Source organism: Eucyclogobius newberryi, unplaced genomic scaffold (assembly GCF_026437365.1).
Source record: "Eucyclogobius newberryi isolate DKJ021-1_F unplaced genomic scaffold, fEucNew1.0.hap1 SCAF_11, whole genome shotgun sequence".
Classification (NCBI taxonomy): Eukaryota; Metazoa; Chordata; class Actinopteri; order Gobiiformes; family Gobiidae; genus Eucyclogobius; species Eucyclogobius newberryi.
Genome location: NW_027315735.1, coordinates 23903629 through 23964576, shown reverse-complemented (window position 1 = coordinate 23964576; position 60948 = coordinate 23903629). Strand labels below are relative to the sequence as shown.

The window sequence follows — 60948 nt, the reverse complement described above, 5'->3', positions numbered from 1 at the left end:
AATAGGAACAATTTTTAGATCTGCAATATCCCAAAATAAGTTGTCCAACTTTGCGGCTGCGCCGCACACAGACCGTAAAAGGTATCTAAAGAATTGAATAACTTTAGATGCCCCACTTGTCCAGAGGACGTCAGCCGATTTTGAAGTCGGTGGGCAAAACGCCCTAGGAGGAGTTCGTCAAAGTTTGACGTGAACAAAATGGCTAACACAGCGTGTTTTCATTTTCAAAGGAAGATGGCGGGCATAGGGTAATTCTGGGGGCGTGGCCACAATAATATTTGTTTTTTGTCCTCACAAGAGGAATGCGTGTTCCGAATTTCGTAGCTCTACGACAAAGTTGACCTCCGGGCGTCTCCCATAGGCGCAATGTATTTTGACTTTTGTCGGTGGCGCTGTCGCGCCATTTTTTAACGAAAAAAAAAATGGCCCAGAAAAAACAAAATTTTTCGCCGATTTTGAATTTTGGGTAAAGTTTGGTGAGTTTTTGAGCATGTTCAGGGGGTCAAATTAGAGCTCAAAAAGCAGAAGAACAAGAAAAATAATAAAAAATATAGCCGCAAGCGGCAATGATCGGCCCTCGCCACGCCGCCGCCACACCGCCGCCACGCCGCAAGAGGAGGGGGCGCTAACGCGCCCCAATTGTCCTTTTATTACGCCTACTGCTGAATCTGTGACGCTGTCACATCTTCTCCCCTTTGTTTTACCATCAAAAAGCTATTTTATTTTGAATTCTTGGCAAAATGTGCGGCTTTGCCGCACAGACACCGTGACTCTTTGAATGAAAATGTGGATAACTTTTGATGGTCCACCCCTGAAGATGAGTCCCACCAAATTTCAGGTTAATAGGGCTGACGCCCTGGGAGGAGTTTGTGAAAGTCTAAAGTGTAAACATGTTCTGGCGATTTCCCCATTGGAATAACATGAAAGGTTTCGGTCATCGTTGGGCAACGCCATAACAATTATGACATGGGTCTCATTGACTTTTTTGATGGGGATGCTAAAATTGAGTTGTGTGTCAAATTTCATATAATTTCGCAAAACTAAACATTTAACCTCCATATAAAATCTGTAGGGGGCGCTGTGGCGCCAAATGAATTTATTTCACTTCAAGTAGGTTTAGGGCAAAGAGTTTAACAACTGATTCTAATTTGATGCAATTCGGACTTTATCTGCGCAAACGGCAGAAATTTTAAATATGGGAGATTTCTGAAATTTTAGTTACAGTTTGCGGCTTCGCCGCACAGAGACCGTGAGAGGTATCAATGTAATTTGGATAACTTTTGATGTCCCACTCCTCAGTAGCATTTTCACCAAATTTCAGCTTTTTAGGGCCAACGCCCTGGGAGGAGTTCGTAAAAGTACGACGTTTGGAAAAACTCCGAAGTCATGTTTAGCCATTTTTGAAGCAATATGGCCGACATTTGGTTCGGGGGACGGCGTTGCCGTAATAATATTTTTTACTTCTCTTGTCACCATCTACCTCTGCGCCAAATTTCATGATTCTACGATCAGATTTTTTTTGGGTCATTTCCCATCTCTCAATGCATTTTTGGTACATTTGGTGGCGCTGACGCGCCAATTTTTTTTATTTTAGAAAAGGGAAATAGCCAGAATGTAGAGAGGCACGATTTTTAGAGGTGTGCAAATTTTTGTGACTTTTCGTCAATGTTCACTGGGTGAAAAATAGGGGGGTTGGTCCCGAGAAGAAGAAGAAAGAAAGAAAGAAAGAAAGAAAGAAAGAATAATATTCCGATGCGAAAACAATGTTTCCCATTTTTCAAATATCATAAACTATACATTTTCGGAAAGCGCGAGCGCTTTCCTACCTCATGGTGTGGGTCCCTGGTCACTGACGGGTACTTTCGATAATTTTGAGTGGGCTCCGCCCACTTTGTGTTTTTGGCCCTCTATACAGTAATAATGTTCAATTTTTGCATTACATGCTTATATGCACGGAACATGCAAGAGATGGGGAACGTATTCGTGAGCTACTTAGCGCAAATGAGTGCTTTATATGTAAAGTGCTCGTTTAGTGCGAACTTTTGCACGGGCTTCGCCCGTTTACAACGGTAATGTTCCATTTTCCTACAACTAATTAGTATGCACGGGGCGTGCATGAGTGGAGGAGTGCGTTAGTGAGTGTTTGGAAGTGGGCGAGCGCTTCGCGCTCGATTTCGTGCGCACTACGTGCGCACTTTCGCAGCCGTGCTTCGCACGGCCTTACGAGATTAATAGGCCTCTCGCCAGCTTGTGGCGCTCGGGCCTAATAATTAAAGCCGCAAGCGGCATCCAACGGCCCTCGCGGGCCGCCGGCCTTCCGACTCTGCGCTTTCGACTTGATAAAGATGGCGCCCTTATTGTGTTGAATTAAAAAAGAACTTGACAGACGGAGACACATTGGACATGGCCAATCCAGTGCAAATGAACACAAGTGTCAGTCAAATGTGCTGCTCCGCCGCACAGAGACCGTAGCACTTAGAATATAAATATGGATAACTTTTGATGCCGCGCTTGTGTAGATGATATTTCCCAAAGTAAAGCTTGATCGAGCTATTGCCCACGGAGGAGTTTGTTAAAGTGTGAAGCATAAATTTGAACATTTCATAGATTTAGCGTTTTTCCCATTTGTGACAGTATATTTGCAGCTCCACGGCACAGAGACCGTAGCACTTAGAATCCAAATATGACTAACTTTTGATGCTTCCCTTGTGTAGATGATTTCCCCCAAATATGAACTTGATCGAGCTATCGCCCTAGGAGGAGTTTGTTAAAGTGTGAAGCGTAAAAATGTGGTCATTTTAGAGATTTCGCTGTTTTCCCATTTCTGACATATATTTGCGGGTCCGCCACACAGAGACCGTAGCACTTAGAATAAAAATATGGATAGCTTTTGATGCCCCGCTTGTATAGATGATTTTCCCTAAATATGAGTTTGATCGGACAATCGCCCTAGGAGGAGTTTGTTAAAGTGTGAAGCGTAAAAATGTGGTGATTTGAGGGATTTCGCGATTTTCCCATAAGGATAACATGGGATATTTCTGTCATGGCTACGGTTACGCTGTACAAAATATGACTTTGTCTCTCATACTTTTATGATCAGGATGGCAAATTAGAATTTTGTGCAAAATATCATGTCATTTGGAAAAACTCTATTGTTTATAGGCCACTCTGAAGGCCAAATAGTCAGAATTCTGGGAAACGTTTGAGGCTCCGTCGCACAGAGACCTTAAAAGCTATCCTTAAAATTTGGATAACTTTAGATGCCCCACTTGTCTAGAGGACGTACACCGATTTTGAGGTCGGTGGGCAAAACGCACTAGGAGGAGTTCGTCAAAGTTTGAAACAGAAAAATGTGGATATTCGAGAGATTTAGCGGTTTTCCCATAGGGATAACATGGGAGATTTATGTCATCGCTACGACTACGCCGTAAAAATTAAGGCATTTGTCTGATTGGCTTTTTTGATCGGGACGCCAAAATAGAATTTTGGGTAAAGTTTAGAAAATTTTGGTAAAACAAATTTTTGACCTTCAATGTTAATTTAAAGGTCACTCTGTAGGGGGCGCTATCGCGCCCATTTCAATTTTGTCAGCCTAAACTGATCCAAACTAGAAAGTTTAACAACTGATTCAAATTTGGTCCTAATCGGACTGGTTTTGATCAAATGGGAGCAATTTTTAGATCTGCAATATTCCAAAATAAGTTGTCCAACTTTGCGGCTGCGCCGCACACAGACCGTAAAAGGTATCTCAAAAAATTGGATAACTTTAGATGCCCCACTTGTCCAGAGAACGTACGCCAATTTTGAAGTTGGTGGGCAAAACGCCCTAGGAGGAGTTCGTCAAAGTTTGACGTGAACAAAATGGCTAACACAGCGTGTTTTCATTTTCAAAGGAAGATGGCGGCCATAGGGTAAGTCTGGGGGCGTGGCCACAATGATTTTTTTTGTTTGTCCTCACGAGAGGAATGCGTGTCCCGAATTTCGTAGCTTTACGTCAAAGTTGACCTCGGGGCGTCTCCCATAGGCGCAATGTATTTTGACTTTTGTCGGTGGCGCTGTCGCGCCATTTTTTAACGAAAAAAAAAATGGCCCAGAAAAAATTAAATTTTTCGCTGATTCTGAATTTTGGGCAAAGTTTGGTGAGTTTTTGAGCATGTTCAGGGGGTCAAATTAGAGTTCAAAGCGATGAAGAACAAGAAAAATTAAAGCCGCAAGCGGCATCCAACGGCCCTCGCGGGCCGCCGGCCTTCCGACTCTGCGCTTTCGACTTGATAAAGATGGCGCCCTTATTGTGTGTTGAATAAAAAAAGAACTTGACAGACGGCGACACATTGGACATGGCCAATCCAGTGCAAATCAACACAAGTGTCAGTCAAATTTGCTGCGCCGCCGCACAGAGACCGTAGCACTTGGAATATAAATATGGATAACTTTTGATGCCCCGCTTGATTAGATGATTTTCCCCAAATATGAGCTTGATCGAGCTATTGCCCACGGAGGAGTTTGTTAAAGTGTGAAGTGTAAATGTGAACATTTCAGAGATTTCGCTGTTTTCCCATTTCTGACATATATTTGCGGGTCCGCCACACAGAGACCGTAGCACTTAGAATCAAAATATGGATAAGTTTTGATGCCCCGCTTGTGTAGATGATATTCTCCAAATATGAGCTTGATCGGACAATCGGCCTAGGAGGAGTTTGTTAAAGTGTGAAGCGTAAAAATGTGGTGATTTGAGCGATTCTACGATTTTCCCATAAGGATAACATGGGATGTTTCTGTCAACGCTACGGTTACGCCGTACAAAATATGACTTTGGCTCTCATACTTTTATGATCAGGATGGCAAATTAGAATTTTGTTCAAAATATCATGTCATTTGGAAAAACTCTATTGTTTATAGGCCACTCTGAAGGCCAAATAGTCAGAATTCTGGGAAACGTTTGCGGCTCCGTCGCACAAAGACCGTAAAAGTTATCCTTAAAATTTGGATAACTTTAGATACACCACTTGTCTAGAGGACGTACACCGATTTTGAGGTTGGTGGGCAAAACGCACTAGGAGGACTTCGTTAAAGTGTAAAACATAAAAATGTGGTAATTTGAGAGATTTTGTGGTTTTCCCATAGTTTGGTGAGTTTTTGAGCATGTTCAGGGGGTCAAATTAGAGATCAAAGCGCTGAAGAAGAACAAGAAAAATAATAATAATAATAATAATAATATTTTTAGCAAAAACAATATAGCCGTTTTTACTATAACAACAAATGATACATCGTTTGAAAGCTCTAAGCCTTCCCGATGCCGCCATGGGGTGGAATCATCATTACGAGCGCTTACGCGCTCGTCACTCCCTATTCCGTCGGGATGCCCCGCCCACTCCCCATAGACTTCCATTGATTTGAGCAGATACAAGCATGGCCCATGCCTGCGGCATGGATTCTCGCGTACGGGACGATGCCAGGAGGGTTTTTGGAGGAATGCAGCGCTTCGCGCTGCTGTTGTCAACAATTAGTGAATGGGCTACGCCCATTCACTAATTGTTGACTATTTCTGTCATAGCAGGAGTAAGTATGCATGATCCATGCCTTCGGCATGGGCTAGTTCACTGTACTTGCCAGGGGCGACGGGGTACCAAACATGTTTGGTCAGACAGTTGCAACGCTGCCTTCGGCAGCGTTGCGGGAGCAATAGGCCCTCCCCCTGCTGGGGCTCGGGCCTAAAAATTAAAGCCGCAAGCGGCATCCAACGGCCCTCGCGGGCCGCCGGCCTTCCGACTCTGCTCTCTGCATTTTACAGAGATGGCGCTAACGCAATTATCTAAGAACTAAGACAGCGACACATTGGACATGTGGACAACCAGTGCAAATGAACACAAATGTCGGTCAAATATGCAGCTCCAGCGCACAGAGACCGTGACACTTGGAATAAAAATATGGATAACTTTTGATGCTCCGCTTGTGTAGATTATTTTTCCCAAATATGAGCTTGATCGAGCTATTGCCCACAGAGGAGTTCGTTAAAGTGTGAAGCATAAATGTGAACATTTCAAGGATTTGGCGTTTTTCCCATTTGTGACAGTATATTTGCAGCTCCACGGCACAGAGACCGTAGCACTTAAAATCAAAATATGGATAACTTTTGATGCCCCATTTGTGTAGATGATTTCCCCAAATATGAGCTTGATCGGGCAATCGGCCTAGGAGGAGTTGGTGAAAGTGTGAAGCGTGAAAATGTGGTCATTTTAGAGATTTCGCTGTTTTCCCATTTCTGACATATATTTGCGGGTCCGCCACACAGAGACCGTAGCACTTAGAATCAAAATATGGGTAAGTTTTGATGGCCCGCTTGTGTAGATGATTTTCCCCAAATATGAGCTTGATCGGACAATCGCCCTATTTGACTATTTCTGTCATAGCAGGAGTAAGTATGCATGATCCATGCCTTCGGCATGGGCTAGTTTACTGTACTTGCCAGGGGCGACGGGGCACCAAACATGCGGGCTGCGCCCGCATGTTTGGTCAGACAGTTGCAACGCTGCCTTCGACAGCGTTGCGGGAGCAATAGGCCCTCCGCCCTGCTGGGGCTCGGGCCTAATAATAATAATAATATTTTTAGCAAAAACAATATAGCCGTTTCCACTATAACAACAAATTATACATCGTTTGAAAGCTCTAAGCCTTCCCGATGACGTCATGGGGTGGAATCATCATTACGAGCGCTTACGCGCTCGTCACTCCCTATTCCGTCGGGATGCCCCGCCCACTCCCCATAGACTTCCATTGATTTGAGCAGATACAAGCATGACCCATGCCTGCGGCATGGATTTTCGCGTACGGGACGATGCCAGGAGGCTTCGCGCTGCTGTTGTCAACAATGAGTGAATGGGCTACGCCCATTCACTCATTGTTGACTATTTCTGTCATAGCAGGAGTAAGTATGCATGATCCATGCCTTCGGCATGGGCTAGTTCACTGTACTTGCCAGGGGCGACGGGGTACCAAACATGCGGGCTGCGCCCGCATGTTTGGTCAGACAGTTGCAACGCTGCCTTCGGCAGCGTTGCGGGAGCAATAGGCCCTCCGCCCTGCTGGGGCTCGGGCCTAATAATATTTTTAGCAAAAACAATATAGCCGTTTCCACTATAACAACAAATTATACATCGTTTGAAAGCTCTAAGCCTTCCCCGTGCCGCCATGGGGTGGAATCATCATTACGAGCGCTTACGCGCTCGTCACTCCCCATTCCGTCGGGATGCCCCGCCCACTCCCCATAGACTTCCATTGATTTGAGCAGATACAAGCATGGCCCATGCCTGCGGCATGGATTCTCGCGTACAGGACAATGCCAGGAGGGTTTTTGGAGGAATGCAGCGCTTCGCGCTGCTGTTGTCAACAATTTGTGAATGGGCTACGCCCATTCACAAATTGTTGACTATTTCTGTCATAGCAGGAGTAAGTATGCATGATCCATGCCTTCGGCATGGGCTAGTTTACTGTACTTGCCAGGGGCGACGGGGTACCAAACATGCGGGCTGCGCCCGCATGTTTGGTCAGACAGTTGCAACGCTGCCTTCGGCCCCCTGCTGGGGCTCGGGCCTAATAATATTCCGATGCAAAAACAATGTTTCCCATTTTTCAAATATCATAAACTATACATTTTCGGAAAGCGCTCGCGCTTTCCTACCTCATGGTGTGGGTCCCTGGTCACTGACGGGTACTTTCGTTAATTTTGAGTGGGCTCCGCCCACTTTGTGTTTTTGGCCCTCTATACAGTAATAATGTTCAATTTTTGCATTACATGCTTATATGCACGGAACATGCAAGAGATGGGGAACGTATTCGTGAGCTACTTAGCGCAAATGAGTGCTTTATATGGGGATGACGACCGCTTCGCGGTCGTCATCTCAATGTAAAGTGCTCGTTTAGTGCGCACTTTTGCACGGGCTTCGCCCGTTTACAACGGTAATGTTCCATTTTCCTACGACTAATTAGTATGCACGGGGCGTGCATGAGTGAAGGAGTGCGTTAGTGAGTGTTTGGAAGTGGGCGAGCGCTTCGCGCTCGATTTCGTGCGCACTACGTGCGCACTTTCGCAGCCGTGCTTTGCACGGCCTTACGAGATTAATAGGCCTCTCGCCAGCTTGTGGCGCTCGGGCCTAATAATGATAAAATAAATAAAATAAATAAAATAAATAAAATAAATAAAATAAATAAAATAAATAAAATAAATAAAAATAAATAAATACAAATTAATACAAATTAATATAATAAATATATAAAAAAAATGATTAAATTAAATTAAATTAGTACTTTTACATAAACATTGACCGAAATAAAGGGGACCCACTCCAAATATTTAGACCTGCCTCATGTGTACAAAAGAACGCATTCCTCTATTTCAGGGCAAAAATGTGGTCGTATATCTTAAGTATTGTCCACTTCTCTCTCTGTCTCCCACTTGCAGCTCCTTTGGCACAGTTCCAATCGCCTGCTCAACAACACATTCATCGTCTCTCCCATGCTCCCCTCTCTCATAACACCTCAGTTACATCTTGGTCCAGATAAAGGTTATTGGGTTCTCCCCCTCCAGTAAAATGTGAGCTCAGCAAATTTGGAAGATTGGGTTGGGTGCCCTGCTGCTGACATGACACATTTGTAACGTGAATAGTTTTTAATAATTAGCCAGATATAACTCCTCTAGACATAGCTGGGCTGTAGGGGAGCAGCGATGTGTAAAATGTGTGTATTTGTGGTAAGAATATACTTTATTGCAGGACTCAAAGGCTGATAGATCCTGATTACTGGCAAAGTATGTAAAGCTCAAGCCAAGAAGATTACGTACAGAGATGTTTGAAATGTTGCCACCATGTTATTTGACATGGTGTAGCGTGCCTCCCAATAATGTAACTCATTGTGCAGTTAATTGTGAGGTGTGGTAAAAATGATCATTGTTTTTGTTGATAAAATATAACTTACATACCAATTTTGCTCTTGAAACACACGCCATGTAGTAGCCAATAGCCAGTAATTCCAGCATTTTGCAACAATAAATAGCAATTTCTATAGGCAATTAATATTAGGCTGTATCAAAGTATGAGATGGGCGTGTCGTGTTTCGTCCAACCACTAGAGGGCACTTTCTCCCCACGCTGTTACCAGTAGAAATGGGAAAAATGAGGAAAGATCATTAATCACATCAAAAATAATAGCTCTTAGGGATTTTATCTGGCTCCAAAAACAGCCAAAGCAAACAGCAGAGAGAGGAAACCTCATACATCACCCACCGTGAAAAACGTGTTCTCCTGACATTTGCTTTCTTTGCATCATTAGTTTGAGCGTCGTAGTTATTGATTAACGATGAAGGAGTTAGTTAATCATAGAAAATTAAGACGCCCCTAATTTAGGCCACCACAGCGTACTTAAAACACAGAGCTCACATTTTGGCCCTCTTGAGGCTGCAATCAGGCATTTTCAGATAAGGTAAGTTTCTCAAGCAGCGATGCAGGTAATGCACATAATATGTTTAGTTTGGTTTTGACACAGACATATTTACTTTTTATGTTTTTTTTTATTTACTTAAAGGTGCTTTATATCAGTGGTTTTCAACATTTTCAATGCCATTGGCCCCTTATCAGAATGAAATTATCTTATTAAGCGAGTGCTAATTTTCAATGCTCATCACCGGGTTGGGCTTATTTTTTACACATTATATAAACATTCTGTGAACACATTATAATATAACATGCATAAAATATGACTTAACTATATAAGTTCAGTCATGTTTTAACCCTAACCCCTATAATTTGCATTATTCAGTTATAGTTGTCTGTATTGCTCAAAAATACCTTGAAAAAACATGAATTCTCTCCACAGATTTGTATCTTGACCTGTTTCCAAGGAGATTCATATGTTTTATGCAGTACTGTGGAACATTTTAGGCTAGAAAAGCAGGTGGCACGTTAGATAAAATTGTGCCTAATCAAGATCTAGTTAATGTCTTGTTTAGTTCTGGTTTAGGTGGCTATATTTTGTGTTTACTTTATTGTACATTCTTTTTCAATATGTCTTCTTAGCTAAATTGGTCCGTCAATATCCTTCTGCGTTTGCTAGTTAACAGCGCTCTGTGTACCTTTAACTGGTGGGATGTTGCCCCTTACTGTATCTGTCCCTGAAGAGATGTTAATTGCTTTGCCTGAAATGTGGGCATTAAACCCATTTATCCTGCATGAAATCAATTACAGGTGTTTTAGTGCTCAAAAATATCTTGAAAAGCACATATTCCTGAAAAGCATGACCTGTAGCTTGCACTGGTTTGGTCACCTGATCGTCTCAATGGAGGTAGTGTAATGCCATACTGTGAAACATTCAAGATAAAGCATTAACATCTCCACCAGAAAAGTTGCATAGAGCCACCAAGACATAAACCAACCAACCAACCAACCAACCAACCAACTCAAAAGCTTATAGTTATAAAAAATGTGTGGATGAGGAGATGAGAGTAATCAGCACTGAGCTTATCTGGCGTCATGAATATGCATAAGCACCATTTAAACATTGACAAATCATCTGTCGCTCTCTGGCAGCCGCCTCTCGACGTTTCATCCAAGCCTGTATTTCCCCTTCAAGCAAAAGCTAATTGGAGACATTTTGGCGATGGGTAAACAACGGCGAGGCTCATGAACCAAGCAGAAAAGTGGCAGGTAGATGAAATGGAGATCCGAGTTCAGCTGTCTCCTTCCATTGAGGCGCACTCCCACTTGTCAGCGCGTCGCACGCACAAATTCAAATGAGACTCCAAAGACGTTATGCGAACCTGCTCTGCCACGCACTCACACGCGGCAATCACAGCAATTTAATCTGCCGCAATTACCCAACGCACTTCCATCTCTTTTGACTTTTGAGAGACGCTTAAAAGTGCTCCCTCATCCGCGAATGGTGTCCCCGAGAATGTACTGTCTTTTCTTTGAGGGGAACTTCTATAGACACTGCTGGGGAGTCCGACTTGCAGAAGGAAGTGGAAATCGGGGTGTTTATCTCCTTTTATTCGAGCGTTTATCAGTGGAGAAGCCAGAAACGGTTAAAGATGTGATACAACTTTGCAACTCTTGACCCCAGAGCGAGGACAAGGGCTGATTACATACAATCTCTCGTGGTCCCAGTCTAATAGCTGTGTTGATAGGGTTAAACGAGGAGTCTCTGGTCTCCTGTTTACGGCTGCAGGCAGTTGATAAACACATTTACACTTGCAATCAGTCCTTCAGATTTAGCATTCTGTCATTTAATTGCCTCTTCTCCTTCACGCAGCATCCGAGGCAGCATGGCATCGCGAGCCATAACAGTAGTGACCCATGGAAAGAACAGAGATTTTGACTACAAAGGTAACGACTGTATTTGTTCACCATGAGGATTGTGCGGGAGCCAATCTTTAATTACTGTAACATCAGCAGACGCAGTGTCCAAATCACATTAAGATAAAAAACAATTCTCATTACAATTAGTGGGTAAAACACCCCCCCCACATGTCCTGTATGATTTGTCTAATTGCATATTTGGTAGTGCTGGGGAATTGTTTTGTGAAGGCAAAAAAAGAATACTCATACTTCCGAAGTGTATTGAAATGTATGTCTTATGTTAACTCAGCAGTTCATATCATATTTTAATCTTTTCTTTCTGTGGGTTTCAGAAAGATAAGAATGTAAGGCTGTTGCCATGGCGATTAACAATTTAAGTATAAGTCGCACCAGCCAAAAAATGCATAATAGAGAAGAAAAAAACATATATAAGTCGCACTGGAGTATGAAATGCGGTTGCAAGTGTGAAAATAACAAATAATATCACATATAAGTCGCTCCGGAGTATATAAGTATAAATATGTAAGTATATAAGTATAAATATAAGTTTAAGTTGCACCCCGGTCAAAACTATGAAAAAAGGTACAACTTATAGTCCGGAAAATACGGTAAATATTAAAAAGTTGATGGAGAAAAATCCTCAAACAGACCTCAACAGGTGACTGAGTCTGCTATGAAGTGAACACAACCTATTTCTTTTGGAAGTCCTAGTATTATTTTCCATTTGTGCAGTAAATATTGAGTTGAGTTAGATATGTTGAAAAAATATCTTAAAATATAATCAGCAATTCTACGACATTTGACACATTGTACTGAGGTGTGTGGAGATACCTTGAAGTTCACACTCAGCTCGTTCTTTCAGGGCTGAAAGTGCACTCCAAGCCCCTGTCGGAGGAGGACAGAGAGTCAGGCATCGGATCCACCCTGGACCTCCCCAGCAGTTTCGAGGGCCACGAGCCACATACCAATCATGTATTCAGCACCTTGTCAGTCACCGCGGCAGACAGGCGCCCCCAAGAGACGGGTACTTTGCATTGCACGGAGCCCTCTGTGGCTGTCTTTTGGGATAGAGGGACCACATGTTCATTTGATAACAACATCAACTAAAGGCGCACAGAGCCAGGAGGAGCAGGCCATCTGGGGTGTCACGGCGGAAGGTCGGGGTGCACCAAACACTGTCGGACTACGTGGACGCACTCTTAATGCTGGCCGGGGCAAAGAGCGGGACAGAAGTGTGACTAGTTGTGTCCAGTGTGTCCACAGACGCCAAATAACATTCACTCCATAAGAGATTTGAAATATGCTTTATTGTGGCTAGAATAGATAAAGAGATATGTGACTTCACCTGCTTGTTTCCATGGGGATGTTGTTTCTCAACTGGAATCATCCACATTATGGCAAAATAACTAATATCTATACGTGGTATTTATTTTTATGACTGTTACTGCTCAAAAACACATTGTAAAACATGTATTCTTACTGTGAGTGGACTCGTCTCCTCGCAGATCTGACCTGGAACTTGACCTTGTGATGGCCTGGCACTTGTTTCCATGGAGACAGATAAGTTTAATGCCATACTTTGGGACGATTAAAGGAAAAGCAACAACATCTCTATGGAGACAAGTAGATGGCGGACCCTCGAACCAGAAAAGTTACATTGTGCACCGAAACATACAAGAAACATACTCTATAAACCAATTTAGTTTAGATTTAAATAATTAAAGTAGCAAAAATAGATAGATTTTCAAAATAAACATAAGTAGATTTGTCAGGGACCATGTTCAACAAGTCATAAAAGTCATTAATCTTACAAAAGAAAAGCACTACAATCCCTGCACTCGTGAACATCATATACATTTCATAGTTTCCTAAATATTATTATTAGATATTATTGCTGAGGAAAGGGAATCATTACTGTACTACAATAAAAATCGTAGCACAGTCCCCATCTGAAAAAGGGGTAAAATAAATACATCTATTTCATCTCCATATTTCTGTTTCCATTTACAAATAAGTTCAGATAAACGTCTCTCTCGTATCCAAAGTCTTTACACAGATGTGATATTGAGGTCTGTCTTCATTGGGGTGATCACAGAGGTGGTGACTTGTTTTTCTGACAAAAGCTGAAACCTTCTTTTAAAAGTGTTTCCGACCGCGCAGCGTGTTCACCTCGTTGCCGTTTTCCAGCAGGTCTTACACCAATCTCCGCGGCAACTCCAATTAACATCAAGCAGCTTTTAAGTGGACTGGCAAAGATTCCTCTCCTCCTCGGCCTCCTCTTCCTCTTTGTTTGCTCTCTGGACACGCTGAGCTCTGCCTTCCAGTTGACAGGGGGTAAGTGGAGCTTTGGGGCGGATTCACACTGATTAAGTTCAACTAGAGGTGGGGAAAAAACATCAAAACATGGATAATATTGCCCAATTAGCGTATACTAATAGAGGCAAAAAAGGACAGACACTTAAGTAATCTTGCAAGTGTTTAACGTGATATTTTAGTAGTTTATTTTATGCTCCATTCATGTTTTGTGCTAAACTTGAACCTCAACCAAGACACAGGTTTTAGCACATTCCTGATGAATTGTGAAATATTGTCTGAATAGAATTGGACAATTTATCAACATTTTATAATATTGTGACTGTTATTTTGAAAATATGCAAAATTTGAATAACAAGTACATTGTTTATTTTAACATGAAAAATTAAATAAAAGTTCTGTTGTAAACTTTCAGATAAGGGTATAGGGAGATAATGACATGTTTTTGCACATTTCTGTTGGTTTGGCACAATATATCAAGCTATAAAACGAATATTGACTAAATATAATTAGTGTTCACCCCTATGTTCAACTGTACAAGTGAGTTAGAGAACAAAGTCGGGAAAATATGAGTCTTCTCTTCAAGCGTTGCCATTTGACTTTTGTAAATTTAGCCAAGACTCACATGAATCTAAAAGGTCGGATGTGCTCTTTGTTGTTTGAAAAAGGAACTACAATCACAACTTAATCTGGGTTTATCTGCTTGGTTTGCTTATTCTTACATTGACAGGGCCATGCCTTATCTGAAAGTTCAGAACCTCAGACAGTCACTAAGCTGTAACTACTGGAAGCTGCTGATAAACGACTGCTGATTATTTATCAGCGCTCGTGCAGGTGCTCGGCTTTTACTGTTGAGTATTCAGCTCTGAGTCGGTTTAAGTTTGTAATGCAGCCGGATTTAGTTGTAGGAACTGGCAACGCACAGTGAGGGAGCTCATTCTGGTTTCTTTTTGGATAATATTAATAATCTGTACGGTCAAATATTGCAAATTAGTCTTGGCTAAAAATATTGCAGTGTGCCCTGTCAAACAAATAAATAATAATAATTGTACAGAGAAAAGTGTGTGCTACGGGCGGCACAAGTTCAAAATCATGAGCTCTTCAAGACGCCATGGGAAAGAACCAGAAAACAGCGAAGAGAGGAGGTCTGAGGCACTCTGACATAAGAATAATAATCCACAGGGCAATAACAGGGAGGAAAACAGGCACATGAATAAGTAATAAGTCTTGTCAACCAAAACACAACTTGCAAACAACTTGGCAATCCAGGACAATGTTTTAATTAATGCATTAATCAACTTCACAGCGGTATACAATCAGTAAAATACAGTTTTGATTTCAACATATCTACTCGTTTAAGGTAATGTTTTTGAAATATTAAAGGGAAAACTCCATAATTACATATCTTGTCTGTGTTTAATGTGCGTTGGTGGTGTTTTTGAACAGGGAAAGTGGCTGGGAGCATCTTCCAGGACAATGCGGTGCTGTCCAATCCGGTAGCGGGGCTCGTGGTGGGAATACTAGTGACAGTCCTGGTGCAGAGCTCGTCAACTTCCACCTCTATCGTGGTCAGCCTAGTGGCCTCTGGCTGTAAGTGCGGACGAGACCCGCTGCATAACAGAACGAAACATATTTATTGACTGGGAAAATAACAATTTGCGCTGGAGTATTTGTGGAACGTCTTTTGTAATGCATAATAGAGCGCGGGATGATGACAGAACATGGAAAAAGATGCCCTGGTGTGTCTGCAGTCCAAACGAAAACACTGATGGATGAGCAGTAAATGCACTTTTTTTTTGGCACAAGCCCCAACCTGTCTTTGACTAAACAATCTTAACAGGCTGACACGTTATTGCCAACTGCAGGGCTGTACGTCCCAAAATATATTCAGCCTAAACAGATAAATTATTAATATTGCCTCTAAGGGAGATTATGTATGCAGTTATTCATGTGCAAAGACAAGAGTACACTGCAATAGTCCAACAGGAAAGAAAAAAAAATCAACATTTGGAATAAACAAGATCTTTTTTCTCGCTAATCGTAGAACTTGGCAATATGCACCGAAATATGTGCTGCTTTCGTGTTTATGGGGAAGTCAATAGAACTGTAACTGTCTAACATGGCCTGTTTGTCGCTATGTTTGTGCGACAAGCTCCAATCACACACAACTACTAAAGGAACAAAACTGAACAAAATGTTTCTTTGTAGTTTGCACCAGCAGCAGATGTTTTGGGGTTTTGCTGCGTTCACTTGGGTAAAACGCGCGTTGCAAATGTCTGTATCAAACTGCATTGCTTCTGGCCTTTTCCAATTCCACTTTTGTACCCCTGATACACTCCATCTGGGTGTTCAAAATACAACCAGCACTTATTTTGATGGATCTAAAGCCCATAGACTAGTGGGATTGTGTGAAGGCATACAAACACGCCTTAAACCTTTCAAAAGTCTTTTTCTCGTCCTAATTTGAACCAAAATTGCTCCTGAATAACCACTCCAGCTGACTTACCTGTAAGTGTCAACTGTGCGAAGCGTAAGGGGTTTGGATAATGAAAATGATTGCAGAAAGAGGCTGCGTTTTGGACCGGGATCAGTCAGGATCATCAGATAAAACCAGTATATACAACTGCCATGCACAATTTACGATGCGCGGCAGACCATTATTGTCCAAGGCCGTAACCTCAGCAGATCTGTTTCGGATGAGTTCCTGCCCCCCTGTCTTTCCTTTTCAGCCTCCGATGTCGTGATTGATTTCAGCATACCGAAGCTTTCTCTGCCTTCAAAAGCTGTGTTCAAGATAGCCCTGCAGAAGATTACAGCTAATTATAGACTAAAGACTAAAAAAAGCGAAAGTGGGATGTGGACATTTGTGTGCATGTGTTTGTCAGTGTGTTCATGTCAATCACAGATCATTCGTATTGAAGGTGTTCTTAAGCGTAGGCCAAGCTGTTTGAAAGGTAGATCCATTATTGGCAAACCTGCGGTCGCCGTGGCTGCATTAGATCATTCATATAATTTACATAATGTATTACTATTCACAAAAGCTATTAACCTATTCTCCGTGTTGATTTTGAATGCCGATATGTGACTAAAATCTTAATGCAACACTCGGAAAGGTGATGTTTCCCTGTGTGTGCTGCAGTGCTGGAGGTGAAGCTGGCTGTTCCAATTATCATGGGAACCAATATTGGGACTTCAGTCACGAACACCATTGTGGCCATGATGCAAGCGGCGGAGAGGAGCGAGTTTGAGCGGTAAGTGTGCAGGTGTTACGAGGGGAAAGGGGAGAGAAGAGCTGCTTTACCATCAAAATTAAGTGCAAAGATGTGCGGAAATGTCATAAGTGTCAAGTGTTGAGTGGTTAAGAGAAAACATCTGCTGCTCCTGTTCTGCCTGCATCTTCCTGAGTGCAAGCTGACATAACTGTAATAATAATGGCACACATCAGTCACCTTTTGGCATAAAAATACACGCGGATGTAACTCACGAGGAAAAATAAGTGGCCTACACTTGATAAATCTTTCATGAGACACGTTCCGTCAAGACGCTCAGTGCGGCCAAAAAAGTTGAGCCGTGATAAGCGGATTAAGGCGCAGACATCGGCGGTAGGTGAACACATCGATGTCTGCAGGGCGTTCGCGGGCGCAACCATTCACGACTGCTTTAACTGGCTGTCGGTGCTGGTGCTGCTGCCTCTGGAGGGGCTCACCGGGCTCATGGATCAGATGTCCCGCTGGATGGTCACAAGTCTCAGTCTCCACACGGGACAAGAAGACGCACCCGAGCTCCTCAAAGTCATCACCGAACCAGTCACTCAGCTCATCGTGCAGGTAACAGACGGAACTAAGTACTGTCCCCCTCCTCCACTGCTGCCTAACAGGTAACGCCGGAAGATTCTACTGCTGCCACATCGTTCTACCTCAAAGCCTGTGAGTGTAGTTAAAAAACGCACTGTAGCTTTCAAATTATAAATAAAACATACTTGTCCAGTAGGCATTTTGTGACCAACACGTCTTTTTTTTCCTTTTCCCCTTGTCTCCTTCTTTCAACAACCTCAAATACTGACTTTCTTTTGCGGCTAAACCAGTGGTTCTTAACCTGGGGTCGATCGAACCCCAGGGGTTCGGTGAGTCAATCTCAGGGGTTCAGCGGAGGTCAAGACACACATCCGACTCATATGATTCGTGTGCTGCAGGGAATTTGGTGCGAATTTTGGTCGACTTGTGACTGTCGTGATGTACGTCCTGTGATTTCTTTCATAATATTTTAGACTGAATCAAAGTCCACCTTTCTGGGCAAAGTCTTGGTACCAGCTTGCACCTAAAAGGGCCAAAAGGACCAGGGAAATCGACCAGAGTCTAACCTGTATCAAAACCCCGTTTGGGATAAGACCTGTCACCAGGCCAGCGTCCCAACAGACTAGCATGTATCAAAGCCCTCCTCCTGGGCTAAGACTGGGCAATAGCATGGCCCCAAGAGGGCAAAAAGGACCAGACCAGAGCCCCCAGAGTCTAGCCTGTGTGAAAGCCCTCCTTTCTGGAGCCAGCCTGGCCCCAAAAAGACCAAAAGGACCAGGCCAGAGTCCCCAGAGACTAGCCTGAATCAATGCCCTTATATCAAGGCTAAGACATGGCACCAGCCTGGCCCCAAAAGGGCCAAAAGGTCAGCACCGGGGGCCATTTCCCTTGTCCTTTTCTATAACTACTATACTATAATATAATATTGTAGAAAAAGCTTCAGTTGTAGTCATCTGGACTCAGTTAGAAAAATTAGACGTTTCGACTCTCATCCAAGAGGCATTGTCAATAAAAGAATTTAGATCGAGAACTCCGATATTACAGAGAATATTACAGGGACATTACAGAGAATTTTTAGACAACACGAAGTCCCTGTTTATTTTAAACCAGGTAACACTTTAAGACAAAAACTGGTTCATCCTAAGGACAAGTTGCCGACTCAAAAACAGAGCAATGTAGTTTATTCGATCCAATGCAGTGAAGAAAGCTGTAAAGAACGTTACATAGGAGAGACTAAACAGCCTCTGCACAAGAGGCTTTATCAGCACAGAAGAAATACAAGTTCAGGACCACATAGCGCCGTGCATTTCCATCTTGAAGCCTCTATCTATAATGGAATACTGAACCCTTGGAAAGGTAGAAGACCAGGACCAGGACATTTAGATGCTAATCAGGTACTCAGGGTGGTTGAGCCAGGGTCTCACTAAGACAAAGAGGATACTAATAGCCCATTAAAAGTCTGAATAGGCTCGTAGATACAAGGGGGTGAGTTTCTGTTGAAACAAACAACTCTTTCCACTTCAGGAAGGCTCCTCCCAATGGGCTGGACTTACTACAGTATTCTGTGGTAAGAATACTGTAGTACAAATATCGGAGTTCTCGACCTAAATTCTCTTATTGACAATGACTCTTGGATGAGAGTCGAAACGTCAATTTTTTCTAACTGAGTCCAGATGACTACAACTGAAGCTTTTTCTACAATTGAACACGCCTGGACGAATGAGGGATTACGCCGACATATAATATAATATATTTGCGAGCAATCCTTTTCGAGGATGCCGGACATAAAAATGAAGACACACTGATTTGCAGTAGATATTCATTATGTTTTTGTTTTTGTGTGAAAATGTTGCACAGTTCCTTTTGTGCACCAACAATATATATACCTATGTTTTGAATTTGAAAAAAACATTTTTAATTTTTCGAATTAAGAAGGGTTTGGTGAATGCGCTTATGAAACTGGTGAGGTTCGGTACCTCCAAAAAGGTTAAGAACCACTGGGCTAAACGGTTGAGGATTCTCGTCTGCCATTGTAACAAGCTAAACCGACTGACTAAAGCTAAACCAAGCTGAAAACTCTACAGTTCGGAGAAATCGCTAAGAACTGCGGCGCTGGAGTAAACAGCGCAGAAGGTGCGCACGTAAATTACATACGCAAAGCACGTAGTCTAGTCCATTACGCTCGGAACGTTGTGAGTTTGATTGACAAGCCTCTCAGGCTATTTTTAACAGATATTGACAACTGAAAATCCTCCATACAACCTCTAATTGATCTTGCTGTGTCCAGCTCATTTTTGTTAATTAGCCTTTATTGTCTCCATAGGGAACTTGACTTGTCGTCCATTGACATGTGTCTTTTATATGTTTTTTTAATGACTCAGAGTTCTATTTTGGCCATGATAATTGTGACATAAAATATCAATATTGTCCCAAGCCTAATGCAACACTATACAGACTGTATTTACTGCATTTATCTGTCATTTCTTTTCAGCTGGACAAATGTGTCATCATTGGAATCGCCATGGGCAACGAGGGCATGAGGAACAGGAGTTTGGTGAAGCGATCGTGCCAAACTGACCTTGTTAGGGTAATACCTGCTGTCCTTAGCTTCAATTAAACAAAACACTGTGAATGTTTGGCTCATTTCACACACATTTTTGTTTTGCCATTTCTTCCTTTGCAGCCCACTCTCAATGCCAGCCATGAACACTGTAATCATTCCCATTACAATTCAGAGTTTGGCAGAGAGTGTAAGTTTCTACTGTTATGTTTCTTTAGCCTCCCACATCTATCTGCACAAACAATGTACTTTTGCGGTGTGTTTTTCCTCACCGCTTATGTTATGTTTGCTTTTCCTCGCAGGCAGGCACTTGTTTGCGTCCACACAGCTGTCAGACCTGACCATAGGCCTGGTGCTGCTGGCTGTCTCGCTGGCCGTCCTCTGCTCCTGTCTGCTGCTCCTGGTCAAACTACTCCACTCACTCCTCCAGGGACAAGTTGCAAAGATCATCCACAAAGTCATCAACACCGGTATAGTACATTGGTCTTGAAGGGGCTTTTCGAGTTGCTATGGAAGTGGGGCAATGATGAACGGAGAATATAGAATTGACATGACTTTAAGGGAGACACATTATGCTTTTCTTCAGGTACTTAGTTTTAAAGGCGCAATGGACGATTTTTCGGCGATTTGAGAACTCAGGCGGAAGTGTGTATGCGCACTCCCCCGTGCGGACTGATACAACACACACGTGCGTTTGTTTATTAGCACGACGGATCACATCGCATCTCTCGTCTCCCGTAGATTTCCGTCTCTTCTGAGTCAGCTCGAACTGTCTCTCTCCGTCCTAATTTTGTCCCGTACACTGAGGGAACTATATTTTGATAGATCAATGCGCTTAGACACGCGGAACTGTGCTGCTCGTTGGGACGAGCTGCCCGCGGCTGCAGGTGAGCAGTAGGTGCGTTTTATGATTGATACGTGGCAGGACTAATCAGCGGTCCACGCCACGAGGAAATGAGACTCAGATTTGGGCCAAAAAAATCGTCCATTCAACCTTTAACTATAACATAAATAGACCATAATTTTACATTGTGTTCATTGTAACACTCAATATTGGTCTAAAACGGCTAAGTAATAGAAACGGGTTCAATGACTTCCTGTTAAAAACTGCAGGACTAAGGACTAGGATAAGCCCCGCCTCTTCATTGTGACGTTTCACCGTAACAAGCAGCGGGTTGTCATCTATGTGGTTTTATTTCTGTGACGTTTTAGAACACTACATATATCACCCAGCGTCTTGATTTTTCAAATAATCTGCAACTGAGTACAGAGACGTGGGTGGGGATAGGGGGTAGGTGAAAACAGACATTTTCTGAGAACTTAAGCCTCAGTTGCAGGACAATATTGGATTACTTAAAAATCAAAAGGACAACTCTGAGTAAACTAAGGATGAGAAAACACCGTTGTAGGTTACAAACTCATTAAAGTCGATTTAGCAAAAATATGTCTCTGGGAAGGTTATGTTTTCTGTGCAATGATGATGCTGTGAGGATATTGCCCTCATAGATTCTACCAAAGGAGGACCGAGTTCAGAACACACGGTCTATTGGAACATAAAAATGCATCAGCTTTGAAGGGTCCACTGTTATTTCCTGCCTCTACTGTCTCTTAAGTGGCGGGAGATTGTCAATAATAGAGACAGATAGAGGAAATTAAAGATGGCCAACCCGCTCCTTACAATTTCATCATCTAAAAACGACATATTTTTGAGTTGTGAAGCTAACAAACATCAAAACATATCAGTGGAACAATTTAAACTCAAATTGGATGTACGTTTAGAAGTTTATGTTCCCTTTCCGTGCTGCTGGCGCTTCCGTCGGTGCAGCCGGACAGGACATAAAGTCACAGCTCAGGGATGGTGTATGTTTGTTCATTTACAGAGTGCGACATAAGCCCAAACTAATGGCTCCCCTGCTGTAAAGCTGTAATTGGTTGGCTAGCCACTGCTCATTACAGAAACGGTGTGTTGTGTCTCTCAACAAGAGACGGATCACTTATTTACAGCAATAATTATGCACGGCTATATAGTTGTATATCACATAAGCAGTTTTCATTTCATCGCATTTAATCAAAGGCTATAAACCAAGATTACATGAGTTTCAAGACATCTTTTTCACAGTGTCGAACAAATAATCACCAGATGTTGGCTCAAGCTTAATATTCTAGTTCAGAGATGGCCGATTTTGCAGATTTTGTCAGCATTAAAGAACGAGGAGCCGTGCGTAAAGCAGTTTTAACGCACAGCACTCACATCCGAGTGGTTTAATGCGCCGCCACACACTGAAATGACTCACTGGTGAATCTGAAAAGCCTGTTCACTGTCCTTGAATGTTCGAGTGTTTTTTCTGTGTTTTTACATGAAGCTAGTCCCCTCTCAGCAGTAGAGCATTTGTTTACATGTTGCTATGGTGATGGCCAAAGTGCAGTGGTGGTGGAAAATACTTTATAATTCTCTATACAACAATGACAATTTTAAATGCTTTTTTTTAGGTCAAGGTTTTAGACGGCAGACTGATGTTTTCAACAATAAATGTTCATACTTTGCTAATTAAACGTTGTGGTCATAGTGCTGATAAAGCTCAAGGCCAATCTGTCCAGGAAAGGTCAGATTGTGTCCAGTAAAATTTATTTTTATTTTTATCGATACTTGCTAAAATGTGTAGGTCAGTTTAGTAAATGTCAGTTTAGTATTGATTAGTGTGTGATTTTTGATACTTTTATAACCAATGCAGTGATATAGATTGTGTTTTGTAATTTTTTTTCTATAGGTTACAATAGGAAGAGCACCAGATGAGCTTTGATGATTAAAACAAAATTGAAACAAAAAATGTCACATAAAAACAACATTTGCATAATATTGTTTAACCAAATGCAATAATACACATTTTTTTTATCTTTCTAGATTTCCCTGATCCATTTGGTAGGCTCACTGGATATGTGGCCATGTTTGTAGGCGCTGGAGTCACATTTGTTGTCCAAAGTAGCTCCGTCTTCACCTCTGCCATCACACCCCTCATAGGTATGTAACGCATCGTCTACATTTTATACGGTTTGTTGATATCCTTTACAACCAGGATGTATTTTCTACAACGCCATAAAGGATATAGCCACATCTGTTGTAGTTACAGATGTGTCAGTGGCTAAAACTCCACCTTAATTTGCATAATACATTGCTAATCGGTTTACACAGAAAGCGGTTTGGGCACATTATCAGACAGAAATTCACCATGGCTTCTCCAAACAGGGAATTATTTAATTAGAAGAATAACTGAAAAAAAACAGCAATTCAGTGATTGTTTCTGCTCTCTGATGCGTAATATTGCCTTACGAGTATTTAATAGCTAATTACGCCTTTATTATTTCATAATTAATAGCAAATTTGTCACACAGGAGATTACCTTAATGGACCCCTGGTTTTAATCAATGCTGTTGTACACACATGAATTGAAGTGTATACCAAAAGTAAACTATATGAAATGAACAAAACCTCAGTAGTATTTCAGCTTCACTAAAATGATATAAAATGACCTGACACCGCAGCTCTTTATGAATTGTCACCCTTAAAGAAGCCTGCATTCATAATTAAGTCCTCAGCCTCTCACCAATGATCCTAAGAAGTGAGTGACAACAGCTTTGTGATGTCAGCCCACTTCAAAAGTAATCCTTGTGTGTCAGATCAAAGCACTGGAGCGTTTCAGCTGAAAAGATCTGGTGCTGCAAACTAATGTGTGCACCGACTTTCACTGCTAAAGTCTGTTAAATCAGATGGCACTGATACGCATTTGCCTAGCGTAGTCTAGCGGGCAGAGGTTAAGACATTTAGGGGGCGTCATCAGTTACACATTCGCCACTAAACCCAAAACCAAACCTGAATTAGACCGAAACTAAACCATGACTTGAACAGGACCAACCCGAGACCACATAAGGGCTAAAATGGGCTCAATATAGGACAAAATAATAACAACACACCCTTAGTATATGCAGCAGTGGTAAAGGGACACTTTTTTGTGACGATGTTAAGCCTCTACATTGTCCCTGTGTTTATAATGTGAGGTGTCTCTGTGTGCCGGTGACTCCAGGTCCTGCTCCATGGAAAGGCTTTTGCTCTGATTCGTTTAGTGCGTGTCTTTGGGGCCGTTGTGTCATTCATTGTCTCAAAGTAAAGTCACACAAAGATAAATAAAGTCAGATAAGTTTTAAGAGCTGCTCAGCACTGGCTCCTGGCTGACATCGACAGTGGAATAATGCGCTGTATTAAAAAGCTCATAAAATGGACCGAGACACGCTCATAAATTGAACATTTCAAGGCCTTTGCTCTCTGTTCTCCAAGATTAATTTATTGCCCTATTGTCCTTAAACAGACGTTGCATTATGGACCCTAAACAGACATTTAATATAATAAATCATTAGTTCTGCATGGACAAACTGCTTTGCACCATTATTAAGAGAATGAAGTCCCAATCAATTCTGTTTCCAATCTGCCATGACCACAAAATTGCTTTCTGACTAATAAGTAATTATCCAGCCAAAGAGGGGCATATTTTTGTTAATAGTAATTGAAGTTTGTGATGTTATTGTTATGTCGTACAGCCATTACTTTGCCGAAGGCAGAAACAGTGAAAATTATGCATTCAAAGTTTTTCATTTTCAGCTGTAATAATTAACCAGCCTGAGGAGCAAAGCACACCAAGGAGTCTGTATTTTATCATCACCGACCGCGCTCTTATCAATAAAGCATTCATCGTTATAAAGCCACACTTCCCCCACTTACACATCGATATATAAATCAGCAAAATGTATTTGCTTTAAACATGTATTTTTCACTTAATACTGACCTGGTATAACATTAGTAGTTCTGACAAGTGACTCTCTTAATTACAGCAGCAAATTGAGTTGATTGATTTGTGGTAGAAAGTAACAACGTATAAAAGTTGTTATATTTGTAGGTGTCTGTACTTTGCTTAAGTACATTTCACTTTGGATACTTTTGACCTTTACATCATCATCACATTTTCGGAGCAGATATCTGTACTTTCAGCTTCACTGTATTTTGAACATGTCTTTTCTCTGATGTTTGAGACGGCTTGAAATGTCTGAAGTAAATGTCCAAACTTTAAACAAACAAAAATAAATAAAACTAAAGCAATTTGGATTATTTCAGCAAATCAGCATTTTTGGAGTATTTCTTTGCCCCTGTATCTGTACTTTAACTCAGTAGTGGAAAGAGTAATGAATATTTGTGTTCATGTAAAAGTACAGTTGCATGACCCAAAATATACTCAATTACAAGTACTCGGACCAAATGTACTTAAGTAAAAGTAAAAAGTACACAAGATTTTTTCAACTTTTAACATTGTCTCAGTGTAATTTTAGTACAAAACTTGATTAAATAAACAGTTTAAAGTGGAAATAAGTGGTTTTAGGCAGCAATATGCATAATCTTTGAGCTCTGGCCAATCAAAGCAGGAGATGCAGCGATGTTTTGTGTGTTTGTAGGTTTAGAGAGAGGAGCAGAGAAGGGTGACCTCAGACCAAACATTTTCCTTCCATTTCTTCCATTTCTTTCCATTCCATGTCTTCTCAGGAGTTGGTGTGATTAGTTTGGAGCGGGCCTATCCACTCACTCTCGGCGCCAACATCGGCACCACGACCACAGCTCTGCTCGCTGCCCTGGCCAGTCCTGGGAACAAACTTGCTGCTGCTTTACAGGTAAACGCAGCTTTCATCATTGTTATTTGGACGCAGGAACAACACTGGCAACTTCTCCTTCGCACAAACGTTTTCATGAATATATTTTACACCTATTTTCTACAAAGTGAAGAAGAATAAAGCATATGAAGGGGACAACCGGGAAATCAAGAACAAGCTTAGATGCATTTTAAATTGGTGTATAATTACATTGAGACTTGTTGACAGGTTGCGCACGTACGTTAATTCTAATATGAGTTCTCTCCTCTAGAGAAATAGTTTCATAATCCCCTCTTTTCTTCACAGATTGCACTGTGTCACCTTTTCTTCAATGTGTTCGGCATAATTCTGTGGTATCCCATTCCCTGTACGCGCCTCCCCATAAGAATGGCTCGCGTTCTTGGGGAACGAACGGCAAAATACCGCTGGTTCGCGATCCTTTATCTTCTGCTTTTCTTCTTGGTGCTACCCTCTCTCGTTCTCGGGCTGTCCTTGGCCGGATGGCGGGTGATGGTTGGCGTCGGCGCTCCCTTTTTGGGCGTGACAGTTTGTATTACTTTGATAAACCTAATGCAGAGTCACAGTCCGCGGCATCTTCCCAGCATGCTCCAGAACTGGAACTTCTTGCCCGCTTGGACGCGCTCTTTTAAACCTCTGGACCGCCTTATCACCAGGGCAGCTGTGCGGTGCTGCGGCCTGGCCCAGGATTGCCACAGCGAGGTAAAGGAGCAGAGAGACGAGTGTGTCGCTAATATTACCACAAGTGAAAACCAAAGGACTGAACTAGCCAACCGTGATCTACACCTGGCGTTCAACAACCCGGTCCTGGATTATTCAGATGAGAGCCCCGCAGCTGTGCCAGTTTTCAAACTGAAAGGCTTGGAGAGATGCAACAGTACTCCATTATAGCTCTTTCACTGTGAACAACTTTAGAGAAAACCTTTTAATTGCAATCATTTGGAAACCTTTTCTGAGTCACGTAACATCTCTAAAACAGGTGCACATCATCCAGGTCATATTTAGGTGTGAATAAAAGTGCAGCTCTAACAGTCTGGGGCATCTGTGGTAAAAACACAGATAAAGCAATTTCTACGGCAGAAGATCTGATATTAGCATTTTTATTGGACACTTGCGATACGGTCTTTGTCAGCCAATCTGTGTTGGACAGGAGACATGTATTTACTTTTTTTTGTGTGTGAATTTGTACAAATAAATCAAATCAAACTCAATCTCAGGGATTTTAATGTTGGCCTTTGAGATTACAATCGCACATTTTTACTCTGAAACCTCCCCCCAAAAAACAGATACTTGGAGTTTGCATGTTTTCTTTCTGCCAGACTTGATTAAATTACCATGCTAAAAAGAATACCAAGCTATCTTTTCATTTTCCCCCTCATTGCCGAAGTTCTTCCAAGACAAGAATAACAATTTAACAAAAAGTATAATAGTATTAATAGTCACTTTATTTTAGAATTTACTTAGTACCCTTCATTTGACCCATCCTACAATGACCCTGGAGCGACCTGTCAAGCTTTTTGCATGTTTTAAGTGTAACCTCCACCCCAGCACCACCTTTGCCCCTCAGCACCATATTTACAGAGTCTAATTGTCTTTCAGGCTTTATTTTCACCACCACGTGTCTAGGCTCTGGGGGAAGATTCCCATCACATCCTGCTCTGCATTCATTCATTCATTCATTCATTCCAGGCACCAAACCTAATATATTCATGAATATATAATTCTTAGTTGTATTTCATTCATTATCTTCCTGCACATACATCATCTTCATTTGAGTCTCTCAAAGTTGAAACGCAACATCCCAATTTGTCCAAGGGCAAATTGTTCAGCTGCAGCCAGATAAATCCCAGACACAGACAGGTGCTGGAATGACTACCTGGATAATTTGTCTTAATTTACTCTATGAGAGGTCATAATTTTCTGCTTCATTGGTGCTTACCAGCTCAGTGGATTAAAGCTCCCATCTGAATAATACATTTTATATTATTATATTAAAAATTATACTTTTCATCTTTCTTCAGAAGTGATTAAATAGTCATTAGTCAGTAAGTCTGAGATGACATATAACCTTGACTGCTTTAATGTTCTGGCTTTAATCTGGTGTGGGAGATCGTTTTGTTTAGTCAGAAAGCGACAGACAGAAACAAGGCCATGCTGTTCTGCCATTAGCCTGATGATAAAAGCTAGATAAAACCTCCTGAAAGTGCATGCACATCGGATCCGTTTGCTCAAATACTCACAGTTACATAAGCTCAAGTGGGCGACTGCAGCCAGTCAAAATCTACAAAGGCAATTTCTTGGTGATATTTGCAAAAAATCAAATTGAATAATGCAAATATTTCTCTTGCTTAACGTTGCATGGGCTGTCAAGTATTCTTTCACGTAGTGGCGTTACACCTGTCGTCGTCACTTTGCTCGTTCAAAGACATCGCCGCTTACACTAAAGACGCTATTTGTTTCAAGAGTCTATCTCATCACGGCGCTCTGATCCTGTCAAGTAAATGAGATGCTGCTTCCCTCACACGCTAGTTTGGGCATAAATTGCATCATATTGCGGGGGTCTGTTGTGAACCCTGCAGGCGTTTTTAAAATCAGGGACAGAAGGAGGTGCATTTCTCCCATGGGCCACGCTTTCTGTCTTTGGTAAACAGTGGGAGTCAGAAACAGCCGTATGGTGTTGGTCCGGACCAGGTTTTGCTATGGCAAAGGCAGAGTTCCCGTTGATTTACAACATGGATCTGAAGCTGTCCCGTGTGGCCTGCTGAAAACTGTTACTACCAGATAAAACCCCAATTTGTATTCAGAGCTAATCCCTCACAGTTAATGCCTCTGGATTTGTAATTTTTTTTTGTGACTCCTGCACATTCATTATATCCCAAGGCCAGCTCACTTACGTTCTCCTAATGCATAGTTTTTAAATTGATATGGACTTTTAGATCATAGATAACGTTCCCTTCCTAGACATTTTTCAACAGTGGAAGAAGTGCTTAGTTTTGTAATGAAAAAGTACAGATACATACCGTATATATATAATTACTCAAGTGAAAGTAAAAGTATCACATTGAAAAATCTACTTAAATAATGGTTCTGAAGCACACTTTTAAATGTACTTTAAGAGTAAAAGTATTTCAGACCGATTTTGAGAACTTACAAAGCATCAAAATAAGTGTGTAACTGAATAGATTTCTTGTTTTTGCTCATGTATTTTGTCTTTGCTCAAAGTTGTTACATCAACTCCTGTTAAAAATGTAGGGAAGTAGAATGTGCAGATACCTCTCTCAAATGCAGTGAAGCAAAAGTAGAACATATACTATAACATTTAATTAAGTATTACAAGCACAGATACCTAAAATGTTTGCTTTTTACTTTTGTACTTCATTACTTTCCACCACTGTTGAAATGGAAATGAAGAGTTAAGTGCGACATTCTGGCTGGAAGTAGTTTTTTACCTCATAGCAAGTTTCCCAGGCCAGTGTTAGGTCTTTCTTCATGGAGTTTGCCTGCTTTCCTACATCTCGGTGAGTTTCTTCAGCGCATACTCCAACTTATACCCACAAAAGATGAAACAAAACCTTCACATTAATCTTCCGGCTAGAGTAGGTAGTCCTCAAACCTACGAGCTCTGCAGATGCTGCTTTTGGCGCTGCGCTGCGTACACCCACTGCTCCTGACAAGTTGCCTCAGCAGCATTGAAGGATGACTCAGATGCAGATGATGCCCACGGGGACAAAGAAAGTCTACCTTAACCTTCAGCAAACTGTCCAAGCCGGGAATAGATCTGACGACGCAGAGGCCGCGCGGATACATCACGTGACCGATCCCTCTGCTTACGGACGTGCCCCATGATTTATTCAAGGTAGAAGTTTGAAGCAACACGGCAAATCATGCAAGCTCTTTAATCTATTCTAATCCTCACGGTGTGCAAACAAAAGCTTTCTCTATTTGCTGATTCCACATTATTGTTCTGTAAGATTTTTTTCAACCCAAAGCTATATGAATTTCCACAGAAGTCGACCTAATCTAAACTCCACAAACTTGAATATTGTAGCTCTGTGTATTAGTTAGAGGCACAAAAACAGAGCAGAGTTGGTGGAGTTCCCTGACAAATCCCATTGTTAGTTTGGCTCATGGCTGTTCTTTAGTCAGCGCTGTGTGAGTCTGGACAAGTTACTGTGCTTTTACAGGCTCGCACTCTCATCCAACAGTGAAGTCTTATCGCTTGAATATTTTAAAATGCACATTTGAGCCTAAAATGTTAAATTATTGATGAAAATATTGTAAGATTATATTGTTTGTTCATACAATGGTTGTATAAATGTTTTCCCTTGGGTTTTTTATTTTATAAGAAATGAGGACATTTCATTTAAAGAGAGGGAAGTATGTAAGATTATATTGTTTGTTCAATTTGGATGGAACTATTTTGTAGGGTGGAAGGATATGGCTCACGGGTGGTCACGTGAGCAGGTAAAAAGGGGAGTCTGTTCTCGAGGTGTTGTTGACGTGTTGCCTGTAACGTTCGGAACGGACAATAAAACCTATCCCGAGCAGCTGTCCTTCTCCTGGTATTATTTCTACACCCACGATAAACGTACACCCGCACAGAAGACGTGTTACAATATGATGATGAAAACCTTTACTCATGTTGTAAGTTTAGAAGGAACTGTAGATAATAGTATAGTATGGTAATGATCAAAAATACACAATGATGTGTGGTAGCTGGAGGAAAAGAAACAAAATAAATCGACAGGAATAAATTAAGTTAGTAATTCATGATACAAAGCTCCTGCAAATGCAATGCCATTCACCCAAATACAGACAGTTGTTGGTGTAGCTGGAGGATTTTGGTGCATGTTTTGGGTTGATGGAAGAAAACCACGGAAGAAACGTGCAAACTCTGCTCAGAAAGGCCCGGGCGGCCTGGAGTCGAACCCGGGACCGTCTTGCTGTGAGGTGAGAGTGCATCTAAAAAGATCCCTAAATATTAGATAAGATTATTAAATTAGGTTTGGGGCGCGGTGCAGAGGTCTAAATGCTGGTATTTTAGAACGCCGATGCTGGGCCGACAGCAGGGTCTACGGTGTGGCTGTCGGGGGTGTCTGGGTCTCCGGTAGGTGTGCTGTCATAGCCCCACTGAAATATGGCACCTCTGTGGTTGTGCAAAAATTTACACACCACTAACTTAAATTATTATCGCAACTTCAAATAAATTGTCTAGTTAATCTATTGCCTCTGTCGTATCGATTTTACTTACCTGTGCGCCTTTTAGCTTTTATCTATTTTAGGTCCTGAGCCTTCTCTCGGGTGGCGTTGTTGGTTTTAATTATAGTTTACAAGTCAAATTGTCCTAGACAGCCCTCGTCTTGCCACATTAGGGAAATAATGATGTTTTACAATTGCCACCAGCAGCACAATTTGCCACAGATTTGCCACAAAATAATCTCACCATTTGAACATATACAATTGTTTACCACATAAATTCATAAAATGAGCCCATAACCCATTTCATTCCTGAGTTTAAGATCATTCTCAATTTGAGTTGATAAATGACTGCAGCCTGCTAATCTCTGCCATCTCTGCAACGGCATTTTAGAGGCACATTTCATCAATAACAGTACTTTTGTGTGAGAGGTTTACATAATCGCATCAGATAAAGTTCATCTGAAAGCTTTTCGCGTCTGTGTACTTCACAACACTGCTGAATGCAAATTAATACAAGTGTTAGAATGCAAAGAGTTCAGGAAAGTGCTTATCATAGAAACTACTCAAAAGTTGTCCTTGTGAATGCTAAGAGCAACGTTATAATACTCATAAGTCTGGATCTCATCTGTAATTGCCTCCTGCTGCACTGGCGCTCAATGAGAAGACTAGAACTAGAGAAAATACACGGACGCTCAGCGAAAGAGAGATGGAGGGCAAACAGATGTTGGGGCATAAAACCTTACCCAGCATGCCTCTCTTCCTGCGGGGCAAGGTACATGGCACATCTCACACAGGAATATAGATTAGGCAGAGCTGTTGCAGGGGATTTGGTGAGTCAGCTAGATGTTTTGAAAGTCGTTTAGAGCATAAACTGGTATTTTTTTTGCAGTTTAGCATTACAATTTGGTGAAAAACGTACTTTATCTAAAAGCAGGTTAGAAACGGCGTTATTATGGCCAATTACAGTCATTTGCACAACATTATAGTATCAAAGCATGCAACTCCGAGCTTGGCCTCCTATCAGGGGACGTGTTTGTCTAATGGTTTTTAATATTCATCTATGCACATTTTTGGTAGCATACACAGATGCAGTATTTTTCTAACATCTGGGCCATATTTGGTAATGTATATGGAAATGATTTGTGCAGAATGACCACAAATTAATCACACATGTGAATTACACCATTAATTCTAATATTATGCAAGCAGAGGTCTCATAAACAGCGCGGACACAGGGCAACACAATTACAGAGGACAGATGACGGCACTTTATGTGTGATTGTTGAATAATGTATTCACTTTGATTAATTTTGTAGTACATTTAAAATATGTATCATAATTTATGTTTGCCATGCTCAGACAATATCCCATTTCATATTTACGCTTTTAAGTTTTTACAATTTTGTTTTCATTTGTTATGGTTGTTCTTGTATTCAGGAGCTCTAATATTTTGTAAAATTGACTGAGGTTTAACCATGTTATAATGGTACTCACTTAACATACTCAAAGTTGTATTGAAGTTTTCAAGGTGATGCTGTATTGTTTTGCATTTGAGGCTTTCCCCTACCCCCTTGCCCACTGCCCTGTGCTAATTATTCAAAGAAATTAGACGTCGGGTCCTATATGGGGCATTAAAAAATGTCATGCAGACAATGGCGTTTTAGATCAATATTGTGTTTTACAATTGACAAAATAATAAGATAATCTTCATGTTAATACAACATACCCTTACGCAAAAAAGCTTCTTTAAAGAAAATGAGAAAACATTTCTCGCTTAAAGTGGTGAAACACAATGCTTGTGAATGTTTTGGCAGTGGATCGGATTAGAACCATCTATTGGACTTTTTTAGATGTTTTGCAAATAAAGTGGCAATACGGCTGGAGATTGAGATAATTTCAGAGGTGTGATCATTCATGTGTGAGGAATTTAAAACCGGAAGTTTATCTGGAGAGGAGATTCATAAAATAAAAGCATTTTGTATGGTGAAAGACCAAGATGTCGCGTTAGAAAAGACATTTTCTTTTTCTGTGCCAACCCATAAAGCATTCTTCTCTGTGACCCATGGTAAAAGTGGGCCACCATTACATCGGCTGAACTTGTGCCTTTGTGCTGCCGCCTTCGTGAGCAGGAGCCATGGATGAGTGAACTTAATTTGTTTTGGCGGACGGGCCTATAATTACACACACATGGACCTTCCATACACCAAAACATGCAAACCGAGTGCATCCGTAAACAGGTGCCTTCCAGATGACCCTTTGCAATTAGTAAATACAATGGAGCTTCTATACTCACGCCACATCTACTGTATTCAGTAGACTCGTTAAGCAATAAATGTTTAATTGCACAATAATGTGACTTTGATATGTTGTGGAAGGTCTGTCATTCTTCAAAATGGTGGACGTCGTTTCCTTACATCGTTTGTCTTGACCGTGACGTTATCGGCTGAATCTGCTCTTGTCCCGTATAGAAGTCACCCCCCAGGACATTTATTTATCACCAAATTCAATCTACTGTGAATATAACTCAGTCAAGTCAAAGCCCATTTGGATCAAGCTGTAATGAAAGCGCACAGAAACCTCCTCCATACAAGGATATCAAGTTCTGTTTTAGAAAAATAAACAGGCATATTTTAAACTTTCCATCTGATAAAGCATGCATAATTGATGTTGTTCCTAAAGTAGAGAAAGGAACACTTTTAGGTCAACTTTATTGTCTCCAAAGGGAAATTTGGGTGCTGCATTTGACCCATCTCTCACTTTAGCTACATATAACATGAACTAGCAAAGTAATAACACCTTTGTTCTAGTGTAATTACCATATGAATAAAGACATGTTGACTTCTGAAATGTTTTTATTGATGGCTGCCTGACTCAGAGCCATTATATGAGATTACATTAGTGAATATTACCACTCTGCTGAAGCTTTTGGCCCAGAGGTCTAATCATTTGGCCCTGTGTGTCTTTAAAGCAATAATACTTCGCTGGATGCTTTATTAATACCCTGGAGTGAGACAGATTTTATTGTTGATAAGTCGCCAAGTTACAGCACACAGAAGGGAAATTGTTCTTGGTTGAAACATTATTATGATCTATTGTTATTTATTTATTAAGAATAGGCAAGGCAAGGCAAGGCAAGTTTATTTGTAGAGCACATTTCATACACAAGGCAATTCAAAGTGCTTCACACAGCAGGAAAAATGCTTTCAAATCACAAAGAAATTACAGAAACAGAAATACAATAAAATTAACTAAATTAAAAATTATCAATCCAACTGATTTTCTAAACTAATACAATCACAAACAAAAGAGAAGAGTGCAAAGAAAAAATTGTTTCAGTCATATGCGCAGCTAAACAAAACTGTTTTTAGCTTAGATTTGAACATTGTCAGAGTAGAAGCCTGTCTCACATCTTCAGGAAGACTGTTCCAGATTTTAGCTGCATAAAACTAAAACGCAGATTCCTCATGTTTTGTCCTGACTCTGGGCATCAGCAGGAGGCCGGTCCCTGAGGTCCTCAGAGTCCGAGATGGTTCATATGGCACTAACATATCTAAGATGTACTTTGGTGTTAGGCCATGGAGAGACTTGTACACAAGCAGAGCTGCTTTAAAGTCTATTCTCTGAGCCACAGGGAGCCAGTGCAGAGACCTGAGAACAGGACTAATGTGATCATACTTCCTGGTTCTGGTCAGGACCCGAGCAGCAGCGTTCTGGATGTACTGCAGCTGTTTTACAGCTCGTTTGGAGAGGCCAGTGAGCAGGCCGTTACAGTAGTCTAATCTACTGGAGACAAACGTATGGATACGTCTCTCTAAATCTGGTTTTGACACTATATTTTTGATTTTGGCAATGTTTTTTAGATGGTAAAAAGCTGCTGATGTTATTGATTTGACGTGGCTATTAAAGTTCAAGTCTGAGTCCATTATTACCCCCAGATTTCTAATTTGGTTTATAGGTTTTAGAGCGAGACTCTGGAGGTGACCGCTAACACTTTCTCTTTGTTTCTGTGGGCCAAAAACGATTATTTCAGTCTTGTCTGAGTTCAGCTGGAGAAAGTTGTTTTGCATCCACAAACTGATCTGTTGGATGCAGTGACAGAGTGAAACTACTGGTCCATAGTCATCTGCCGATAGTGAAACATAGATCTGAGTGTCGTCTGCATAATTGTGATAGGACACATTTTCACTGTGTATCAACTGACCTAACGGCAGCATGTAGAGGTTGAACAGAAGGGGACCCAGGACTGACCCTTGGGGCACTCCACAGGTCAGGGTCATGTGGTCTGAGACACAGCTACCAATTTCAACAAAGTACTTCCTGTCTTCCAGATAGGACCTTAACCAGTTTAGGGCAGTGCCAGTGATGCCCACCCAGTCCTCTAGTCTCTGTAAGAGGATCCCATGATCGACAGTGTCAAAAGCAGCACTCAGATCTAACAGAATTAAGACTGAGGCTTTGCCCGTGTCAGTGTTCAGGTGGATGTCATTTGTCACCTTGACAAGAGCAGTCTCAGTGCTGTGATGAGGTCTAAAACCTGACTGAAAAACATCAAATGAGTTGTTTATTAAGAGGAAATCTGTGAGCTGTTGGTAAACAACCTTTTCAAGGACTTTGCCCCAAAATGGCAGATTAGAGATGGGCCGGTAATGACTCAGTACTGCGGCATCAAGACTGCTCTTCTTTAGGAGAGGCTTTATGACCGCAGTTTTCAAAGACATTGGGAATGTTCCAGATTGAAGCGACATGTTAACTATGTGAGTGAGTGGTGCTAACAAACTGTTCAGCACAGACTTTAGAAATCTGGTGGGTAACACATCGAGGCAGCATGTAGATGAACTCAGACTGGTGATGATCTCCTGGAGAGCTTTGTCAGTTACTGGTGCAAATTGAGTCAGCTCTAAGTGTCTTGGTGGTTTTAGGGTAATTTTTTGCATTGTGGGATTTATAGCATTTTTAATGCCCTGAACTTTGTCATTAAAGAATAATGCAAACTCATTACACTTGGATGTGGATAATGAGTTCTAACGGCAGCTGAGCTGGAGGGTTTGTTAATCTGTTTACTGTGGCAAACAGGACACGCGAGTTGTTACTGCAGCTTCCAATAATTTCTGAAAAATATCTTTCCCTAGTTCTACGTAAGATTAGGTTGTACATGTTCAGCTTCTCTTTGTAAATCTCTTTTTGAACCTGGAGCTTTGACTTGCGCCATTTCCGTTCGGCCCTGCGGCACTCCCTTTTCTGTGCCCTGACCGAATCATCATTTCTCCACGGCGCCTTCTGCTTATTTTTAACCATTTTAGCCTTTATAGGGACGATGGTGTCCAGAACATTCAAAACACTAGATGTAACAGAGTTCAACAAATCATTTACATTAGAACATGAGACATTTTCAAAGTTTATCATTTCCATAAACAGTGCACCTGTGCCATCACTTATGTGTCTCCTCTGAACAACTGCAGGACCAACCGGAGGTTTGGGAGAAACAGACAGGTCAAAGAAGACACAGAAATGATCAGACAGAGCAACATCAATCACATTAACATTTGAAATATTTACCCCCTTTGTAATTATGAGATCTAGAGTGTGTCCTTTGCTGTGGGTGGGGCCTCTCACATGCTGAGTAAGACTGAAGGTTTCAAGGACAGCATCAAGCTCTTTAGCGTTTCTGTCACAAATATTATCAACATGCACATTGAAATCACCTGTAATGACCAAACCATCAAAGTCTGTGCATACGACTGAAAGCATCTTAGTAAAATCATCAATAAAACTTTGGCTGTGCTGGGGAGGCTTGTATAAAACAATGAAGAGAATGGATGGAGACCGTTTTAGCTCCATTTTAAAGGATACATACTCAAATGATGAAAACACCCCAAAAGACAACCTGCGGGTAATTATTTCATCTCTAAAGACAGCACAGACTCCACCCCCTTTTTTGTTTTCTCGTGTTTCAGATTCAAACTTAAAGTTGGGTGGAGCAGATTCTATCAGAACTACATTTCCTGTGTTTTTGTCAAGCCATGTTTCAGTTAAAAACATACAATCAAGATTATAAGAAGAAATTAAATTATTAATTAAGAGAGATTTGTTACATAAGGATCTGACATTTAGCACAGCAAGTTTCAGACTAGTTTCAGTGGGACTGGGCTTTATCTTTTCACAGGGAATTGGAAACACATTTCTCAGATTGGGCCTGACTCGCATTTTGTTTTTCCATCTGTGTGATGATGTGACTACAGAAATAGCACTAGGGGGGGCTCTTTTTACATAGGGCCCCGGGTTGGTTTGATTTTTAATGTGACAATAAGTCCCGGCAACGCTGAGACCCAGTGCATCCTAGCTATGGGAGATACCAGGTGAAAGGCGAGGTTGGATGGGTGGTGGGGCTTTTGTAGCCAAGGAGAGTTTGGGACCAGTTGAGAGGCGAGGGGGAATGGGTGGTGGGGCTTTTGTTGGTGTAGTCGGCTTGTGCAGGGAAGAGTTGATAAGTATTGACATAGCCCTTGCTATATTGGGCGTGAGTGGAGCCATCTTAATGCCTGATTTGATCAGACTTTCAAAATGGCTGGGAAGGCCCATGGGTGAGAGTGGAGATGAGAAGAAGAATGATGAATCTTTAGTGGGAGTAAATGTTGCAGGGGGAACCCAGGGCTGGTGTGAAGGCAGGGGCGATGACAGGGATGTTGTTGGGCTTGTCACAGATGGGTCCAAGGCCTTTAAAGATTGTTCCTTTGCTGGAGGCGGTGGAGGTGAATGTGGAGCAGCTGGAGCTGAATCCTTTGCTGGTGGTGGTGGAGCAGCTGCTGATGAATCCTTTGGTGGAGGCTGAGGTTGTGGTGCTTTTGATGTTGAAACATTGGCTTGGTCTCTGGCTGATGGAGCAGGAATTCTTTTCTCATTCCTCTCTTCTCTAACTATCTGCTCAGGAACCTGTCCAGGCCCAGTCCAATGCCTCAGAGCGTGGAGCAGGTTCTCTGTCAGCACCCTTACTCCACCTCTGCATAGGTGGGGGCCATTTCTCTTAAACAGGTCCTCTCGTTTCCAGAATAGATAGAAGTTCTCAATGTAGTGTAGTCCTCTCGGGGAACACTCTTTGGACAGCCATGTGTTCAGCTGAAGAAGCCGGCTAAACTTGTTTATCCTCCTGTCGATGTTTGGAAGAGGTCCACTTATGAATGTTTTGATTTCCATTTTATCAAGCACGTCGAATAACTTCAAGAAGTCTTTTTTCAAAACTTCAGTCTGTTCCCGCCGCATGTCCACTGCACCCACGTGCACAATCAGCTGTTTAGCTCCTCCATGCTTAGCCATAATATTTGGAAGGAGTGACGTTATCTCCGAAACAGTGGCACTTGGAAAAGAATGTGTGTTTATCTTTTCATGCGTCACGTGACTTATCGCGCCGTCCCCAACCAAAACAATCTGCGTGACCTTGGCTCCTGGCACAGATCCTCCTCGCTGTATTTTGGCCACGTCATCTTTCCTTTTTTCATTTAATTCCATCTCTGAAAGTGGTAAAAATCTGTTTGTGAGCTGTATTTTAGGTGACTTCACGTTATCTTTGTATCGTTTAGGCTTTGCTCCAAGTTTGTTCCAAGAAACAGTCTGGTCTTTCTGGTTTTTAGACAGTTTTGGAAACGACACAGAGTCACTGCGGTTTAGGTTGAAAGTAGCAGTTTTTCTTGTAAAAAGTGTGCTCTTCTTACCATCGGTTGACACAGGAATGGTATCATGAAGAACTTTTTCAGATTCCAAAACAAATATCCGTGTTTTCAGCTCATTAATTTCTTGTTGATATTTCCGACAGCGTTCACAGTCTTTCTCACTTCTTCTCCCGGACATGTCGCTGGCGTCAGATATGTCGTTAAAACTGGAAAAATGTTCTTAAAATCCTTGGTTTACTTGAAAAAGTCTAAAGCAAAAATGTTTGGAAGACAAAAAATGATTAAAAAGCAAAATAAATAAGGAAAGCAGCAATAGCAAGCGGAGCGAGCAAAAAAGCGTGTGCACTCTTCGGAAGCAGAATACAGAATACAGATACAGAAAACAGAGCCCTTTGAGACTCGCGGTTGAAGGTCTTTATAGCTATGCACTTTTAAACGTAAATGTGAAAAGCAGTTCTTAGACTGTATAATAAAATAAATGTGTTTATTTTATGCATCCTGGCTTGTTTCTACAAGATTGTATGGATTATCATTACCTATATTCACGGTATAGAGAAGGGCTCATGGTGTTGCGGTGGCAGATTCAGTCACATCGACACATTTCAACAGTGATTTACTTGGTCTCACAGAGTGACCTGAGTCAAAGTGCCAGTGCTCATGTTCTGATTTAGCGCTCTGATTACAGATGGGACAAAGCTACGTGTGAGTCTGGCTGGTTCTGAAGCCTGTGTCCCTGTGTCTCTTGCCTGAGGGCATGATAGCAACGTTAACCAGTCATTCAGATTAATTGTTCAATGAGGTGCAAAATAAAAGTCGTGCCAACAACAGCTACATGGTGAACTGAATAGCCTGGTAGAATGATAAAATGTTCAGACAAAACTACACCTTGTTCTAAAACGCTATTGACTAAGGCCCTGCGGCGTGTTGTTCTTTACAAACACATTTCCATTGACAAGGCAATAAATACAAACTGCAAAATCCTAAAAACTGTAGTAAAGTTATATTCGCTGTTGTCAACATTAGAAAACACTGTCAAATTGCCTTTCTTGTAAATGCAATAAATACAAAATGCAAAAAACACAATTTGCCAATAAATACAGGCAATAAATACAAATTGCAAAATGCTAAAAACTGTGTAGTAAAGATATATTCGCTGTTGTCAACATTAGAAAAGACTGCCAAATTGCCTTTCTTTTAAATGCAGTTTCCTAAATGCATTTTAAATCATAAAATTGCACAAGAACAATCAGTGAAGTCTGGTCTTCTGCAAGAGATCATTTTTAGACAAAGATTATCAAATGATTTCTTCCATTCAAATCTGGGCTTGAATAAACATAATAATATAAATAATTACACGCGCTGATATTGATTAGCCTTTCGGTTCTGTAACGTGTCTTTATTTCATCCGGAGGAGGCTCAGACGAACTCCCTGTGACTGCTGTTCGTGTCAGTGAACATTTGGACCCGTCCCACTTAACGATCCCATTACAAGTGATGTAAGCCAATGTCAGTAGAAGGTTGTCGGTTGAATTCCACGGGTAACAAATAAACTCTGACTGACCAATCACGCATGGAAAATCCGCCAAATGGCCCATCATGAATTAATTAGTTAGTGAATGGTGGTTTGTCATCGTTCCTCATCCCTTGAATTCTTCGAGCTTAAGTAGCTGCTGAGACAAGATCCAGCATCCATAAAGTACTGACAGATGAAAGATGAATGCCTTATTGTAGACCAGGCATGTCCAAACTAGGGCCCGGGGGCCAAATGCGGCCCTCAGACCAATTTGGCAAATTGTTGGCCCTCCTGCTTCCTGCTATGTCGGCCCACACAACAAAAAGTAGTACCAACCTAATATTAATGTTCCAAGTCTAATTAAAGGTGTGGAGGCTCATCGAAATGACGTCAAATGCAAAATTTCGAATGATTCACTTCATTCAACAAATTCGACATCGTCAAGTTGTTTGTGGCCCTCTGCCCCGTTTAAGTTTCAAAATGCGGCCCTTGGTGAAAAAAGTTTGGACACCCCTGTTGTAGAATATTCTTAACCAAATGACATGTTCTGCTTCAAACATCACACTTTTTGTCATCTCTTTATTTAATCAGCTTGGTTCTTGTGATGGCGCCATCCTAAACTTTCGAGTGTTGTTTGGTCCAGCATGTTGTCTTCGCTTCGTTTCGCCTGCAGTGTGTGGAGAGCTCCTGAACCCAGAAGGGCTCTCCATACAAACTGAACCCACATGAGGTGTTTCTTGTTGTTAAAAAGTCAAGCGTCTTGGTCTGTCTGTCCTCTAAATCTGAGATATCATCTGAGCTTTAAAGAATGTCTAAAATTAAGTCTGCAAAAATGTCAACTCCCTTCTGACATCCGGCCTGGAGGGACAGAGGGACACGAATGCCTAACGCTCGCACCGAAAGAGCACTTGATACTTTTAGGAATGAAAATTATGTTTGTCCCCGGTGACATCGCTCCTTCAATGAGACAAATCAACTCAATCTAGTTTTGTTGTGGCTCTCCTTGATTAGAAATGAAGACGTGATGTGGATAGGTCCCCGGTGCGGATGCCATTGATTTCCATGTAGATGTAGAGTGGGACAGATGGGAAAAGGCCGGTGAACTGCAGAGAGCTGTTTTTGGAGCCTTGTTGACAGCTTGTTGGCAGATCTTGTTACACTGGGAATGGAGTTTATTTGGGCCAAAAAAATGAAAAATACATCTCAGGTGTCAACACGAGATAAGCCGTATTCTCCACTGGGACACAGCAGTGGAGTTAAAGTTTAATTGAGGATCATGTATTGTATGTATGGCGTGAATTACATTGTTCTGCACAGTCGCAGTGTTCTAACAATTATACGTTTTTGCAGTTGTGGTAGGACACAATGACACCAAAAAAATACTATTTCAGTGGTTGCAAATTGTGAGTTAAGTGTTCGATTACAAAAACAGACATCTCAGTTTTTAATTTAGATTTTTTTGTTTTCTTTTTGGAACTTCTACCGGTTTTATCGATTAAAATTATGTTGAATGGATTTTTTTTTTTTTTTTTGTGTGAAATAAAATAAAATAAAAACACACAAGACACAGAGAGCAAAACATCTAAAAAGGAAAACAATCCGTCTGACTTACGACCACTTTTGTATCTGTTCCATTTGTCTCAGTGTCTGTCAAACAGATTCACTGCAAAAGTCAGTCTTTCCTTTTTGTAAATGTCCAAAGTTGTTTCAGTTCAGTCTTTGTTATTAGTTCTCCACAGATATCCATCTATCGTTTCCATTGTTGGAGTTTTAAATCCGAGATACAGAAAGATATTTCCAAGAACAACAAATGCTAATGAAATGTAGAGCATAAACATCCCACAAGAACTATAGTTTTAGATCAACTTGGTTAAAATAAGTAGATAAAATCATTCATCCTACGCATTAACATGGGTTTGATCCAATTATTGTTTTTCCCTACACCTAACAACACACCACAAAACACTTATATACATATATAAGTATACGTATTTGTCAGTCAACAAAATGTCTCCCAAATCTTGAGTGGCAGCAGAGGGCTACTGCTCAGTGTCCCGTTGAATTAAGTTTATTCATGCTTACTTTTGAAGGTCCTGTATCCTGTACCGTAAAATAGGCTTAAGGTGCTATTTTTAGAGCTGCACAACAACCTGCGTACTTTCTACTGCGGATGTTTGTTGGTTTGAGGTTTGCAGAGAAGACTTGAAATGCTTTGTTTCCATCAGGCTCCAGAACATCACGTCCCAAACACTGCACCTCTGCCCCTCGCTGAGATAAGACAGGCAAATCAACAAGGAATACTGGGATTATTTGCTTTGTTTTGAGGATCAGGAAGAATTTGAGGAGCTGCTGCACTTTTTGAACTCTGGTCTCTCGAGATTTAATTTATTTTTTTGTCACAGATTCATCATTTTGACTCTGCTAGTACAACCACTGCCACAAACAATGAACCCAGTTACCAGTGCATTTTGAATTATGTAAAGTGTAATGTTGCCACTTGGGGCCAGACCTAGAAACTCAGTGCCGCCGAGTATGTTGTTCCAATTTTACAAGTTAAAATGTTCCCAAAAAGGTGGCTGGAGTCTTTCTGGATCATGTGTTTCTTCTTATTTTCAGTTTATAACCCCAATATACCCAAAACAACCTGTTGTGAGGTTGAACTATGTTGCAATGATACACCAAAAATTGCAACACTTGAAATTTCCAATCTTTTTACATGACATGCATTTTTTTCCTTGGCACTTGAACTTCAGCATCATGTTTGTCTTGGTGAATTTTCCAGAATAATGTAGATTTTGACCGTGATTTGGATGCCCAGTCATACTTTTATTTGTTGAACATTTTGGCATCATAAACTGTTGACAGTGTGACAATTATGTATTCATTGAATCTGTCTCTACTGTGGTTCCTATTCTTTCTTTTTGACAACATCCTGTGGAGTTCAATCAGGCATCATCCACGAGATACAATATTAAAGTGTAAAAAAAAAAAGTGTTTTTAATCAATTTGATTTGCTTTCAGGAACACAATAGATAAAATGTTAAAATTCAGGTGGAAAATAATAGATTTGCAAATACAGACAGACAGCATGAATATTTTTTGTGTTACTCTGTAATTTCCAAGCTGCACTACGGGTCATTATTCTGATAAAAGATGGTGTTTAAGAATAAAATCACCACTGCAATTGCACTTTTTAGTCTTTGCAGAATTATTACGCTGTCTACATTTCATATTGTTTAATATATTTAATAATATTCCTTTTTTTTCATAAGTACGGCACAGACAATGTTGCACTAAAGTTGGGCTGCAAATAACAATCATTTTTTCTAATGGATTATTTGTGTAGATTGCAAAATTTGACTCAGATGAAGCACAATGCCGATTGAAGCCATCCTGATGGACTAGGTTTTTATATATAATCATAAAATATACATGTTACTGTGTCGATTTGATGTAATTACTGCTCTGTCTGAGTCATAAACCCCTTTCCTGTGCACGTGGAATGTTTTGGAGCCTCTGCCGAGATCGCGATTATTCGATTTCTACATTAGTTGAATAATCAATTAGCTGTGATTGCTTCAGCCCTTCTCCAAAGTATAAGGATATTAAAGGTGCACTATCTAACTTTCTGATGGAAGGTCCACCACCTGCTTTTTTCTTTGGATAGGTTATTTCTTTGCCTGGAATGTTCCCCAGTATGGCATTAAACTTATCTGTCACCACGGAGACCAGCTGGTGACTCATGCAAGTAACACCTCAAACAGAAGTACATATTGAAAAGATTCCAAATGAAATAGGGCCCAGTGTAGCTGAGTGCTCATTTGTTTTTGCAATTGACCTATTTCTTTTGCTGTATTCCTGTATTCTGAATCACTTATTACTTCACCTTAGATTTTTAGACCTTCAAATAGCTTTCATCTAAAGGAGAAATGTAAATGCCTTTCCTTAACTACAGTACAGCCTCCCATTGTGCTAAAAATAACCAGCCATGAAGGTTAAGTGATTGTAGAAATAAAACAGAACAGATTGTTTAATTCCAGAATCAGTGTCTGGAAAAAGCCACAATCATTAAAACAGTCCAACCGTATCACGCCACATTTTATTTTATTCGCTCTCAACCACTGAACTGAAAACTGTACTTTCTGTGACTGCCTAAGCTGATGATGTCCTATCCCAAATGTGTTTTCCTGAAATAGGCTCTTTATATTTGTGCTTTTTGAAACGTTAAAGCCGCAAATGTCTCTTCAGTGCCTCGATGAGACGGGAGTATAAAGACTTCTCAAAGTTTAATTTATTCGCTCATTCTTATGTATTGTTCTTGGCGGGGGTCAGAGGTTGCCATGACGATCTCTCACCTGTGGTAGGTTTTCAATCATTCACCGACTGACTGAGTGCGGTTGATGTGACGGGCGGGGCCTCATCATCGCAGCAGTTGGTGGTGGTCCTCGGGTCAAATCAAGTTCAAGCCCCAATGGATTCACACTGGTGCATCTCAAGTGGTATAAACGTTTCACTGGTTGAGTGTAATTGACAACTCTGCAGCATCAGTGAAAATATATATCTGGATGCATTATTCTGATGCATAATTAAACTTTTAACTTACCATAACTGCTTTTAATCAAGTCTATTTCCTCAAATCTGTAAGGATTAAAAGCAGTTTGTACGTTGTGATGTGGGGTGCAGCGTCACTTTCATAACATTCATAATGAGCAAATTTTTATCCATTGGTAATTGGCAATATCACTGATTTTAGTTTCGATTAAATACCAAATGATACTGTTGCTAGGATCACGATATTGATCCGATAATGACATATATTAATTTTGTATTCAAATGCATTGAAACTCCACTATTTGAAATGTTGTGTGGCGAGGCTATTAGTATCTCCAAATTAAAATTTGTGCTGATAAACTAAGATGTAAATAATTATTTATTTATTTTTAAAAGCAATGGAATGAGAAATGTTGCATACATTTTTGCAGGAGAGACAACATATTGATAGTTTGGTATTAATCAGCTCATCATTGCCCTGAAGTCATTCTCAGATACTTTGTGCATCCGGATGTTCATTTATTCTACAGTCAGATTATTTCACTCAGATTATTTCACCCTTTAAAAATGCAACATTTGAAAGTCTTAGTCAGTTTCTCCATCGAGATCTCAGGCCTCAGAGAGTTAAAGTGAAAAGTGCTTATAAACTCATTGCGGTGAATATTTAGGATGCGGAGAATGCATTAGCAGTGTCTCTCCACAGATCTGGGGTCTCATTTATAACGCACAAAAATGTATTGACAAAAACGTTTTGGACGTGACTTTGTCATCTTTAAAACTTGAAAGGATTAAAACTGATCTCCTTCTAAACTGCTCTGGTCTACACTGTGAGGCGCCTGTATCCCAGCGGGCCGTGCACCACAGCTTGAGAAATACTCCAGTCATTACTTTCCCTCTCTTGTTCGTTAGGAGAGGATGCAGAATGAGGTCAGTTAAGTTTAATTGGCAGGCGGTGTCTGGCGTTGCTTAAGCTGCTTATGTGTGCGGAGTAATGCATGAGGATCGAGCCTGCACTGCTTTACAATGAGACATGACACTGTTAGCGGCTCTTCCAGTTCTCAGTTCACACACTTGGATTTGAAGCAGAAGAGGCAGCATCATTATCTCTATCAGGTCAACACTGGTTTATTGTCTCGTGTAAGAATGGATGTGAGGCCGGGTCGGATAGCACTATGTGGACAGAGCTTCTTCTTCTTCTTCTTGGGTTTCAATTTTTGAGGACTTTTGACCCTTAAATTGTTAAATTATTTTATTTGGAATTTTTTCTTGCTATGGCAATAGTGCTAGATTTTCATATCTCTGAAACCCACAAATGTACAGTAGGTGATTTGACAGAAAACTGTTAAGCCAACAAGGATTCATAAAAAGCAATCAGGTTCTTTTAAATGTGAACTGTAGGCCACTTTTCTCCATGGAGATTTTTAAAAATTTTGCTTTGAATATTCCACAGTATGGCATTAAATGTATTTATCACCATGAAAACCCAGCGAGGCTAAGTTATCTGAGAGGTGAGCCCACAAAAACAGAGCCATGTGGTTTATTCAATGGAGTGGAGTGAAAAGGGTTGTAATGAGCGTTACAGGTGAGACAATAACCACTGCACAAGACTATCAACACAGAAGGCAAACCAACTTTGGATTGGACTGAGGTGAAGAGTCTAAGTAAGGGAAAAGAGTTGGTTTGAAAGAGGAATGAAGGAGGCCATTTTTGTGAAAAAGAGAATCGCTTTTTGAAAAGAAATGGTGGTTTAAGGTTTCATTTGCTGTCTATTTACAGCAGTGTGCTCTCACCTTCTCTAATGAGAAAATCAAACACTAACTAACTTAGCTGTGGTGAGGGGTTTCAGTCAGATTATACTAGGACTGTAATGGTCCATAACAGGTGAAGAAGTTAACCAAGGCAGGCTAGTTTAAGTGGAAACTCCTCCCTGAGAGCAGGGCTTAGGCAGCTCAGAGCAGTCTAAAATCAAGTTTCTCTGACTAGATCCAGAGATTGAAAATTACTTCCGAATGGAAGTCGAAATGTCTTGATTTTTAAAACATTGCTCAGATGACTGCCTTTGAAGATGGATCACTCTTGGACGAATGAGGGATTACAGTACATCGACAAGACAGATTTCCAGGCTACTGATCGAAGTAGCTTGAAGTGAACTGAAGAAACTACTTGGATGTCTGGGGAAGCAAATTCACACTTAAAACTTCAGAATTAAATTTTCTTTTGCAATGGAACCACTAAACCGAGGGTTTACGAGTTTACACAGACATTCCACGAAAAGGAATAACATCTCCATGGAGACAGGCGTGGACCCCCACACCAGTTACATAGTGTACCTTTTAAGACCTGGATGAATAAAATTCTTATATTCTTGCTGGAACACTTTGTGGTGATATGTTCCTAAATAAAAAGTTTGGCGGTCACAAGCTGGTGTTCCTTTTAGGCTCGTTCTAGATTTGAATAAATGATACAAAAAGTACCCAGACCATTGTGCACTTGGAACACCAGTGCAGCTGATTCCATGTTGATGTTATAACCAACAGCTTTGTGCTGGAGGCGGTGAAGATTATTTTATTATAAACCATATGTTTCTGTCCAGAATGGGGAGGGCCAGCACAATATAGGCAGTAAGAGTTCTACTTTTTTCTTTTATTAATCAAATTGCATTTAAACTCATCAAACGTTTGTCTTTTTTTCTAACATCTTCTTCTACAATGGCGCGATCAGCCCAGATTGCAACAAATGCTCAGAGTCTTGAGCACGGATCTCCACATTTATCATCGTCTGTCTCATGAATAATATCAAAGCCACAATACTGCAGCATAGTCAGCCCCTGCATATATTATTCACAGACTGTATGAGCCGCGACTGAGTGGCTTTACCGGCACAGAAAAACTTCTATGTGCATAGAGACATAATTATACAAACAACTGAATAAAGAGTGACGCAAACTATTCATTTTCCACTTCCGTTTAACAGACAGACATGACTCGACAGGCTTGGAATTAGAACTGGAGGCTGGGCTGGACACAATACTGTTATATAAACCACATTGAGACGTTCATTGGAGCAATATGGGAAAAGGTTAGATGAAAATGGATGATTTGCTTGTTCATCACATAATGTTAGAAAAGTAAGAGTTGACACCATGGCAAAAGGCAAATGTGTCCTTGCCGAAGCTTCAGTTCTAAATGAGTCTGTAATTGCTCTTTGGCCTCACAGGGTTTGTGTTAAGACACAGTTGAAAGCACATGACCTTGGTTCAGTTGCCCACAGGTATATTTAAATGATTCATAAGGCCATCTTCATTGATCAGCAGACTTCATTGTCTTTAAATATGCGCTAGATCTTTAGTTTTTAAGCACAGAGATAATGAGCTAGAGAGATGGCAGTCTGGTAGTCTGACCACGCTGAGTGCGCCGACGTCACTGCCACTGCGGCTTTCATGCATCACAAACAGAGATACACTTCTTCAAATTAGGTTTTTTTACCAGAGATTGCTACGTCTGTGGGGATGTGCCCCGCAGGGAGAACATCAGGGGTTTAAGTGAGTGCTGCTTATAGTTACTGCAATGTTCACCCAAAACAAAACCGCTTTCCTTCACTGTCGGCGTCACCGGGGCCCCATCCTGGAGCCAGGCCTGGGATGGGTGCTCCATGGCGAGCGCCTGGTGGCCGGGTCTTACCCCACGGGGCCCGGCCGGGCACAGCCCGAAAGAGCGACGTGGTGCCGCCCTCCCGTGGGCCCACCACCCGCAGGAGGATCCATAAGGGGCCGGTGCAGAGAGATCTGGGCGGCAGTCGACGGCAGGGGCCTCGGCGACCAGATCTCCAGACACAGAGACTAATTCTGGGGACATGGAATGTCACCTCGCTGGGGGGGAAAGAGCCTGAGCTTGTGCGGGAGGTTGAGCGATACCGACTAGATATAGTCGGCCTCACCTCCACGCACAGTTTGGGCTCTGGAACCCATCTCCTCGAGAGGGGCTGGACGCTCCACTTCTCTGGTGTTGCCCGCGGGGAGAGGCGGCGGGCTGGTGTGGGCTTGCTGATAGCCCCTCAGCTCAGCCGCCACGTGTTGGAGTTTACCCCGGTGAACGAGAGGGTCGCGTCCCTCCGCCTTAGGGTGGGGGACAGGTCTCTCACTGTTGTGGCGGCCTACGGGCCGAACAGCAGTGCAGAGTACCCGGCCTTCTTGGAGTCCTTGGGAGGGGTACTGGACAGTGCACCGACCGGGGACTCCGTTGTTCTACTGGGGGACTTCAACGCCCACGTGGGCAATGACAGTGACACCTGGAGAGGGGTGATCGGGAAGAACGGCTTCCCCGATCTGAACCCGAGCGGTGTTCAGTTATTGGACTTCTGTGCTAGCCACGGATTGTCCATAACGAACACCATGTTCAAGCACAAGGGTGTCCATCAGTGCACATGGCACCAGGACACCCTAGGCCGGAGGTCAATGATCGACTTTGTTGTCGTGTCATCAGACCTCCGGCCGCGTGTCTTGGACACTCGGGTGAAGAGAGGGGCAGAGTTGTCAACCGATCACCACCTGGTGGTGAGTTGGATCCGCTGGCGGAGGAGGAAGCCGGACAGACTTGGCAGACCCAAGCGCATTGTGAGGGTCTGTTGGGAACGTCTAGTGGAGCCCTCTGTCAGTAGGGTATTCAACTCGCACCTCCGGGAGAGCTTCTCCCATGTCCCGGGGGAGGTTGGGGACATTGAGTCCGAGTGGACCATGTTCTCCGCCCCCATTGTTGATGCGGCTGCTCGGAGTTGTGGTCGCAAGGTCACCGGTGCCTGTCGTGGCGGCAACCCCCGAACCCGGTGGTGGACACCGGAAGTAAGGGATGCCGTCAGACTGAAGAAGGAGGCCTATCAGGCCACTCTGGCTTGTAGGTCTCCGGAGGTCATCGACGGGTATCGGCAGGCCAAGCGAGCCGCGGCTCGTGCTGTCGCAGAGGCAAAAACCCGGGCCTGGGAGGAGTTCGGGGAGGCCATGGAGGAGGACTATCGGTCGGCACCAAAGAAATTCTGGCAAACCGTCCGGCGCCTCAGGAGGGGGAAGCAGTGTCTTACCAACACCGTTTACGGTGCGGGTGGAGGCCTGCTGACCTCAACTGGGGATGTCTTCGGACGATGGAAGGAATACTTTGAGGATCTCCTTAATCCCTCAGTCACGTCTTCCGAAGAGGAAGTGGAGACCGGGGACTCGGTGGCTGGCTCATCCATCACCCAAGCTGAAGTCACTGAGGTTGTTCGCAAACTCCTCGGTGGCAGGGCTCCGGGGGTGGATGAGATCCGCCCTGAGTACCTAAAGTATCTGGATGTTGTAGGACTGTCTTGGTTGACACGTCTCTGCAACATCGCGTGGCGTTCGGGGACCGTGCCTCTGGACTGGCAGACCGGGGTGGTGGTCCCTCTGTTCAAGAAGGGGGACCGGAGGGTGTGTTCCAACTACAGAGGGATCACACTCCTCAGCCTCCCGGGTAAGGTCTATTCCAAGGTACTGGAGAGGAGAATCTGACCGATAGTCGAACCTCGGATTCAGGAGGAGCAGAGTGGTTTTCGTCCCGGTCGTGGAACACTGGACCAGCTCTATACCCTCCATCGGGTGCTCGAGGGTTCATGGGAGTTTGCCCAACCAGTCCACATGTGCGTTGTGGATCTGGAGAAGGCTTTCGACCGTGTCCCTCGGGGTGTCCTTTGGGGGGTGCTCCGGGAGTACGGGGTCCGGGGCCCTTTACTCAGGGCTGTCCGGTCCCTGTATGACCGGAGCAGGAGCTGTGTTCGCATTGCCGGCAGTAAGTCAGACCTGTTCCCAGTGCATGTTGGACTCCGCCAGGGCTGCCCTTTGTCACCGGTTCTGTTCATAATTTTTATGGACAGAATTTCTAGGCGCAGTCAGGGGTCGGAGGGTGTCCGGTTTGGGGACCACAGGATCTCATCTCTGCTGTTTGCAGACGATGTTGTCCTGATGGCTCCATCAAACCCGGACCTGCAACATGCACTGGGACGGTTTGCAGCCGAGTGTGAAGCGGCTGGGATGAGAATCAGCACCTCCAAATCAGAGGCCATGGTTCTCGACCGGAAAAAGGTGGCTTGCCCTCTCCAGGTGGGTGGGGTGTCCTTACCCCAAGTGGAGGAGTTCAAGTATCTCGGGGTCTTGTTCACGAGTGAGGGAAGGATGGAGCGTGAGATCGACAGGCGGATCGGTGCAGCGGCTGCAGTGATGCAGTCGCTGCATCGGACCGTTGTGGTGAAGAGGGAGCTGAGCCGAAAGGCAAAGCTCTCTATTTACCGGTCGGTCTACGTTCCTACCCTCACCTATGGTCATGAGCTTTGGGTAATGACCGAAAGAACAAGATCGCGGATACAAGCGGTCGAAATGAGTTTCCTCCGCCGTGTGGCTGGGCGCTCCCTTAGAGATAAGGTGAGGAGCTCGGCCACACGGGGGGAGCTCGGAGTAGAGCTGCTGCTCCTCCACGTCGAGAGGAGCCAGCTGAGGTGGCTCGGGCATCTGTTTCGGATGCCTCCTGGGCGCCTCCCTCGGGAGGTGTTTCAGGCATGTCCCACCGGGAAGAGGCCCCGGGGAAGACCCAGGACACGCTGGAGAGACTATGTCTCTCGGCTGGCCTGGGAACGCCTCGGGATCCCCCCGGAGGAGTTAGAGGAAGTGTCTGGGGAGAAGGAAGTCTGGGAGTCCCTGCTCAAACTGCTGCCCCCGCGACCCGGCCCCGGATAAAGCGGCAGAAGATGGATGGATGGATGGATGGATGTTCATAACTAAAATACTAATAGATTGTAGCCTAATCTTATCAAAACTAGATATACATTTGAACCTGCATCTAATACTTGTTCTGATACTTGATACTGACATAAACAGGACAAAGTTGGACTTTTCCTTTAGCAGTCTTAGCAGATCTTTTACAAAACCACGTGGTTGTTTTGTGCTGAAAATGTCATGCTTTTATCTTTATCACTGTCGTTTATAAGACCATGACACACAGCGCACACACACAGAGAAATACTTGTTGCTGGAGAAACTGCGGTTGCCAAGTGGCCCATTATCATGTGTTCTGAGGCGGTTCTACTGTTGGGCCTCAAAACCCCTCCCACTGGGACATTCTTCTGGCAGCAGGGGAAAAGGATGACACAAACTGAAAATATGATCAAAGACCGTTCGGACATAGTAATTAACAAGAGAAAATGAATAACATTGAGTCTTAATTTGAAAACGGACAATTATGATGAAAAGTGGTTCGTTTGTTTTGCATCATTTGTGCTGTAATGTGCTTAATTGGATGTCTTGCGTCGTGTTCTGTGTTTTTTATTTTGTTTTATACGTTTAAAACTGAAAACTAAAAATATAGAAAATAAATAAATTGTTAAATGTTGTGTGGACAATACTAAAGAATGTTCGTAACCATTTGAAATTTCAAAATAAGGATGATGTATGAATTAATTAGAGAGACGTTTTAGTGGTGAAAGAAGATTAATAAAAGATTGATTGAAGCTGTAGATTATTTTTCAGTTTGTCTAATGTTATATTCAAGGCTTGTTTGGAGAGTGCGGGCTCTGAGAATGTAGCACCCCTCTGTTTATTTGCTGTGTTGGATCCACGGCGACACAACGGTGAGACATGCCACAAACCTGCCGCTCAGAACCGAGCTTTGAGATTTACTCATGTTTTGTCTTTTGGCACTTTTCTGTCACGCTCTCCTGGTGTCTGCTGTAACCTTGTGTTTTCAAAAATGATTCACAGTTTTTTTGCTGACTGACACAAAAGACAGACGCGAGTAGAGGAAAAGATATGTTTTTTATTCATTCTTAATTGACACGTCAGGGAAATATCTTAATCTGCTTTGGTGTGAAGTTGTCAAGCAAAAGTGTTGCAGCGGAGTGTTAGATTTTATTCAAATGCGAGTAATTATGTGAAATTAAGTCGTAATAAGACACTAAACAGGATGGCAACACACTTGTGGAGTGATTAAGATCCGTGTGCAGTTACTTTGAGGAACATCAAAGAATCTTTTTGGGGGAAAACCCAAAGTCTTCCCAGACCATAGAGTCATGTCGATCCAGCATAGGTCTTTTCCCAGGCCCAAAGAATTGTAAATTTCAAAAAATCATGTAATGTTCACATGTAAAAATTTTGGTTTTTATTTGTAAAAATGGCCAAATTGCACATACCTAAATCTGAAAAATGTATAAAGCCAGGTTCAAATTCCTCACTTGATGTTGTTGAAATATTAGATATAAGATGTAAGATTGTACGTCATGATTATTCAGTTTTCAGTGTGATTATTCAGGTCATAATATAGTCGTCAGCACTAAAAAGTAATAATTGTGAGAATTTAAATCTATTATCCAAAAAGTCAAAATATGTTTAGTACTTTTTTCTGACTCTTTTCGTTTTTAATTCAGAAAGTTTGATTTCACAAAGAAAGGAAATTAAGGATTTCAATTTAGTTCGTGATGTTTCTTAACAATAATCAAAACACTAAAATATGGTTTTGTGACAGCCGTAATAACATTCTGTCAGTATATATTGCACCACTCACTTCATTTCAACATTTCACCCATTTGTAAAACATATAATTTATAAATCCACTTTACTTTATTTTTTGACAAACATTTTCAAGCTAACACGAGACTTCATGGGCAAGATACTGTATCCACTCCACAAAAAGCCTCCAAAAAGGAATCCCATTATCATACAGATGTGGAGTTCTCCTTCCCCCTTTTGCTGAATGCATTAAATATTATTACCAAAGGGCAAGCTAATTGACACACCAAGTCCCCAGTTTCCTGAGCCTCGGGGCAGAGCTGTCAAATGCGAAAGGCGGTCTTCTCCCACAGCTCAAACCCACACTCCTCTGTCACCGCCGTCCTCTCACTCCCAGGACCGGAGCGCAGTGCAGTGGTCCAAATGTGGGGATCTGTCAGAACCAGGGGGGGCGGCTGTGGCCCTGATCCGTGCCTCTGCTCCACTGCACCAGCTGCTGCTCGTCTCCACGGGAACAAGATCATCAACAGAGAGGGGCATGAAATAGGGCACTGTTAATTATGGCGTTGTTGATTGAAAGATGATCATTATTACTGTATCTATTTATTTTCAAAAGTACTATTTACCTTATCATTTGTGCCCATTTGACAATCATTGAGTGCGTACACTTAGGTCTATTGAAATTCATTTAGATTTGACGCGTGGGTCTGTTTTTCCAATCATGTTCCCTGTAAAATTTATCCTGAACCTGCGGTAGTGGTTTAGGCGCTAGGCATAAAAAAGAAGCCCGAATTGTATTTTACAGCTAACTGCTTGTGACGGACAAAAGAGAGATCACAATTCCCCTCGACACAGTGCAAAACATCAATCACAGAATTGTATTAGTAAATTGATTGGCATTGCCTACATGGTACCTATGTATTTTATTTAATCTGCAAAAGTGTTATATAGGACAGCCACAATTTTCAAGATTTTCCTGTATTTAACATCGTAATTACTGAATCCTTGTCGTTCCAACTGGGACACAACACGACATGAGTTGCCTCCATTTCAGCCCAGTCTTCAGTATTGTGCTGTGCGTGGCCTCGTGCCCCTCCCATCCCCCGTAGCTAAGCAAATAGCAACACGTCTACATGTTGCTTTCGGTTGTCCTTGCTTTTTGATCGATGACGACCCAAACCATCCAGTGAATGCGGTAAGAAAGTAAGAAAGGGTGCATTACTGAATTATATTGTATTCTGTTGAGATATTGTTGTTATTTTGGACTTTTTTTTTTAACATACAGCTGCTTACTGAGACACAACCTGCTTATTTGCATTCATTACTCAAGGATAAAGTGTCCCTGGCAATGTTCAGTAAGCAGTGGTGCAGAATGACGTTAGGATAATGAAGTGAAGCTACGAGTTTGGTACCACACAATTCAGAATTGCAAAACCTCCAATTGCAAACCTCCAACCAACTTTTACTGCATCGCAATAGAAGAGATGGAGTTGTGTTCCCGTATGTTCCATTTACAGGGACATATAGTGGGGCTTTACGTCTGATGGAGACTTGTTCCAGGGTCTCACTTCAAACTCAACCATGTCCTCGAGTAGACGTCCACTCAGAAAAACCTGTAATTTCTCGTCCACTTCGCTCGCGGTGAATCGAGTGAAGATGGCAGCGTTTGAAATGAAAACTCCCGTCTGTCTGATGAGGCGTTGGGCGTTTGTTGGACTTTACTCAGCTTGAGTGGTCGTCGTCGCTGAGAGCTCTATTGTGTCGACCGCCACGCTCCCGAGAAAGCTTCTGTGGATGCTTCCTGGAACAATTTATACCCTTCTTCAGCAGCCAAAACATTGCGTGATGATTGTGAGAGCGAGGTAGTCAGTGCCGGAGGGACATATGTCATGATGCGGGGCAGGTTGCCACAGTAATGTGTTTACTTCTTTTGCAATTAACAGGCCTAAACTGTTATTCGGAGTTTTCCTGTTATATGCAACATTTTGAGGACTTTTTCCTCATTCAAAAGATACAAATTTTGGTTTTAAATTGTTGGTTACCATGCAACGGTCCTAGTTTTGCATCAGTCCGACCACTCCCATGGATAGTTTTGACTGTTTTGCGTTTATATTCTATGGTGTTGAGAAAGTTAAGAAAAAACTACTGTAGTAGGTGGCAATTTTCTTTTTTAAAGATGTAGATTTTCCTGACCATCGCCCTGTTCCTAAACTTAACCAAACAAACCCTAAGCTTAACCATAACCCACCAGGTTTAACTCAACTGAAAAGTTTTGCTTCTAAAATCTTCTTCTTTTTACAATTATATTGTGACCTGAACAATCACCACCTACCCTCGACATCCCTACTTCCAACACTGTGAACATGTTATTGTATTATAATTAAGATGATTTTTGTCTTACCATTGACATTACTATTTATTTACTATTGCTTGGGTAATAGCCACGTCCTGCACCCTAACCCTGTTCCAAATGTAACCAATATACAAGCCCTAACTTTAAACTTGCTGCCTATGAAAGGTTGGACAAGCTGGTTAAGCTACATATGTTTAATATCATGCTAAACATTTTGCAAATGTTTTTCCAGCTAAACAATTTGTTTATGTTTATAATATTACTCTAGTAAATAATGACATCACACCAGGAAATGACCCAGGGACCAAGCTGGACACTGGGCCAAAACACATCTTATGCAACAGATTTTATTATTTGACGAATAGAAAATATGTGAACATCTTTATTTTTGTAAATCAATGTTATAGTAGTTCATTTTGTATAGATGCATGGAATATGACTGGAATGAGTCTCATGTCATCAATTTGTCACATGTCATCAATTTGTTTTTACTTCCTGTCAATTTATAATACACCAATATAATAAAAATTTGAAAAATAAATCACAAAAACCTGTCATATGCACTTTAACCACAACCATAATGCAATTCTGGATTTTACACAATGTATTACAACTTGCATTTTATCCTTTTATACTTAATAAATATACTTAAGGGCTTAATAACCAATCAGAATATGTATGTGTATATATATATATATATATATATATATATATATATATATATATATCACATATCACATATATTGGAATCTGATTGGTCAAAGCGTCACAACAGTAACAAGCCAAGAAATCAAACTGATGTTAATCCAGTCAGAGAAAAGCCCAGCCTTCTCCGTCCTCAAATACACAAAAGGCTTGTATGTTTAAAAAAAGTGTGTCAAATAATCACGAGAATTCCTCTTGCTGGCCAGGTTATCGTCACAGAGCAAGCAACCTCCTTCAGAAATCATACTTTTAAGAACAGCATTTGCATAGGAATGATTTTTTCCCTTCAATCTTTTATTTATCTTCCTACATCCAGCTACGAGTACAACTGTCTCCCTTCTGTGCTCCTTATGTGCCTGGATGGTGATTCTCTGCTAATGATCCTAGGATATGGCAAATGTAAGGCTTTTTCTTCACAAAGCTGTTGATTTGAGTCAGCCCGTAGAACACAACCCTGCTCAATGACTTTACCATGGTCATTCTGCGCCATAAACTATCCATCAATCACTCACACAGGCCTCATGTTCAGGTCCAGTTGGGCAGCAGAGTCTCAACAGTGACCGAGTGCTTCATGTGTTCACACTGTGTACGTGGGCCTTCTCCAACCAAATGCTCCAGCAGCTGAGCCCGATAATTAGCTTCAGTCGCATGGATATCACCTCCGTCACAATCATGTGCCCGGAATAAAAATAGTGGCCACAGGCACAGATTTGTTGGCAAAGATTAAAAAGTCATTTTCTGTCTTTTCTTGGGGTTCATTTTGACTTCAGCGCGTGTTAAGCGTTAATTTAACCAAAAAATAAATAAATAAAATCACATTTTTGAAAAGGGTAGGAGCGAATTTCATTACGGTATATATATATTTTTTTAATTTGAAGCAGGAAGATGCTGAAGATAAAATGTGCTGAAATTTTCCTTGCACTGTCATTGTTAGGTATTGTTTCCCCATTCACCTGAGTGTTGCATAATTCATAGACACAGCGCCGGGACCCATCACTGTAATAAGCCTCACTGACAAGAATACACAGTTCAAGCAGCAAATAACGCCATCATACGGAAAACAGACAGCCTTATATGGTATGCATTTACTTTGACGTGAATAATAGATGTTATCTCAGACAGGCTGCATTACCATCAATCAAACGAGAGTAACATCCCTGTATTTAATGACAGCAGCTTAACTTAACTGCAGAATTACCTCTGGGCTATGTCGCTTTTACAGAACATGCCGAAAGCGGACGGACTGACACCCAATAAAGGAGAGAGGATTGTTCGCATTTACGGATGTGGAAGTTCACTTGTGCTTATGCAGACAGTGTGTGTGTGTGTGTGTGTGTGTGTGTGTGTGTGTATGCGTGCGTGCGTGCGTGTATTTACCTATTAGTTCATGAATGTAGATAAATCATTTAACTGGATGTAAGTGTCACCTGTAAATTGGTCCCATTTTAAGATAACTCCACCTCTATGGACACCATGATGAACATATATGGGTTTATTAATGATTCAAGCTTAGTAACTTCTTAAATAAGGTTAGGAATAAGAGTTAAGTGGTCACTAAGCCTGAATAAATAAACTAATTGTTCACCAGGAATGGATTTGTTTGAACAGTTGTCTCTCCGCTCGCTCAAAGGTGCGCTGCATAACTTTTCTGGTAAAGAGTGTCTGAATGGAGATGATATTCCTTGAGTATGTTCTACAGTATGGCATTAAACATATCTATATCCATGGAGTAATATACAGTGGCTTGCAAAAGTATTTGTGCCCCTGTAACTTTTCCACATTTCTCACGATCACTAACTGGAATAAATTGAACTGGATTTTTTTGTGAAAGAGCAACACAAAGTGGCTCAGAATTTTGAAGTGAATGATTTCCAGATTTATTTATTTTTAAATACAAAACTGAAAAGTGCAGCTTGCAAAAGTATTCAGTCAACACTCTGTGGAACCACCGTTCTCTTCATTTTCAGCTGAAAGTCTTTTGGGCTTTGTCTCCACCAGCTTTGCTCATCCACACACTGACATGTCCATTCTTCTACAGCTCAAGCTCTGTCAGATTGGATTTTGTGGGTTCTGCTGAAGGTGAATCTCCGCTCCAGTTTTTCCTCCGTTATTTCCCTGTATTTGGCTCCATCCATCTTCCCATGAGCAGCTTCTCTTTCCCTGCTGAAGAAAAGCCCTGCAGCATGATGTGCACCTCCATGTTTGACACTGGGGATGGTGTGTTCAGAGTCGTGAGCCGTGTTCGTTTTTCTCCACACATAGCATTTTGCTTTTAGGTCAAAAACTTCTTCCACATGTTTGCCGCCTCCTCCACTTGGCTCCTGGCAAACTGCAACAGGACTTTTACTTCTGATGGCTGTTTTCACAATTGTCAAATCAGAATGAGTTTTATGACGAATTCACACACTAGGAACTTGCATCGGCAGTACGGTGCAACACAATTAATATAATAATAATAATAATAATGATAATAATAATAATAACAGTAGTAGTAAAAAAGTATAGACTAGGCAAAAATAAGATAAAAGAAGGGCATGCATGCCACCAAGCAAAGTTACAGTTTTTAGACATTTCAAAAATATGATTAATTCAAGCAATCAAAAACTTGATTATAGGAGTCAAATAAAAAGTAGGTCACAAAATCTCTTTCTTGTGATGTGATGTAATTAAAAGGTCAAATTTCCTTCCTGATGTTTTATACCAGCATCAATTAACACATGTAACTCTTTTACAATTGTAATGAACCTGCCTAATGTGGCTTCATTAAGAAAAGGTCACTGTTTTAACTTTGCACGACTTTCCTTCTCTGATTAAATTAACCCAAGCACAAAGATATAAGACTGTTGTTTTTACACCTAAACCCTGAGCCATTTGGTGGTTATGGAGATAAAAATGTTGCATTATGGGTGATACATTTGTGATTTAGATGTACGGTATTACAAATAATTAGCTATTCTTTGCTTTACTTTTATTATGGCTTTATTGGACAGGCAGTGTAGCATGAAATGGGGATGAGAGATGGAAGGACATTCAGTACATTTTCTGAGCTGGAATATTCAGATGAAAATTGGAATATTCATTTTTATTTTTATTTAAATGTTGATATATTTAAGTCAGTGTTTAGAACATTATCGGATTGAGGATTTGATATGGTCAGGCTTTTGGTAGGTCTAATGTTGATTAAATATGATTAGTAGTTTTTTGGGGCGGTTTTGACTCTGTTCCATTCATTATTCACGACACAATTGTCACCTGATTCCTTTTCCATTTGCATAGGTGCAGTAGAGTGTTGAGCAGGTTGAAGCCCTCACACTAACGTTCTGCTCATAATCCTGACCGGTATCTGAAGCGGTCCATGAGCATTTAGTCCATGAGTCACTATAGCTGATTGTCACACATTAACTGCTGCAGATGCAAGAGTGAGGTCGATGTTAAAAGAGAGAAGACGAGATCCATACATATCATATTTAGATGAAGTCAATCACATTTACACAGTTCATGTCGGTTGAAAAATGCAGCAACATATGGAATGATTTAAGCCAAACATCACAACTGTTTGCACATGTGCTATCCACTTGGCCACCGGGCAGTACACTTCTTATGTCAGGGAGAGTATACCACAAAAAAGTATTGCTGTCTTTGTTGACCTAAATGCTGCATACACCTCTCTGATTTAGCTGATATATATCCATACAAGCGCCATCTGCTTGCTAATCAGAGCACACACTGCTCACTGCTGTTCTCCTTCATGCTAAAGAAGCTCCCCACTCAATACTTGAGCTCCACAACAACACTCGGCGTCTGGAGAGTCAAACCAAGGCTGCGTATTTTTTGTTTGACTTCACCTTGTTTTGTCTGGGTTTGCCAAATTATATTTTGTTTGTCAGATGCTCTTCTAGTCAAAACTCATCAGCCTCAAGCCTCATCACTTCAGTCTCCTTCTGCAGAATTACCTTTCCGGATCAACCTATCACTGCTCAATCAGATTTTCATCCCACATTTGCATCATAGACCAGCAGCAGTTTAAATGGAGCAGCATCACTTCAGCACTTAACGTAATCCTCCTTCCCACCATTTCCTCCTCAGAGGCCTCATCTCTTCTATGCATCGCCTCCACCACCAGTGTCACCAGGGAGACTTCATGTCCTGGCCACATCTGTCTCACATTGCTGGTCGTCCCTGCCATGGTCTAAGCGCCACATCAGTCACATAATCACAACTGTCTTTTTTGTTCAGTGATGTTTAATATTGTAAAGGGCCCAGATGATAACAATTTAGACTTTGCTGATGGTTTCTAGTGTCTTCAAAGTCTCTTTCCCTTTGCATTTCTGAGCTCACAGAATATCTGCAGGTGAATTCTTTGTCATTGTGAATATTTATAAGTTTTGGTTATTAATGTATACAACTCTTTCCTCAAAAATGTCCATCTGACTCAACTTGTCAGCAAGTTTGTCAAGGTTTCAACAATCAAAATTATCATATATTTACTCAATTGTTCACATTTACATAGCACTTTTCTACCTTCAAGGCACTCAAAGTGCTTTACATCAAGGTACCACCCACCCATTCACACACCAGTGTGCGCAGACACTGGAGGCAGTATACCGAGGCAGCTGCAATCGCACCGCCAACCTATGGGCCAGTGATCTGACCGCTCAACCAAGGATGTTTATGTCGGATCAGAAGACGAGCACTCTTCCACTGAGCTACTGCTGCCCCATAAGGCTCTGAACTTTTCCTTTT

The 60948-nt window shown here is 41.7% G+C and overlaps 1 protein-coding gene across 1 annotated transcript; it reads left to right on the top strand.

The window, feature by feature from the left end:
* Positions 1-11301: 11301 nt before the first annotated feature.
* On the top strand, positions 11302-26820 carry slc34a1b (solute carrier family 34 member 1b). Its single transcript, XM_072433561.1, has 12 exons — positions 11302-11371; positions 12207-12368; positions 13535-13678; positions 15104-15247; positions 16797-16908; positions 17286-17484; positions 19943-20038; positions 20135-20219; positions 20314-20481; positions 22914-23030; positions 25596-25720; positions 26006-26820. Exons 1-12 carry the CDS (start codon positions 11311-11313, stop codon positions 26606-26608), a joined length of 2016 nt encoding a protein of 671 aa, XP_072289662.1. The 5' UTR covers positions 11302-11310; the 3' UTR covers positions 26609-26820.
* Positions 26821-60948: the final 34128 nt, after the last annotated feature.

Bases quoted from the DNA above. Each gene is read 5' to 3' on its own strand.
- slc34a1b (XM_072433561.1), top strand. From the start codon at position 11,311: ATGGCATCGCGAGCCATAACAGTAGTGACCCATGGAAAGAACAGAGAT. The intron at 12,369-13,534 runs GTACTTTGCATT...GTTTTCCAGCAG, and splicing joins CAGGCGCCCCCAAGAGACGG to GTCTTACACCAATCTCCGCG. The intron at 20,039-20,134 runs GTAATACCTGCT...CTTCCTTTGCAG, and splicing joins GCCAAACTGACCTTGTTAGG to CCCACTCTCAATGCCAGCCA.